The sequence below is a fragment of the Alexandromys fortis genome, unplaced genomic scaffold, assembly GCF_014885135.2.
Source record: "Alexandromys fortis isolate MF-2015 unplaced genomic scaffold, M_Fortis_MF-2015_v1.1 scaffold_74, whole genome shotgun sequence".
Classification (NCBI taxonomy): Eukaryota; Metazoa; Chordata; class Mammalia; order Rodentia; family Cricetidae; genus Alexandromys; species Alexandromys fortis.
The window spans coordinates 4,210,206-4,282,294 of record NW_026068008.1 but is presented as its reverse complement, the minus strand read 5'-3'; the positions used below and the strand labels follow the sequence as shown (position 1 = coordinate 4,282,294).

The 72,089-nt window shown below is 44.0% G+C and overlaps 1 long non-coding RNA gene across 1 annotated transcript; it reads right to left on the bottom strand.

Annotated features, from left to right (window-relative positions):
- Positions 1-22,122: 22,122 nt before the first annotated feature.
- On the bottom strand, positions 22,123-47,443 carry LOC126513388 (uncharacterized). The gene is made up of 3 exons (XR_007595325.1): positions 47,330-47,443; positions 30,957-31,037; positions 22,123-22,384 (listed from the first exon to the last, which is right to left on the bottom strand). It is a non-coding gene; the product is annotated as an uncharacterized lncRNA (long non-coding RNA).
- Between the last annotated feature and the right edge of the window lie 24,646 nt (positions 47,444-72,089).

The following is a 72,089-nucleotide window of genomic DNA, read 5'->3' as shown; positions in this document are numbered from 1 at the left end:
GAGAGCTATACCAGCTTGTTTCTTAGGTTCATTTGATTGGAAAATGTTTTCCCAACTCTTTACTGTGAGGTGAAGTCTGTCTTTGAGGTTGAGGTGTGTTTCTTGTTTACAGTGGAGGGCTGAATCTTGTTTCTGTATCTTTTCTGTTAGCCTGTGTCTTTTTTATAGGTGAGTTGGGTTCATTGATATTAAGACATATTAATAACCAGTGACTGTTAATTCCTGTTATTTTTTGGTGGTAGTGTTTGAGTGCTTGCCTTCTTTGGGGTTTGCTGGTGTGAGGTTATCTGTCGGCTGTGCTTTTGTTGGTGCAGATAGCTTCTTTGGGTTGGAGTTTTTCTTCTTGTACTTTTGGTCCAGTGTATTTGGTGCTCTGTAAGGTTCTTGTACCTTCATACTGATATTATTCTTTAGGTTGGAAAAGTTTTCTTTTCTTTTTTTCCAGCCGGTATAAAATACCATGTTGACCAGGTGCTCTTGGGAGGCAGAGGCAGGCAGATCTCTCTGAGTACCAGGCCATTCTGGTCTGTATAGTGAATTCCAGGCCCGGGCTACATAATGAGACTCTATCTCAAAAACCAAACAAGAAGATACATTTATGTTTTTAATGCAGTCATAACAGTACGTAGCTGGGGATGGATGGTTATATATTGGAGAGGTTTTTATAGCCATCTGTGAAATCTCAGAATTTTTACAAGTGGAATAAATAGTTCTGCTATCACCTCAAAAAAAAAGTTTTCTTTTATGATGTGTTGAGTATATTTTCTGTGCCTTTGAGCTGGAGTTCTTCTATGCCTATTATTCTTAGGTTTGGCCTTTTCATGGTGTTCCAGATTTCCTGGATGTTTTGTGTTAAGGATTTGTTGGGTGTAACATTTTCTTTGACAGATGAATCTATTTCCTCTACTGCATCTTCCACTCCTGAGATTCTCTCTTCCGTCTCTTGTATTCTGTTGATTGTGCTTGCATCTGTAGTTTCTGTTTGTTTACCCAGATTTTCCATTTCCAGAAATTCCTCAGCTTGTGTTTTCTTTATTGACTCTATTTCAGTTTTTAAGTCTTGAACTATTTAAACTGTTTGCTTCACCTGTTTGGTTGTTTTTTCTTGGTTTGCTTGGCTTTCTGTAAGAGATTTATTGATTTTTTCCAATTTTTGTTTGTCTTTTCCTCCATTTCTTTAAGAGATTTTTTCATTTCCTCTTTAAGGTCTCTACTGTCTTCAGAAAGTTATGCTTAAGGATGTTTTCTTCTGCTTCTCCTGGGTTAGGATGTTCAGGTTTTCCTTTTGTAGGCTCACTAAGGTCAGGTGTTGCTCTTGAGGTTGCTAAATATAGTCTTGCAGTGGCGCCATCTCTCCTGCCAAGGGCTGTAAGGGGCCCGTGACTCAGGGGTCTCTCTTCCAGTTGGTGCAGGTAGGGCCTGTGCCTTAGGTGTTTACTCTTCCTCCTATGCAGGTGCGGACAAGGCTCCAGTGGTCAGAGATGCAGTGGAGGATGGCTTTGTGTGTAGGGGACTTAGGTGGGTGGGGCGAGGATGTGCCTCTGGGAGCTAGGGTCCAGAGAGCTGGGCCCTTCAGCCACAAACCCAGACAGTCACCCTTCCAGGGGCAGCCAGGGCCAAGGCTCTTGTTTTCCTCTTTTAATGTAAGGACGCAAGTCTGCTCTCTCGTTGTGATGTTGAAATTTCCTAGGCCAATGCTCAAGTGTCAATGTGCATGTGTGGATGCTCGTGTGTCTCTGTTACCGAATGCTATGGCTCAGTGTCATTCCTTTGGAAACAAAGAAAGTGCCGGGCTTTGGGAACCACACTCTTTATGTGCTCTAGTACACTGGGGAAGTTGGAACAATGCCTTAAATTTAGAGGGACTAGGAATAAAACTCAGCTGTGAGACACCTGAAATCCTGACCACCAAAACAACAAACAAGAAGTATCAGCCTACACAATGGCAATATGAACAAAGTATTAAAAAACATCAAATGTCAATAGTTCTCGAGTAGGGAAAACACAACTTTTTCTTTGTTGAGATGTATTACTATTATTAGAAGATGTTATTTTGATGGATCAAATCTGCCATTTCTATCATCTGTCAATTCGGTCCGGCGCCCTGAGAGGACATCCAGCCTTCCTAAGAAGATGTGCTGTGGCAAACTCAAGGCCGGCCTGAGCCACACAATGAGTCTCTGTCTCAAAAATCAATTTTTTCCTCTCACTTTGATGGGGCGTTTGTTGTGTGAGGGCTTTGTGTCAGGCCTTGCGGTGGAGGGGAGAACACGCGGGATGAGTTCAATGTCTCATGACAGGCACTTCTCACCGGGTTCCACGGTGCCTACACCCACCCAGTCCTCACCTACAGCCTGTTTGTGTCAACTGTTACAGACCACAGGAAAGGACTGCACAGGACAAACTACTTGACAACACTGGAGAAATGTGCGTACGAAGCCGGCGCCAAGTCGGCCGTAGACTGTGAGGTCCTTTACGGGAGAGAAGTCCCGGTAGGAAGACGAACACGAACATGTATGTCACGAGTTGTCTGTTGGGATGAAGGCGCTCTCCTGGACATGGGGAAAGGCTTGGAACCAGGCAAGCGTAATGGAGATAACGCGTCTGATGGCGGTGTGCACAGGGACACTAAATAAACCCGATCTTCGCCCAAGTATTCAATGTCATACACTTATGTGACTCAGGAATGCTCATTTTTTCATAACTTGATTTCTCACACTTTGGCCTAGTTTATAAGCTCTGCGCTTGCATAATGAGAATAAAATTATAAATATAAAGACATCACTGTCAGGAAGCACATAGTGTTTCTCATGTATTGTCACAGGGGCCTTGTGATGACCACAGGCACAGCTAATATCCCCATTCTACAGTTCAGTTGACTGAGATGAAGGAATATTCGATAATTTCTCCAAAGTCTCTAAATTCTCTAAAATTTCTCTGAAGTCTCCAAAGTAGGTGAGACCGAAACGAATCCCAGGACATTGAACCCCATCTAGTGCAGTTCACCAACTAGGCCACTAGGTGGCAGAACGAGCCCATTTTGGAGAGAGCTTTGCCTGGGTGTGGCCGTATCGCCAAAGACACCTCACTTAGCAATGTCTTTCGAGCTTAGGCTGAGTCTGACAGTTAAACTTTGAATAGAAATATTTTTATTCTTTGACGTCAAGGATCTCACACACAAATTCAAAATAATTGTCCCTGAAAGAAAATTGAAGGGATGTGTATTAGGACCCTCACTTGGCCCTACAGAGTCGGCTGTAATTCTAGCTAAGTCAACAGAAGATATCTCTGTCTCTAGTGGCCACGCCTCTCTCTCCTCTGTCTGCTACATCGGGAATGGCCCATGTGGTTTAGAGAGTAAACAGCCTCCGTGGCTGAGAGAGAAACTTACCTTGGGTAAGGTCTGTCTTAGACCACCACACCCCTTATCACGTTTTCAATTCCTGTACTTAAGTTAGGCTAAACTGGCACAAGCATTTTACAGGAAGAAACACTCCTGTGTAGAGCCTGGTTTTCCGCTGTCATCTGTGATTCAGTTTTTTAGGTGAGACAAAGGCAAGCCCCTCCCAAACTTTGCCCTGATACCTAAGACGTATCTATTCTTAGCACTGATTCCAGAAATTTCTCTGCTGGAATGATCTTCCACCTTGATAGCTAACTTTATACCAATTGACACAAGGTATCGCCTTTGGAAAGGGAACCTCATTGGAGAAATGTCCACCACCCGTTGGCCTGCGGTGCATTTTCTTGATTGAGGGTTGGTGCAAGAGGGTCCAGCTGACTTTGGGTGGTACCCTGACCCCTGGGTTGGCTGTCCTGGGTGCTATAAGAGAGAAAGCTGAGCAAGCTGGGAAGCAACATTCTGCCATGCCCTGGGCACCAGCTCTGGCCTCCAGGTCACAATGGTTCATCACGGCAGTAGAAACCCTAAGACCCCACCCATCTGACCGCCTTGGAAATCTGCAGGGCTCCTCCTAGAACCCTTGCCTGGGACATAGGTCTAACCAGACGACCACACAGTGCAGCCTTTGTGAAGACATAGAGCTCATGACAGGGGCACAGTGACCATGGACAACACACATCAGGCTGAGTCACAAGTTCAGGTCACGACATGGCCACACAAACCCCGGGAATCTTGGCAAGAGTGGCCCCCTGTGCCCTCTCTCCAGGCCACTCCCCCAGCCCTGGGAGGCAGAACAATGACAACAGAAATCCCAAGCAGAGAACATGCTGTCGATGAATAAAGAAGAACTTGTAATCGCAAAACAACGTGAAACGAGAAGAAACATCCAGAGCCATGGTGAATTCAAGGAGCGGCCACCCATTGGCACTGTTTTAGCGCATGCCCACGGGCTATTATCAGACAGACAGAAAACTCTACTTCCTTCCTCTTCACTATGCTTTAAGAGGAAGAAATGCTACTGTCTTTGCCTCAGTCCAGTGTTTATGGGTCAGGAATAGCATCCTTCCCTAAGTAATTAAACTTCAGTAAATGTAGCTACGCATCTGTAAACACATAGTATTGTGCACAGGAATGGATGCTCTTACATTATTAATAGAAAACAAAATCCTCCCCGGAAGTGTTGGCACACGACTTTAGTCCCAGCACTGGGGAGGCAGAGGCAGGTGGATATCTGTAAGTTCCAGGTCTACAGAGTGAGTTCCAGGACAGCTAGTGCTACACAGAAAAATCCTTCCAAAAACAAAACAAAACAATCCATCAGGGTTTGTGGTACGCTTGCCTGTGTGTATACATATCCCTGTGTGTGTCTAGGGGTGCGTGGGCACTTTGATGCACCTGTGTGTGGAAGTCAGAGGTCAGCATTGAGTGTCTTCCTCCATTACACCTCACTTTCTTCACAGGCACTGTCTCTCCGCCTCCCCAGAGAGCACCGATTCAGCCGCCTGCCCCTGCCTCCACTCCCCAGATGTCCCTGCATCCTCTGACTTTCCCACCGGCACTGGAGAGCTGAGCTCTGCTCCCATGCTCACACCACAAACATTTTAGCACTGAGCCGTCTCCTCGGCCCTGCTTCCACCGGGTTTGAGGGGACACTTTGCTGCATGTTGACGAATGTGTGCTGCCATAGATCCGCCTTACATGCCACTACCTTACAACTGTGGTACTTTGCAGAGCCCCCAAGTTTGCACTGTACCTCGCACAACAATCTCCTTACTTCTATACCCCAGAACAACACACATTTCTTTCTCTCCCTATGCATCTCTGTTTTCTAGAATGTCATAGGAGTGAAATCATACATCACATAGTAGTCCTTTTACTTAATTTAAAAAAATTCACTGTAAAGCTTATGAAGCTCCCCTATGATATCTTATACGTTGCAGCTGTTTAATTGCTGAGCAATCTGTTGTTTTAAGGATGTATTACAATCATTCATCGTCAATGCTGTTCTCTTGTTTTCAGTTTGTAGGTATTGTGATCAAAGCTGCTATAGCCTTCAGATAGGAGGCTTTGTGTGAGTCTGTGATTTTGGTTCTATCTAGTAAATTCCTTTTCTGCTAATCAGCACGTGTACATCTCCTGCTCGAGGACTCTGTCCTACAGTTCACACAAGGACATGTCTACCATGTGACGCTTCTCTACAAATCCACGTGTCAGAAGTAGCAACAGACCAAAGGGTTCCCCCATGGAGGAGCTGAGGCCAGGATCCCACTCTTTGCTTTCCAGGCATTCACTGACACTCGCTCCCACCGCTGGCCTAAAGTCAACAGGATTCTAGACACCTGAGCCTGGGAAAAAATGGATCTGTCACCTGGTGCCAGGGTCTCGGGCCAGGAGCCCCTCGCTCCAGTGCATCCCAAGGCAACTCTGCAGGAATCTGAGGGTCATCACTCCGGGTAATGACATTGTCCTCGGCTGCCCCGTTAGTCCCCTTCTGCATGGGCTTCTCCTTGGGGAATGCAGATATGGAGGAATATGAGAGCAAGACACTGTGTGCATTCCTGAGTCTGTGGCACAGGCTGCATAGTCACATCGCTCGGCAGCTTTGCCGGCCAGCACCTGTGTGTAGAAGTATCCTGTTGTGGGATAAGGCTCTTGTACGCTGTAAAGATTTGTCACTCCTATTGGTTTAAAGCACACTGATTGGCTAGTAGCCAGCAGGAAGTATAGGTGGGGTGGCCAGACTATGAGAATTCTGGGATGAGGAAAGGCAGAGAAGCCATTGACTGTCAGATGCAGAGAAAGCAAGATGAGAATGCCTTATTGAGAAAAGGTACCAAGCGATGTGACTAAACATAAAAAGAATTATGGGTTAATTTAACTTGTAAGAGCTAGTTAGTAATAAGCCTGAGCAATAGGCCAAAGAGTTTATAATTAATACAAATCTCTTGTTTATTTGGGACTAAATAGCTGTGGGACCGTGTGGGACAGAAACTTCCATCAACAGTATCCCATAGCTGCACTTCACATGCTAATTTTGGGGTGCCATTCTATACATGCTAATCTTGGGGTGCCATTATATGGTTCTAGGAGTCAGAATTTAGATTATCTAGGACTGAGAAGATATATTTTTAATTAAGTAAGTGCATAGGAGCATCTGCCTTAGCTATATTTTATATATATTTATGGAACATTTACCAGATATCAAGGCATCAGCTAGGGTGTCATTTTTGAAGAACTTAGTTTTTAGTTAGCCATGAAAATGTCTGGGTCATCACTGATTGTACAAATACACAGGCTGTGTTATTTAGCTTTTGCTATCTTTACAAAAGCTGATATAGGAGCCCCCTCTGTGTGCTGTGATTACCATTAATGAATAAAGAAACTGCTTTGGGCCTATAGCAGAGCTATAGGAGAACAGAGATAGGCAAAGAAAGCTAAACTCAGTGCTGGGAGAAAGAAGGATGGAGTCAGAGAGAAGCCATGGAGCCCCTGCCAGAGACAGATGTGCTGAAACTTTGCTGGTAGGCCATGACCTGGTAGTGATACACAAATTAATGGAGATGGGTTAAATTAAGATGTAAGAGTTAGCCAGTAAGAATCTAAAGCTAATGAGCCCAGCAGTGATTCAAATAATATGGTTTCTGTGTGATTATTTCGGGGCTAGGTGGCCGGGAACCAACAAGCGGCCTCCTCCAACAAAAAGCTAAGAGTTATCTGGGGAAAGGAACTAAAAAAATGCCTCCATTAGATGGAGACTTATCTGTGGGGACATTTTCTTGACTGATTGATTGATTGATTGATTGATTGATTGATGTGAGAGGACCCAACCCACTAGGGGCGGTGCCAACTTTGGCAGGTGGTCCTGAGCTGTGTAAGAAAGCAAACTGAGCAAGCCAGAAAGTAGCACTCCTCCACAGCTTCTGCTTCAGTTCCTGCCTCCAGGTTCCTGCCCAGGTTCCTGACCTAATGTGATGTGCAGGACAAGCAAACCTTTCCTCCCATGTTGATTTGGTCAGGTCACAGCAATAGAACCTTAACTAAGACAGACAGACAAACACGATAGGAACACTGAACAACGCATCCACCAAAGGTTGAGTTATGAGCAGGCATTTAAAGAGGTCCCATCTGAACAGGAAGCAGTTACAAAGATTCTGGGCTGAAAGAACCCTAAGTAACAGACCCTGGGAGAGCTAATGCTCAAGATTCCATCAGCCTGGGCAAGGCGTCAGGTTTTGGTCCCAGTGCAATCTGTTTTCTCTCCACACTCAGGGATTACATTAACTTGCCATTGACACATGGGGGAGCCAAAGAAAAATTAACAGTAAAGAGTGGATTGCTAAAATTCTGAGAGATACTTTTCCTCATGAACAAATGACCAAACTGATGACCAGCACCCATCTGACCTGTTACCTTTGAGCTTGCACACATGTTCCCTGGCGAACACTGCGTGAGGTTACCATCGAACCCCTTCCCGATACCCCCAGAGACCTTTCCCCAGGTTTATCTATCTACCTGCAGTGGTGATGAAGGGACTTGAGACTTTTTGTCTGTACTCTGATGTCATGCTAATGTATGTAAATGAATAATTATGTTTTTGAAATGTTGCGTCCTTGAGTGGCACGTGGTATCAGTATTCAACAACTCAGCACTAAATCACAACATAAAGAGCAGGGAGACCATTTATTCTCCTGAAACAGAGGAACTGTGACATACCGCAGTGAGCCCAGCCCACCCTCACCCTGGAGCCTGGTGTCTGGGCTGCTCAGGGTGAACTTGCATTTTTTGCCCAGGCATTTGCTCACATTTAATAAAATATTACTCTGAGTTACATGTGCCATACATGTGTCAGACAGAAGTATTTCTGAAAATATAACAGCACAGTCAGGTGTTTTGTGGCTAGGGAAGGCTTTCTTGATTGGAATTCTCAGTGAAAAAATGCTATGATAGATGAATGCTATCTTAGATGGAAAGACAATTGAGTCTTTAAAATGTCTCCTATTAATAATTAGTAATTATCATTATTATTTTAGTAACTCATAAACTTATCAGTTTATGTAGCTAAGCACTACACTGAGGGTGAATATATACCCAGACCATCCCACTTTCGGATGGTTGGATTTACTAGTTTCTCTTTGCAAGGGTGTGAATTACGACTGTATAGAAACAGCACAGGTGTGAATTACGACCGTATAGAAACAGCACTTCAGCTGTGAAGTGTGATTGCTTTTCTGGATTTGTGTCATGCATCATGATGTTCTAACAAAGACAGAACACTGAGCCACAGTTCCTGTCATCCACGTGATCAAAAGGGGAACCAGAACAGGACATGGTTCAGTTGGTCTAGTGCTTGCCTTACAAAATGATGATAGGACTTTAATCTCCAGAACCCACCAGTTTGTAAAAGCCAGGTGTAGAGGCACATGCTTGTAATCCAGAGCCCCAGGCTCGCTTGTCCATTAGTCTACCAGAGTTAGCAGTTTCCCACATGAGACCCTTGTCATAAAACAAAGGCGGATGGCATCTGGAGGTTGTCATCTGGCCTATACCCCCCCACACACACAAACACACACGCTGTGTTGCTGAGCTGGAACATCCAACGGGTGAGGATACATAAACACTATTTTGGTAAACAGTACTTAGAGCTCAGCAGATTGTCAGGACGCACTCCCATCATGCCCTGGGTAGAATCTATAGCATTGTCTCACACAATTCTTCCCTAGGCTTGTACAGACACGGTCTGTTGTACATATATAGAAACTGAGGCATAAGTGGTATATTTCTAATACCGCACTTGTCAATGACATCATAGTGAAAGTTTTATCCCAGAGTTGGGAATCTCAGCTTTCATCAACTAACCGAATGAGGACAGACCAGAAGACACTGTTTTGTTGGACAGATCACTTTACAGTGGCTATTGAAGTTATTCACAAAAGTCTTCTGAGGAAGCCAAAGGTATGTTTGGCTATTTTTCCTTATTTATTCAACCAGTATTGGCCAGGCAGTGTTCCTACACCATACAATAATGAAGCCAAGCCTCTACACCCCTGCCCCTTGCTGCACCCCTGTCCTCCACAGGCAGAGCTTAGGTAGCAGGAAGCGAGGTTATCTAAGGACAGATAGAACAGTAGATAAGGAGGGTGGGGAAGAGGTGTCCTTCTCCTTGGGCTCCTGTAATAAATTGTCACAAACCAAATGGCTTAAAACAGGAGTATACTGTTGCAAGTGGATGCAGTACACATGCCTGTATTCCCAGCACAAAAGATACTTTGACAGGAGCGTGGGGAAGCCAGCTTGGGCTATACAATAGGATCTGACTCTGTCTCTATCTCTGTCTCGTGTGTCTGTATCTCTGACTCTTTTTTCTCCTCTCTCTCTCTCTCTCTCTCTCTCTCTCTCTCTCTCTCTCACACACACACACACACACACATACACACACACAAACACACACACTTTCCTCTGTACTTCCCTTCCTCTCTCCCTTTATCATAGTTCTGGGTTCAGAAGTACCAAGATTAAGATGTCAGTAGGGCCACATCCCTGCAGGCCCTAGTGAGGAATTCTCTCTTTCCTTCTCTAGCTCCTGGTGGCTCCAGGAATTCTTGGATATGGCTATGTAACTCCAAATTCTACCTGGGAGATGGCCTTGCCATCTCCCCACCCCACCCCACCCCACCCCACAACCTGTGCTTTCTTCTTTTCCAAGAACACTTGTTGGGTTTAGGACACAGTCCAGCCATCCAAAAATGATCTCATGTCATAATCTTTAATCCCTGTAGATGGGAGCGGGGGGGACGGGGGGGGGCCTGCGTCCTGCCACCCAGCTAGCTTTACACCCAAAATAACAACACACAAATTGTATTCTTTTAAACACTGCTTGGCCCATTAGCTCTAACCTCTTATTGGCTAACTCTCACATCTTGATTAACCCATTTCTAATAATCTGTGTAGCACCACGAGGTGGTGGCTTACCAGGAAGGATCTTAACCTGCGCCCATCATGGAGAGGAGAGGTATAGTGTCTGCCTGAATCTGCTTCTTTCTCCCAGCATTCTATTCTGTCTACTCGGCCTACCTAATTTTCTGTCCTATCAAAGGGCCAAGGAAGTTTCTTTATTGACCAATGAAAGTAATACATAGACAAATGACCCTCCTCCATCAAATCCCATTTGCAAACAGCCAAATAGCACCATGATCTCAGGTGCTGGGATTAGTGGTGGGACATTTCAAACTACTACAGGAGATACTTTTTTAAAGTAAAAGGAAAAAGCTGGCACATGGCTTTGAGACCATCCTGGTCTACAGTTTCAGGACAGCCAGGGCTATTACACAGAGACCTGTCTTGAAAAACCAAAATCAAAACAAACAAACAAAAGTAAAGGAGAAAGACACAATGATTAAAGGGGAATATGAAACAGAGGAGGATGGGTGAGCCCAGGCCCGATGCATTGTAGCTATACAATAACTGCAAGCTGTTTCTAAGGAGGTGATTGCTAAGAGTAGACCTGAGGAAAGTGACACACAGATGCTCATCTTCCAGAGTGGGCCAGGACAGATGGATACTTACCATACTCTCTCTTTCCCCGATCCCCACCAAACTTCAGGCCCGGTTCCCTTACCACTGGATTTGGTCTGGTGACTGAGTTCAGGTTGGTGGACGTAAGTGGACACTGTGGCTGCCATGTTCTTCCCCTAAGTCCTTCCATGCCTCTAGCTCAGTGTGGGGGTGAGCCTCCAAGCAAGCTTGGCAGTTCATGCTGAAGATAGCAGTGCTTCCTTTAGGCTAGGGTCCAGAGTGACAGCGTGGAAGACGGACTCTTCAGAGAGCTGGTTACTGCACAACACTTGATATGAGGCAGAAATATTCCCTGCCAGTGTGGCTGGAGTGGAATAAGCAGCAGGGAAGACGCTACAATAAGGTCAGAGAGCTCTCCGAGGGAGCACCCATAGTGTATGCAGAGCACTGAAACCTTCCACAATGTGGGAGCCACAGCCGGACTTCACTGAGACATGACATAGTCTGACGGGAGTCCTCTGGCTTCCATAAGGAAAGCAGAATGCAGAACAGCAAGCTACCCTGAAGCAAGGAGAACAATTAGAAGGTACACAGATGTCAATACAAGGGTTCATGGCCTCCCAGACGAGGCTCAAGGGGTCCCAGCAGAAGTGAAGGTAGTAGAGGCATTTGAACAGCGCAGACATCAGGGCTCATGAGAGTCTGGGTGTGGGCCCGAGAGAAGGAGATACCAGGATGACTCCAGGGTTTGGAACCTGATCAAATGGAAGAAGGGAGATGGCATTTCTTCCCTCTCCCAACAGCTCACGTACACCTCCTGCAACCACAGCATTGGCTTCACAGAGCCAGGAAAAACTTGAGGTTCTTAATTCTCAAAGTAGAGCTTAATGAAGTACTTATCTTCTATTCTCGATCTTGGGAGATAATTACAGCACCACCACCCCCAGGATCCTTACTGCCTGTCTTACCGTCTACTGTTTAACAGTGGCTTGATTTAGATATGGTTTTATGTCCCTATTTGTGGTTTTATTGTTTCTAATAAGCAGGCTTCCATTCCTATTTTAGTCTCTATGTACATTTATAATGAACACAATTGATTGGGAGTACATTAGTCATCTTTGATTGTCCTTTCATCTTATTCACTGAGGCAGACCTCAGATCGCATAGGTGTGACTAGTCTTCCTAGCCAGCTTGCTCTGGAATCCCTGCTCTGTCTTTCAAGGTTGGAACTCTGGGTATGCCACCATGGCCAACCACCACGACTGGGTTTGAGGATCCAAATTTTCAGTTCTCACACTTGCAGGGCAATCATTTTTAACCCGGCTGTACCGCCAGCCCAGGACATACTTTTAATAACCAAACAAAGCACTGTGTTGGTATAAACACAAATTGTCTTCCAATACGGCACCCTGAAGCAGGGAGCCCAGCTTCAGAAAATGGGAGGATTCAGCATGCTGCCGTGACAGGGTCAGCATGAGGAGAGGATTCTAGCGGGGACACTGAGGAAATGGCCCTCTGCTCCTAGAAAATTCAAATTTTTTGCACATGAAAATGAAGGCCAGCCAGGCCAAGGGACTTATACATACAATCCCAACACACGGCAGGCTAAAGCAGGATTGCTAGGTGATCTAGCCAGCCTGGCTGTAGAGTGGGGCCCTGACTCCAAATTAAGCAAACAAACCCCAACCACTAACTTTGTGTTCGAATATAAAGAATCCCCCCTTTTCCTGCTTGTTGGCCAATAAACAGACATGTTCCCACAGTAATTCATGGCTGTAGGCTGAATGTGTTTCACCTTCTAGATTACCATTGAAATTTATTTGTCCTTGTAACAATAGCAGCTAAGTTGTAAGGGCCCCATTATCCTGGGTGAAATTGCCACCTTTATTTTTACAGAAGGAGACTCATCCCTCCTGCGATCTCTCTCCTCCATCACTCTTCTGCCACCTGAGGAATAGGGTTCTTCCCTGTCCCCTGCTGGACAAAACACCATCTTGGAAGCCCAGATGGCCCTTACAAGAAGACAAACCCTTAACTTTCCCAAGCTCTAAGACATAATGTTCTCTTATAAACTGGCCTAGCCTCCAGTACGCTGGTGAGGCAGCTCAAACAGACCAAGACGGTGACGTTAGCCCCTTTCTTACTACTAAATAAACATTTTGCATATTGCAATATAATAAAGTCATTCAGAAATACTGACAGATAAACTCATTTGCTCATAATTTATATCATTCCTTAAAAGTAGATCTAGACAAAGCAGTCGTATAAATTAAAACCATGGTGGAACAGCTCCAGATGTTTCCAGACACAGGTGTGAGAGGGCTGTAGAACTCAGACTACATATGGGCCATGGGCTCAGGACAAGTAGCAGTACAGACAGTAACAGCAAACTCATCTCTTTTCAGCAAAGGAAGTTTACAGAGCTCCCAATGAAGCAGGTGTTCTACCAGCATTCAAGAAAGCAAACTTGGTCCCACTACTCATAGAGCCAGCGAAACAAGGCTTCAAGTTCCCTTTTTACTGGCTTACTTAGCATGGTGTGATATAAACTCATCCTAGGGAGATGAAAGCAAATACCTCCTAACCTCCCCCCTCCAAAACAGGGCACCAAGGACAGATCGAAGTATCAATTTGACTCATCACGGAGTTTATTCGACTCAACTCCAGAGCATGGGAAAGGGGTTACAGACAAGAGGGTAGGTGGATTCCACAGCAGCTGAAGTATGTACTCTACCACGAATGACAACTTCCTTATACCTGAATAGATGGAGCCCCCGATTCAGTTAACCTTCCGTACTTTATATACTCGAATCTCCTGAGACCAGGAGACCATGTGAAGCCTGGGCAGAATCACACAGTACTGGGGAGGAGGCTGTGATCTCAGGGGAGGATCAAGGTCATCCCAAGCTCAGGATCCTCCCATCCTGTGGCTCCTCCCTTCTCTTGCTCCTCCTTCCTCTCCATTCAGTCATAGTGGGGAGGCGGAGTGGATAGGAATTGGAGCATTCTTCATAATCCTGGCCCATTGCATTAGCTGCTGTTCAGTGGCCACAGTTAGTAAGAACGGAAGGTGGAAACATGTCCAGTCATGTGCCTGGGAGGAAAGGAAGTGTGTGTGGATGACACATCGCAGAGTGAGCACTAACATATGCAAACCACAGAAATAGTCTCTGTTGGGGGCAAAGTGTTGGTGATAAGCAGGCTTTGTTGATTTAATATTTATAGGAAAATATCACTCAGTCAAAGATAATAAATAGAAACAGTATGTCTTCGAGAATTCTCAAAAACCATTGAGTTCTTTGTCAGTCCCTCACCATTTATTATGCTAAGGCAAAATATTTTCCCTTATTTCCTGCATTCAGAATATTAAACTGGGGGATTGTTTAGCCAGTTAAAGCATGAGGACCCAAGTTCAATCCTCAGAGCCTATGTAGAAGAGCAGATGTTTGTAATCCAGATGGTGAGGGGGCAGAAACAGACAATTCCAGGGCTCACCAGCCAGCCCGACGAACTAAACTGGCAAGTACCAGATCATGTAAGAGATTTTGTCTCCAAAAACAAGATGGACAGCATCCTGAGGAACCTAACAAAGCCTGAAGTTGACCAATGGCCTCCACATAAATACGTGCAAATGCTCACCTAAACATGGGCGAATGAGCACACACGCGTGTGCACGTACACACACAACACATGCATGTGCACACATGCACACACAGAGATAAGAGTGCGCACACATGCACACACCCACACGCGCGCACACACATGCACAACACACATGCGTGCACAGACGTACAGACGTACACACACAGACATGTGTGCGCGCGCACACACACGTGCACACACATGCACAAGCACACGCACGTGCACACACACACAAACACACACACACTGCTCATCTTAAGTTGCTCCTAACCACAGCTGCAGAAGAACCACAGCCTAAAGTCAAGTGAACACAATGTTTCTCTCATCACCTTTTGTCCTTAGCTTTTGTGGACAATCTAAAGGTGACAGTCAAATTATTTACAAAGGTATTGATTATGAATTTTCAGTGGCTAATAAGATTCTCTAATTTCCTTTTCTATTAAAAGAGAAGTCTTCACATTCAGTAAATTGGAAAAGAATCTGATTTTTGGTCTATGTTCTAACAACAGGAAAATCAGAGGCCTGTTGGAGTCCAGCACCACTCAGTAACACTGAAGATGCAGGCATGAGCACACACACTCATACACGCACACACACACACACACACACACACACACACACACACATGCTCACCCCAAATTCAGCAGCATCTGCCACAGCCCCCACCTTCTCATGCCCCCTGCCAGGAAGTCATCTTATTTGACTATGGGCATATATGTCATGCAATCCAATTTAATTAAGTGAGTTTGTTAATTAGGACACACATGCTCCATCTCAGATTAATCCACTTGATTTCTTTAGTGGGGAAATCCTGCTAGATTTATGAAGAACGAAAATTGCCACCATAGAATAGGATGGCAGAGTACCCTGAGCTTCCTCAAAATCCACTTACACTACCTACATAAAATCCTGTCATTTTAGGTAAAAGATAGAAAAATTTTGTGTGCTAAGTATTTTAAAATCTTTTGCCATTTGATAGCTAAACTCAGCAATACAAAAGTGCATCTTATTGCTAAAATTTCATATGCAGTTATTAAAGTCATGGAAGCAAATCTATAAATAACGACAGCACGCACACTGGTTGACGGGACTGGAAAAATCTCTCAGTGTGCACAGTTCATAAGCTTTCAGGAAAGATTTCCCTGACACTCACTAGCTGTAAGTGTATTTATGCAAGCCACCTTATTAATGTCAAAAATATGAAAATACACTTTCAATGTGGTTTATAATGAACATTCGCAAAGATTATTCGGATAGTGTACTTTAGTTGGTAAAGGTTACAGTGGCGCTATTATCCTTGACAGCTCGTTCATATCTCTAGGACACGAGCCTAAGCCGGCCCTATCACTGGCCTGAGTGCACATGGCTCTTTATAGGACGGGACTCTAATTATTCCCACGACTGATGAAGATCCAGATGGCTCAAGTACTCTGCAGTATATCAAGGACTTTGTGGGTTTGGTTTTTGCTTTTTGAGAGTGGTGCCAAGAACTTACCCAAGAATGTCTTGCGAATAAGAAGATTTTCCCACAGAGAACTGAGGAAATGCATGTCAAAAGGCAAGTTCCACTCTGTGACATGAAGTGTGTGGCCTGCTTCGTCTCATGCCCTTGGGGCATGCAATGGATTTGCAAAGCAACGAAGGGCAGAAAGGTCATCTTTGAGGAGGACGGAATCTGGGTTGCAGGGGCCTCTTGATGAGATGGAAGATGCTGTCACACCTCTGCAGTTTATAGCCATTGACTGGGGTCCCTAACCCCAAAGGAAGAGACAGAGCACTTACTAAAAGAGTGACAAGCAGACTGCATCTTTGATATAGTGAGATTGAAGGATACTAGTAAATAATTGCACTGGGCATTTTGTCCCCCTGTTCAAAAATAAAATAAAACTCTGCTTTCAAAAACAACAACAAAAGCCCCAAGTTTCCGTACTCCAAGTTCCCTATTCCAACACCAAAGCTCTTTGCAGAATAATAGGAAAAACGACAATTTCCTTCTAAATTTTTTACCCAAAAGAGCTGTTTATAAAATAACACCTTGAAATTTTCCAAGAAGTAAATAATTCATAGGGATTCACAGAGCATGAGCTTTGCTTCAGAAGCCGCGGTGCCAAAAGCCCTTGTTTGAACCCACTTCCTTGATGCCCTCGGATAACATTAAGTCATTTGTGTAAAACAGTTTCCTTTTCACAAGTTTGTTATCCATATCTGAAAGGACACTTCCCCTTTGTAAAAGCATGCATGCATGGGTTACAAATGCACACGCAGAAGATGCAGTTTGCCCCGGCAGCCCCAGCAGGTGTGCACGGATCCAGTGCAATGAGTGCCAACGCCAGCCCCGAGCTCATAAAATAATAGCTCCCTTCCGGTACTTAGCACTTTTCTCTGAGGAACTTAGAGCACTTTGCAAGCATGAAAATGTTTCTCTTTTTAGTGAAAAAAAATCCTTTAAAAATCATTCTTGAACAGTGAGCAAGACAAATTACACTCATCAGCTCACCGTTATGTAATTCTCAACATAACCGTTCACTGTGCGCCCAGCAGTTCACGGGAGCTCATTTCTCATAGGACGATAGAAGATCGTGTCCCCCTCCTCTCCAGCCTCTTAAGTTCATCTCTTGGTTCGTAGATTTAAGTAAAATGTTCTTTCTAAAGTTTTCCATTGATTTGGTAAACCAGATAAGGGAATGTATACGCCAGTGAATGAACAGTCATTGAATGGCTTCACACGCAAGGCTTCTTGTTTAGGTTCTCTGTGGTGTGTGTGTGTGTGTGTGTGTGTGTGTGTGTGTGTGTGTGTGTGTAAGAGAGAGAGAATGTGGTGTGTGTGGTATGTGCAAGAATGTGTGTGTGAAAAAGAGGGAGGTGGCGCGTGAGAGTGTTGTGAGGTAGGTGTGTGAGAAAGAGTGCGTATGTGCTGTGTGTGTGACAGAGTGTGTGGGGTGTGTATATGAGAAAGAGAGAGTGTGTGTGTGGTGTGTGAGAGAGTATATGTGGTGTGGGGTGTGTATGTATGAGAAAGTGTGTGTGAGAGAGTGTGTGTATGAGGTGTGTGTTGTGCATGTATGAGAAAGAGGGTGTGTGAGAAAGAGCGCAGGGCATGTGGTGTGTGGTATGTATGAGGTATGTGTGTAAGAAAGTGTGTGAACTGTGAGTGTGAGAATGTGTGTATGGTGTATGTGTGAGAAAGAGACAGAGACAGAGAGAGAGACAGAGAGAGAGAGAGAGAGAATGCACATACACGCACACACACTAGGAATCAAACCTAGGGCACATTTTCTTGAAATCCCACTGATAAGTCCCTTGCTTAAACCATGACAAATTTATTTATTTATTTATTTATTTATTTATTTATTTATTTATTTATTCATTCCTTCCTTCCTTCCTTTCGTTCTTTCTTTCTTTCTTTCTTTTGAGAAAGAGTTTAACTCAAGCCTATTATGCTATAATTTATATGATTATATTTTTCTTTCAAAAACAGTGATTTGTTTTGAAACCATGACAATAACCTATTATATTTTAGCACCTCACAAGCCAGCTGGGTCCCTTTGGTAATCACTCCCCATCCACCTCTGATGGCCACCTTTGAAAACCTGAAGCGCTTCTAACCTTTATTCCACTTTCGCCTTAGTTTCTCCTCTACACTCTACAATACGGTCCTGGGTTCCAGAGGCTGGGACATCCTTGGAGACTATTCTACAGCCTACCACAGGCAACATGGGAAGAACGCCCTGTGAGCCAGCCTAATTAGCTAGCCTGACGGTGCTGGAGAGACATACTACCCTGCATTGGTCCATTTGGTTATCTCCAAACTCTTCAGTTGTGGAGACTTTGAGAAAGGTGCTCCCCATCTCCATGTTTCTTCAGCAAAGCAGTTTCCGTATGAAAGGAGGCAGGAACACTGCCTTGGCAGATGAGTGGGTGACTGGAACTCGGGGATGAACGCCTTCTGATGCACCTGCTCGCCCTGCTCCCAGTTCCCCTCTGCAGCGAAGCTGAATGGACTAAACCTTAGATTGATGGCTCATTTGCTTCAGGACCCCAAGCTTCTCTATAAGTTTGCTATTGCTGTCATAACAAATTAATCACCAAGTGAGCCACTAAGAAGACAATCTCCATACTATTTCACAGTCTAGAATTCAGACGTCTGGAGTGGCTCAGTTAGCTCTCTGCTTCGGGTCTCATAAGTACAAAATTCAGGTGCTGGCCAAGCTTAATTCTTAGGTAAAAACTTTAGAGAGAGGAATTCATAAGCCAGGTATGGTGGTGGATGTCTATAATCCCAACATCCAGAGACTGAGGCAGAAACACTGTGAATATGAGACCAGCCTAGGTTACATCCTGGCAGCTCTAGGCCAGCCTGACTCACATAGGAAAACCCTGCCTCAGAAAATGGAAGCAACAGCAACAAAAGTTCACTTGTTCTGACCATAGTACTGAGATCATCACTTTCCTACTGCCCATCAGCTGAGATCCATCCTCTGCTCCCGGGGCTCCACACTCATGACCCCCACATCTCCACAGCAGCGTGAGAAGCCCTGTCCTTCTCTAGCATCCACTCTCTTGATTTCTGCATTCATCTTTTAAAGGGCTCTCTATGACTAGATTAGACCTCTTTGGCTAATCACCCTGACTGAAGGTCAGCTGACTTGGGAAACCCCTTCCCAGTGACCTAGATAGACAAGTGGCTTACTGACCAAGAGATTGGAGGGTAGGGCAGGGAAGGGTGAGTAGGATGGGGGAGGAAGGGGAGGGGGGAGGGAGGAGAAAGATGGGGTAGGGTGGGGAAGGGTGGGGAGCATGGGGGAGGGCAGGGGAGGATGGGGTAGGGAGGGAAAGGGCTGTAGGTATCTGTAGACTTCTGCCCAACATCATTTCCAGCTGAAGTGGCTAATATCTTCCTGCAAGGAAAGGTGGACGTGTGAGTTATCCTTACCACCTTATAAATACCCGACTGACTGTCACAATGTTTGTGACATTCCTAACACATGTCCTAGGCCCTCGACTTTTCGGTGAATTAAAAAAATAGCCATTTTCTTACAAATGTTCATTCATTTTTTACAGAAGCCTGTGTTCTTTTTCTAATATTTTCAGCTTCAGTTTACCATTTGCAGGTGAAATTAAATTGCTCCTTTCTTTAAACAAAGTTGAGTTTATTGTTTGAAGAATCACTTTTTATATGACAAACAAAGCATGTTCTCGTAAAATATACATGTGACATTCTTAATATTTTTGCAGCATTTCAAAATTAGAATTAAGTAATCTGAACAGAATGTAAAGCTCACAGGGTCCTGTGCGCTTCACCAATAGTGGAAGGTTTGCTAGGAAGTTTGCCTCTCCCACGTAAGTTGTAACGCTCCCTACTTTTAGGGAAACTGGTGCTCTGAGATATGTTTTCTTTTCGTCAAGAGCTAACCGAGTCTCCTTAACACCTGTCTACTGTTTTCAAAAGTTCCCACAGAATTTTGATGTGAAAGACAGATGATGAACATCTGTTCTCTAACCAGAGACAGCCCTCTGTCACTGGCCGGCGAGTTCATCTAGAAAACAGTTGACCTGTGATGACCAGGTTGGTGGTTTATTATAAAACACATAGAAACAATAACTAAAGGCTTCGTCTCCAGAACGACTTCATCTTCTCAGCAGGCCCTTGATTCTCTAGTTGCTCTGTCTTTCATGTCACAAGGCAATTTCTACAAGAAGTCCATGATTTTATTCCAGCTCTTCTTCATATATTTGATTTTACGAAATACATTTGCAAGTTGTATAAAAATAATCGAGTTAATTATCAACTTTCACCTGGAGTTTCTTTCTTTTTAGAAAGAGCATTTAGCACACTTAAATTGTACAGTTCTTTTTGTTGTTGGTGGTGTTGGTTGGTTTTTTTTTTTTTTTTAGACAGTTTCTCTGTGTAGCCCTGGCTGCCCTGGAACTTGTTCTGTAGAGCAGGCTGGCCACAAACTCACAGAGATCTGTCTGCCTCTATCTCCCAAATACTAGGATTAAAGGCATGTGTCATCACACCCAGCTTAACTGTATAGTTCTTTTTTCCCCCCACAAAGAACAGATTTATTTTTTAAATTTTTGTTGTTTTTTAAATTTTATTGTTTATTTTTATTGTTTTTATTGAGCTATATGATTTTTCTCTGCTCGACTGTACAGTTCTTAAAAGATTTTTTTTTGTTTGCTATTTGTTCCTGACCACATCTCTATGAGAGGTCACAGATGACAGCATCTCTTTCCACAAGATGAAAAGGGTCTAAGGGGTCTGAGAACTAATTGACTTATTTTCCTGTTATCTGCTAAGAGCCTGACCCCTCTCACGTCCATCCTTTGCTCCTTCTACCATGAGATGCAGCAACCACATTGGAGAACATCTCAAAGGAGACAAACTCACCTTTAAGTCATCCAACCGCATGAAGATACTATTGTTTGCCTGAAATTATTATATTCTAAACAACACAAAAGGCAGAGTCCATAGCACAGAAACCCAAGACTTTGCAGATAAAAATTTACAATTTTCTGTTTGTCATGTGAATTGTAATTTAAAATACATTCATTTTTACATCCTCAAAATGACGGGCAGTGGTGGTGCACGCCCTTAATTCCAGAACCTGTGAGGCAGAGGCAGAGCTAAAGGCTAGTCTGGTCTAAAAGCAAGTTCCTAGACAGCCAGGACTATTACACAGAGAAACCCTATCTCTAAACACCCGCCAAAATCTCAAAACAGATTACAAAGCTACTCTTTAAATCATTTGCTACATTTTCATTCTAATTTCGAAGCTCATCTTTCTACCAAAGTCCAAGAATACAGGTCTTTATACCTGCACTACAGTAACCCGCTTGGGCTGTAGTAGAGACTTAAAAAAGGTCAACTATAATTTATCACATAAATAAGGAGACTTGAGAGTCAGAGGGTAGCATTCGTTAACTATGACAGAAGAGCAGATCCGCCTAGGAGGAAGCTAAAGAAACCAGGCTGGATTTTTGCTCGGATAGCCCACCCAGCCCTGGACCTAAGAACAAACAACCTTCATCTTCGTTATTATTACCACACTGTACCAGCTAATCTACCTATTTCTAGATTGGCTTGAGCTGTCTCTTCAGTCAAAACTGCTTCGATCTCAATAGTGCGATGTTTTACCCTTGTTACTTTGGGGCCCTGCCACCTAGCTCCAAAATAAATCACACACAGAGGCTCATTCTTAGTTATGAATGCCCAGCTTTAGCTTGGCTTGTTTCTTGCCAGCTTTTCATAACTTAAATTATCCCATCTATCTTTTGCTTCTAGGCATTTTCCTTTTCGTACTTCTGTAATCTCACTTTCACTCTGACTCCGTGCCTGGCTGGTGGCTGGCCCCTGGCAACCTCCTCCCCTTCTTCCATGTTCATACCGTCTACCTGCCAGCCCGCCTATCCTCTCTCCTGCCTCACTATTAGCCATTCATCTCTTTATTAGACCATCGGGTGTTTTAGACAGGTGCAGTAACACAGCTTCACAGAGTTAAAACAAATGCAGCGTAAACAAAAATCACGTACCTGAAAATAATATTCCACAACAGGGAGCCCCTGAGACCTCTTTTCCTCTGTGATTCCCCATCATCTCTCTCCTCCTGTCTCTTCCCATGTCCTCAGGGCCTGGACAGTGTCTGCCCCATGTCCGGACTCACACAGCAGGCAGAGGCCACTGGTCTCTGGCAGACTCTTCCCCGTGGGCAGCTGTTCTTGGAGAGCCCTCTGCTGAGCCCCTTCCTCTTCCGTACCTTCTCCTCCTATGGACCCAGCATGTAGATCTCCCCGCACATTTCTTCCATGTGGCTGTTGGGCTCACTGGAGAGGGACACAAAACCTTTTCACATTTCTGTTTCCAGATTTTCCCTGATGTTAGCAACGCATTTTCACTCCCTGGGAATTAATGTGGTTTCTTCCGCAGTGTCCAGAAACAAATCAGCTACTGTGTCTGCCTTCAGGGAGAATACAAATGTGCAGATAGACATGGCTACAAAATGCAATTAAGATTGCAGTTATAAAGTTAATAGTATGTTGGAACACACTAAAGTCATACATAAATTTAAAGAATGGGGTCACCCCCAAAGGGAAAAAAACAGCCAAGAAGGATTCCACAGTAGCTTTTCCTCTTGAGCGAAGACCTGGAAGCTGAATGGACAGTCTCAAGTGCAAGGGAGTGGAATGGGAGGCACAGCACAATGAGAAACATGGCGAGAGCTTAGGTCAAAAGCACACCAACATTTCTGAACAGCTAGTGTGGTGGTTTGGAAGAAAACAGTACAGAGCAGCAGTACTAGGAGGTGTGACTTTGTTGGGGTGGGTGTGGCCTTGTTGGAGGAAGTGTGTCGCTGATGGATAGGTTTTGAGGTTTCCTTTGCTCAAGGTACCACCCAGTATCACAGACCCTTTTCTGTTGCCTTGTGATCAAGATGTAGTGTTGTAGGGAGGAGGGCCTGCTTGTTCGTCCCAGCTGCCCGCCTAGCTTAGCCCCAAAATAACCACACAGAAACTGTATTAATTAAATTACTACTTGGCCCATTAGCTCTAGTCTCTTATTGGCTAACTCTCACATCTTGATTTAACCAATTTCTATTAATCTGTATATGGCCACATGGCAGTGGCTTACCGGGAAAGATTCAGCATGTCTGACTCTGGCAGCTCCATGGTGGCTCTCCCTGACTCTGCTTTCTTCCTCCCAGCATTCTGTTTAATTTTCCCCACCTACCTAACTTCTGCCCTATCAAGGGCCCAAAGCAGTTTCCTTATTAACCAATGAAAGCAGCAAAAAGACAGAAGGACCTCCTGCACCAATGTAGTCAGCATCAGCACAAGTCTGCCTTCTCCCTGCCATGATGACAATGGACTGAACGTCTGAACTGGAAGCCACCAACTCAATGAAATTTTTTCCTTTGTGAGAGTTGCCATGGTCATGGTGTCTCTGCAGAGCAGCGGAAGCCCTGACCAAGTTACATTGTAGGCTTTGTACCAGACTGGTGAAATTCTTTGCCACGGTTGTGATTTGTCAGGCATAGTCATTACTAGACTGGGAAGGCTTGGGAGGGGAAGAGACAGAGATACTAACTCAGATAATATAATAAGTGCTAGAATTTTCAGCTCAGTTTGTAAGAAGCTAGTACATAGTTATCAATAACCAGAAGAACTTCTTAAGTGTCCAAATAGAAAATAACAATAATGTGATGTAAATGTTCATTGTCCCTGTCTGATCAGTTCACACAATGTACAGGTATCACTACTTACTGTCCCCATGCATATGTACATTCAAAATCATCATTATAATAACAACAAAATATGGAAAGTGGCTATTGTAGATGTTGGTGTAAGAGCCACTGAATCTGCATGAGAGTCCCCCATGGCAGGTCAGAAGTGGAATGGGGAAAAGTGAGAAAAACATAGATTGGGAGACACCGAAATTGGATTAGTTGCTAGTAAGATCCGAATGAGGCCCAGACCCCATCCCTCTGTCTCTTGGGTCTGGCATGAATGGGGGAACAAGACAGCAAATGGAAGAAAATAAGAGAAGTAATATATTTAGGAAAGTTTATAGATACAGTTAAAGTGAAGTTAAGTACCTACAACCAACCTTACTCAAGCCAAGTCCCTTTCTAACAGTGACTGTATCCACTGCAGATCAACATGAGGATATAAAGGCTCCACCTTCTACTAGGAAAGATACCAAAGGACTATCAGCTTCAGCTCCCCTCAGAGGGGAGTTGAGGCTTTGCTCCACCCCAAATGCTGCCATCCTTGCAGTTCCTCAGATGTTGCTTCCTAGAGCAATTCCTGAGACTTGCATGTTCATCGTGTGTTTTCAGGAAGCCCAAGACAATAGTAGGATTTAGTGTGATTTAGATGGACATGTCCTATAGCCAATGGCCAGAACAGACAGCAAAGTTACATGAAGACATTAACTGAGACCGTTATATGAAATTTAGCCCTGGGGAAGAGCAGACAGAGCCACTAGGAGAGCCAGAACCTTGAAGCACAAAGACGTTTCAACAAGTTTCAGTTGAGAATTGACAAAGGTTGAAGGACATACAGGTAAGAACCTTGAGAGAAGAAAGAGTGATCAACAATGGAGAGAGAGAGAGAGAGAGAGAGAGAGAGAGAGAGAGAGAGAGAGAGAGAGAGAGAGAGAGAGAAGAGAGGATCTACTGTTGAGGGTCTGAATCCCTTATAGTGCAGATTCACTAACACTGACCATGACAGATTTATGATAAACACAGTTTGCTTGGTCATGAGGAGAGCATAAGGGCAGACCCTGAAAACACCTGCCATGCAGAGATTAGTGCGTGCATTTACTTTACATGAGTGCACAGCTGACTTTTAGTATAAAAGACACTTGATACTTGACCTGGATGTTTTCCTGTGAAGAATTCGCCTATCTAATCTCCTGGTCCCTGAGATGTCACTCACCCTTTCCAGGGCCCTTGTCTTTTCTTGCTTGTGTACTACTAACACATAGTTTTTTTTGTTGTTTTTTGTTTTTTATTTTTTGTCTTTTTATGCGTATGTTCATTTTAAACTTTCCTAAGGATAAAATTCACAGGAAAGAAATCACCTTTACATTAAAGCCAAAACTATCTTTCAGTTCCTTGCACAGTAGTGTTCACCTGTTTGGCACCCACTGATATTAGTAAGAGAAGATCACCTAAACAAGTCATCTACACAAGGGATGAACATGGGTGGGGAGACACCAAAGCATTGTCATTCCCTAAGACCTTATCTGGGGAGGAAGTGGAAGAAATGGGAAAGGAACAGTTGTCATCTGCAAACAGAATAAACTCAGAGGCCAGTGACATCAGGGTACCAGACCTGAGGAGAGAGCGCCTACGATGAACTATGCTGTGGTAGAATAAGCTCAGAAGCCAGTGGTACTCAGGTACCAGACCTGAGGAGAGCACGCCTGTGATTAAATACACTGTGGTAGAATAAGTAAGTAAATAAATCGTCAACAGACTCCCCCAAGGCAATGAGTATTTGATAGCTCAGTGCTCACCAGAGTTCAGGGTAGTGAGCCTGTCTGCAGGATTAGCAGATTTAATTCCCGGTGAGCTAGCACCCAGAAATTGAGTGAGTTTGGCTCGTTTATTGTAATTGTCCTAAACGATTCCAAAACTCTCACAGAGTTTTTAACTAAAGCAGATGTCGAATGGAGCTCGGAAAGGAATTGTTGCTTCAGTATCAGGTCTGGATGCCCCCTTTGGAGAGGAAACAGTTGGCAAGGAGCACCAAGAGAAAAGCCACTGCATTCTTGAGGATGTGGAAGTGTGAAATGGTGGTTGGGGCATCAGAACCTGTTGTTTGAAGTGTCTTTTAATGCTGATTCTTAAAAACATACCTAACCACCAAACAACAACAAAGATACCCACAATCCTTGGGGAAATTAAAATTTTCTAAAACTTGATTTTCTTATTCATCTTCCTGCTAATGAGAATAAACTTAAGACGATCTTGCACGTTTTGAAGCACTTCACACTGAGTTATGCTATTAGTGGGCAAGTTACCTACTAAGACTCAATCCTTTTTAGAGACCCCAAAACTTATGAACCTAATTGGGTATTCATATAACCTAGTGTAATTTTCCTGATTGTCTCCTTCCCTGCAGGGGTGTTTAACTTCAGACTCGAAGCGAGCATTTCTAGCTGGAGAATAAAAGAGGAACATGAAGTACAGCCATTGCTAGCTATCAGCTCCTCCCCACCCCCACCACACCCCACTCAGGACACCCAATCTGGGGGCACTCAGATCTTCTATAAAATAGTATAGTATTTGCATATAATGTATCATGTTCTCCTATATACTTCCTTTTAAATTTCGTGTTACATTTGTGTGTGTGCATGCATGTGTGTGTGTGCGTGTGCACACGAATGATAATGTCATACCACACTTGTAGTTCAGTGGACAACTTGTCGGAAGTGGTTCTCTCCTGCCCCCATGTGGGTCCTGGGTAGCAAGCACCTTTCACTGCTGGCATCTCGCATTGGCCTTCTTGTACACTTTCAACCATTTCGGGATTATTTTAAATGTAGCATACATACTATAGTGGTCACTGATATGCCATATTGCTGGAGAAATACTAGCAGAAATGAAAGAACACCTGTGTTGACTGTGGAGCCTACAGTAGGTCTAACTACACTCCTGGTCTGCGGTGGTTGCATCCGTGGGAGAAAGCACATGCATATGAATGCCCAAGTGACACGAGGTGTGACCAGGTGACAGATTAGACAGTGAAGAAATGAAAAATACATAAAGGGAATAAAGTAAGTACAGATACACAATGGAAGATTAAATTTTCAGATACAATGAACAATCTTCCCAAATATTTTCTGAAATTTTTGAAAAGATCTCAAAAACTAAAGTTATTTTTAAAAAAATCTAAACCAAGATTTATATTCTTAATCTTGTTTATGATATTTAGAGGATGCTAATAAAATCAGAAATGATTAACAATAGCTATATTTTCAGTCTTTTTTTTAAAAAATATTTATTTATTTATTATGCACACAACATTCTGTCTGTGTATATGTCTGCAGGCCAGAAGAGGGGACCAGACCTCATTACAGATAGATGGTTGTGAGCTACCACGTGGTTGCTGGGAATTGAACTCAGGACCTTTGGAAGAGCAGGCAATGCTCTTAACCACTGAGCCATCTCTCCAGCCCCCTATATTTTCAGTCTTGGGAGGAAAATGTAACACTTGAAATTTAGTTTATTTGGGCTAAAATATTTATGAAGAATATAAAGCTTAGGGTGCATAAAGTTTGACTGGAAGACATGGCTACATATCACCGGGCATAAAATATGTAAGAGTACTTAGTAAATTCCAGGGAGAAGATAAACTTGGAGGCCATTATTTTATTTGTAAGAAGAATTCAGTTCAACAATTTAAAGAAGCCACCATGAATGTAAAGACACAGTCCCCAGATATCTATCAAACCATCTGTTTATATGGGTGAGGTTTCAGATTCAGACTGAAAAAGGTCCTCATTAGTGCCTGTTTTCTTGCCACACATGGCCATCCGACACCAGAACCATGTGCCTGTTGTTGATCAGCGACCACTGTGTGTTGGCAGAGCATGGCTGAGACTCAGCCACAGCTTGTTTGGGAACATGCATCTGTCTCTCTATTCAGTTGCAGGATTGAATCATTTGAGCCACAAACAAAAATACACAATATGTTCAAATTAGGAGGATTAGGCCAAACAGTCAATGGCAAGACACAGGGTGCCCTCTCTGCAGTTGTGTGGGCATTGGATTCTTCCAAGGGAAGCAGTTTCATCGTGAGCTTCTAAACCCAGGACCGCCTATGCCCTCATATGGAATGGGAATCAAGGAGATGCTTCCCCAAGGGAAACCACAGCAGCTGATCCAGACCGCCGGAAATGAGATAAATTCCTACTTCTACCTCACATCCACACTAGACGTGACATGACACCATTACTGCCACAATGAGACCACCAATGCAGTTCGTTTCTATTGTAACAAAAATTTGAGGCTGGAAAATGACCAAAGACAAAATGGGTATTTGTTTAGTCTAAAGGTCTGAGAATATGGCGCTGGCTTCTGGCTTCATCACATTGTGGTATCTTAGTAGTTCAGCATGTGAGAGGTCACTCAGTGTAATATGGAGAGCCAGCTTGTTGGTGTTTCCATCCTTCCCAGTACCCCACAGCTGGCAAACCCCAAAGAAAATCACACAGAGATCTCCATAAGTTATAAAATGATTGGTCCATTAGCTCAGGTTTCTTATTAGCTCTTATCACTTATATTAACCCATTATTCTGATCTATGTTAGCCATGTGGCTCAGTACCTTTCACAGAAGGGCAGATCACATGTTGCTTCTTTGGAGTCTGGGCAGGAGTGGGGGAAGAATGTGCTTCCTCCTTCCTAGCATTCTCCTGTTCTCAAATGATGTAGGAGGGGCTTCTGTCTATGTGTTACTTTCATTGGTTAATAAAAAAAAACCTGCCTTGGCCTGTTGATAGGACAGCAGCTTAGATAGGTGGAGTATACTGAACAGAAGACTTGGGGAAAGAAAGCAGAGTCAGGCAAACACCATGCTTCTCCTACCCAAGACGAATGGTGGTTAGACTCATGTCAGTAAGCCACAGTCAAGTGGCGATACACATTAATAGAAATGGGTTAATTAAGATGTGAGAGTTAGCCAAGAAGAGGCTAGAGCTAATGGACAAGGCAGTGTTTAAATGAATAAAATTTCCGTGTTGTTATTTTGGGTGTAAAGCTAGCCATGCGGGAGCTGGGCAGGACAAAAGGCAGGCCTGCTCGACTCATCACTACAACTCAGAAAGCTAGAACATGAAAGATTCAGAATCAGGACTTAGCTTGTTCTTTTTATAACAATTTGTTCTTGAAGAACTGGAATTAACACAAGAACTTCATTAAGCCCTTCCAAATTAGGCAACCACTCACCTTCCACTAGGTTTCACCTTGTTTGCTTGGGGGGGGGGGCTTTTTTGTTTGTGTAGCCTATACTGACCTCATGTTCATAATATTCCTGATGTAGCCTGTGGGGTGCTGGGATTGTAGCCTGTGGGGTGCTGGGATTGTAGCCTGTGGGGTGCTGGGATTGTAGCCTGTGGGGTGCTGGGATTGTAGTTTGTGGGATGCTGGGATTGTAGTTTGTGGGGTGCTGGGATTGAAGCCTGTGGGGTGCTGGGATTGTAGTTTGTGGGGTGCTGGAATTGTAGTTTGTGGGGTGCTGGGATTGTAGTTTGTGGGGTGCTGGGATTGTAGCTTGTGGGGTGCTGGGATTGGAGCCTGGGGGTGCTTGGATTGCAGGTATGGACCACTATGTCTAGAAGGCTTCACCTCTTACAGGCTCTACCACTACAACGCCACCACACTGGAAGTCAGGCTTCCAGCCCTTGAACCAATCTGGGAGGAGGGCATCCAACTCATACCCAAACCACTGCATCTCTGAAAATATAAAAGAAGCAGAGGCTTAAGCATAGAGGATCCTGGAATTCTGGGTAGAGGACCAAAGCCACTCTACTGTGAATAGCAGTAAGTAACATTTGGCTTCCACGAGGTCTTTGTAGACTATTTCCTTTTCCTAAGTACTCTGTTCTTTCCCTCCAGTCAGCTGAGACAATCCACGTTCTGAGGAAGTCCAACCAGCATATAAACTAATGACAGAGGTGTGTGTGTGTTAGGGGGAGAGGGAGAACAAGAGGGAGGAGAGAGACTTAGCAGGGAAGGGACTCTTACAGGATACTCACAAATCCCAGCAAAACACCTTTCTCTTTGCAGCGTACAGACACTGTATATACCACACACATAAAAGCCAATTAGTCAAAACTACTAAGAGTTGCTATAGCACTTTTTATATTTATTTATGCTTATTAGTTCTCAATGACTAAATATAAAGTATTAAGGAGAAAAGGCAGAAAGATCATTATATTTCCTCCTGTGTTTCTATTAGTGATTTCAATACCATATGTTGAAGGGAGCTGCAGGCCGCTTCCTGCCACTGAGCTCCCGGCTGCCTGGTTAGCTTATGCCCCAAAATAACAACACACAAACTGTATTCATATAAACACTGCCTGGCCCATTATATCTGGCCTATTCTGGCTAACTCTCATATCTTGCTTTAACCCCTCTCTAATAATCTGTGTAGCACCAGTCTTACCAGGAAAGATTCAGCATGTCTGACCTGGCTTGCTTCATCACGTCTTCCCTGGAGAGCAGCGGCCTGGCATCTGAGCTCACTTCCTCTTCCTCCCAGCATTCTATTCTGTTTACTCCACCCACCTAAAGGCTGGCCTATCAAATGGGCCAAGGCAGTTTTTTTATTAGCCAATGACCTTCCTCCATCAACCATATACTTAAAGGAAAGCAATTTATAAATATTGTACCTGTATTGTTCTGAGCCCACTCCCATACTGTCCTTGCCTGGTTTTGTCCTTAATAGGTTCATCTGAAGAAACTGGGGTGGGTGGTAAGAATATGGAATTTGGTAGAAAAGGAAATGGATATGGATAGATAGATAGATAGATAGATAGATAGATAGATAGATATAGAGATAGAGATATAAATAGATGATCAAAATGCATTTTGGAAGTCCTCAAAGAACTAACTTTCACGGAGAGCCCTGATTGCTCTTTGGGCTGAAGAGGGAGGGGGAACGTATTTGGGGAGGGGGAGGGAAAGGGGAGGCGGAGGTGGGGAAGAGACTGAAATATTTAATAAATAAATAAATAAAGAAAAAAAAAAAAAAAAAAAAAAAGAACTAACTTTCATCACTGTGTCCTCGGCATCTCCAAGTGACTGGCTCACCGCATGCACTTGGTATCTGTTGGGTTTACTAAACCCATTGTGCTGTGTATCCAGTCAAGGGCTGCTGATGACTCACCTCCTAAGTAGCTGCCACCGCCGTCCTCAGCTCACACTTTATCCTTAGAGTAGCTTGGTTTTCAGCCACTCACCGATTCACCTGTAACCACAGATTCTGTCTGAAAACCCCTTTTAATTGCACCACTTAATCTTTATGTCCATTATCACAATCAATAGATTCATGTTATTTTTTAATCGAATTCCATGTTGTGCCATTAGTTGCTTTAAATATTTTAAGAGCACATTAACCTGGCTGGGGAATATAGCTCAGAGGCAGGATGCTTGAGCAGTACGCATGAAGTCCTAGGTTCAATCTTTGAAACTGGAGGAGGGGGAAGGGGTGCACCAGCCACGTTTTCTGCACTATTAACCTGGGGAAAGGCTTGTTCTGCTAACCACCACTCATGACCCCCCACGCTCTGTTCTTCTACTCCGGTTATGTGATGCTGTCTGTGGTTCTAAGCCAGCTTCTTCTTGTCTTCTGTTATTCGTCTAATGCTTTCAAAGCCACTTGTTTTGTACTTAGGCACTCTTTTTTCCTTGCTTGGGTGAAAAATAGGCATTTCATAATAGATTGTTCCTGAGAAAATGGACAATCAGTAGCAAAGAAGCACTTGTGAGGGTTCAGGAAATCAGAGACTGGGTGTAGGTTTGACTGACAGACATCCCCCAGTTTGCAGAAATAAGGAAAGGGAAGAGCCTGGAAAGCTGGTGCTATGCTCAGTAAGGTATGAGGATTGGCATGCGACTGTCGCTTGGCTGTACCCCTAGGGAGGAAGTGTGAGCAATGAGCAGCCCTCCCATCCGTACCTACTACAGTCTTGTCAGCAGCTGTTCATGCGAACGCCATCAAGACTACGCCTACACAAGCCAGCCAGCTAGGGGTAGACTGTATTGCTCCTTCTATTTCAGAGGAAAACGACAAGCTGCCCAGGAATCTAAGGAAGCCATTCACTTTCCCTGTCTCAGGTCACTCAGGGTCCAGTAGTAACCGGTACAGACTCAGATAAAGTTTATCAGCACCAGATCCTTCCCAAAGAAACGACTCAATAAGCCTCCTCCAGCCCACACTTATTCCTCTTAGGGAAAAAGCCTTTGCTACATCCAGAAAGTTCACCATAAAATGAGACTTTCTATGCTGGGGAGTGTATTTCAGGACGGAGACCCAGTTCCCGGGGCTTTGAAGGATATCATTGCACGGGAGAGAGATATTTGGAAGTAAAGTTTTTTTTTTTCTAGATAAGAGAAATTGCTTAAGAGAAACATGGTGCTAGATAATTAATTACCTACCCATATACTAATGAGTAAATCTTTTCTGATGCTGGAGACTGAACTTCAGTCTTGCACATGCTCGGGCTATCCCACTAAAAGACATCCCACCCCTCAGTTTCTAAGAACACTTCTGTTCACCTACTAAACCTGCTTCCTGGCCTCACACGGACAGGAGATGATGGCTAAAGAGGCCAACGTAGACAAAGCAAACAGAAGCATCCATTACAGGGTCTCGGTTTTCTAGAACCTCTCACAGATTTCTCTTCTTTCTAAGAGCAAACTGTTAAATGGTTGGTGTTAACCTCACATTTTGTAGCCCCAAGGTGGCAGGTTTCACTCCACAGGTCTACGAGGACCCGACAGACGTGCGAGAAGATTTACCAGATCAGGTTATTATATCCAGACTGAGACCTGATGTGTCACCCCAGGTCCCTAGCAGCCTTCTTCTGATGTCCTGTCAATGTAAATCTTCCTGTATTCTCTCCTCAGCTCAGCGACGCTCCACACTGGCATTAGACTAATTGTCCAGCTATAGACAAAAGCAGCCAAAGAAGGCTGATCAGACTGAACAATGATGGCAGGCTTTTCCCATGATGTTCTTTTTTAATTTTTAAATTGATTTTATCGAGCTATATTTTTTTCTCTGCTCCCCTCCTTTCCTTCCCCCTTTCCTTTACCCTCCCCCATGGTCCCCATGCTCCCAATTTACTCAGGAGATCTTGTCTTTTTCTACTTCCATGTAGATTAGAACTATGTAAGTCTCTCTTAGTGTCCTCATTGTTGTCTAAGTTCTCTGGGATTGTGGTTTGTAGGCTGGTTTTCTTTGCTTTATGTCTAAAAGCCACTTATGAGTGAGTACACTGATATTTGTCTTTCTGTGTCTGAGCTACCTCACTCAATATGATGTTTTCTAGATCCATCTTGCCTATAAATTTCAAGATGTCATTTTTTCTGCTGTGTAGTATTCCATTGTGTAAATGTACCACATTTTCTTTATCCATTCTTCGGTCAAGGGGCATTTAGATTGTTTCCAGGTTCTGGCTATAACAAACAATGCTGCTATGAACATAGTTGAGTACATGTCCTTGTAGTAAGATTGAGTATCCTTTGAGTATATACCCAAAAGTGATATTGCTGGGTCTTGAGGAAGGTTGTTTCCTAATTTTCTGAGAAATGGCCATACTGATATCCAAAGGGGCTGGCTGTACCAGTTTGCACTCCCAGCAGCAATGCAGGAGTGTTCCCTTTACCCCACATCCTCTCCAGCCTAAGTTGTCATCAGTGTTTTGATCTTGGCCATTCTTCAGGTGCAAGATTTCAGAGTTCTTTTGATCTTGATTTCTCTGATGGCTAAGGATATTGAACATTTTCTTAAGTGTCTTTCAGCCATTCTAGATTCCTTTGTTGAGAGTTCTCTGCTTAGGTCTGTACCCATTTTTTATTGGACTATTTGTTCTTTTGACAACTAATTTCTTGCATTCTTTGTATATTTTAGAGATCACACCTACCAACACCTGATTTTTGACAAAGAAGCAAAAAATATAAAATGGAAAAGAGAAAGCATATTTAACGAATGCTACTGGCATAACTGGATATCAACATGTAGAAGAATGAAAATAGATCCATGTTTATCACCGTGTACTAAACTCAAATTGATCCAAATAGATCAAAGACCTCAACATATAGCCAGCCACATTGAGCCTTATAGAAGAGAAAGTGGGAAGTACACTTGAATGCATTGACACAGGAGATGACTTCCTAAATGTAAACCCCAGTAGCACAGACACTGAGAGAAACAATTAACAAATGAGACCTCCTGAAACTGAAAACCTTCTGTAAAGCAAACGACATGTTCAATAAGACGAAACAGCAGCGTACAAAATGGGAAACGATCTTCACTAACCTTACAATGTTCTTTTTATAAGCATTATTTCCTTATTGTGTGTGCACCCACTGGCAAGCACTGAAGTATGTGAGACCACCAAGAAACACCCGACATCCTAAAGACAGCCCTTTTTAAAAATGTCATCAGTTCTTACCCAGTGAGTTACTACCAAGAGAGGAACAGGCAGCTCTTGCTAAGTGTCAGTCCCAAGACAAGTCGGTTTCCTGTGTGGGGTCTGGACTCCTACACTCTGGACTGCCTGTTCACTCAGCTGGGAAGGGGGCGCTGCATTAGTGCAGTTGCTTCCAGGAAGTTCAGCAAGTTCAGCCTGATGCTGTGTCTGCAGCCTGCATCCTAGCCTCAACCAGGCTACGTGACCTATTCATGGGCAGTAGCTTTCAACTCAGTTTCAAACCAAGCTTTCTCGCAGGAAAGAGTTCAGGGCACTACAATGAATGACAATAATTAAAGGCTTTTGGTTTGGAAGCCTTCACCATTAGCACTGATTTGGGAAAGTCATAAAGTACTTGTTTTCTTTCCATCAGGGAAAGAGGCAGTCCCAAGTCACTCTAGCATGGAGGCGGTCCCACTGGCAGGGGCATGGAGGAGGGGCGTGGAGGAGGGGCGTGGAGGAGGGGCGTGGAGGAGGTTCCACTCTCTATTAGCACTTTGGCCATAGTCCCAACAAACCTTCGAGTCTATCCAGAGTCGAGTTGTGTCAACACTAGGATGGAAATCCCACAGAGAAAACCTCAGGTGTGGCAAGAAGCGTGTTGGTGGTTTGTTCCTGGCATCCTCCCTTCAGAGTGCACAATTAACCCCGAGGCTGCCAGCGCAGACATTCTGCCCATTCTGAAGGCTCTGCGGTTTGTATGGCTTCAAAAGAGGACACATTCTGAACTACTGATCATAAGCAGTAAAGGCTGAACAAGGAACTTGGCATCTGGTTGTAACTACAATCCAGAATTAACTGGCTACATAGTTTCTATGTAGATTTTATTCAGAGAGAAGCTTTTCGTATTTCTCTACAGAATTATAACTTCCCAGGGAAAGCTAGTGAGAACATTCTATGGGGTCATATGTTGATGACTTACAGAAACAGCTTTCTCGTACGATACAATTCTTTGAATTTTTACCAGAAGAAGACTCAAGTGAGGATTGTTGGCAGTCTCTTTGTGGCTTGAAGATGAGGACGCTTCTGTGCCAGTGAAGTATATTTCTGAGGAATACAACTTGCAGATAGATGTGAGAAGTTTTTCCTCAACGCTCTTGGCTTGTGTTCTGAATAGTCTACATTTATGCCTTGCTTTGATCGAATCATGGATTCTGAGATGTAGAACAACATTCTTGCTGTCCATGTGCATGAAGGTTGCAAGGGAGCAGCCATGTGGGGCAAGCACCGTGAAGGCAGCCTGGATGCTTCCTGGTTCATTGTGCAAATGACACAGTCTCCATTATGGTACCGTGTTCACAGAGATATCATTTTCAAAGAGCTGAAGAAAGTCATTTTTAGTATTTTTTAAATGAGGAAAAAGCTAGAGAATGCAAGTGATCCACATAGTTCGGCCCCAATAAGTAACGCCATCTGATGGAAGGCCAGTTGGTTTGATAAAACTAGGAAACTGTCTATTGTCACTTGGAAACAAAAATAGTACATATACAAATATTCCAAAAGCCCTTATTCCTGCAATACTTTTTAAAGAAAAGTAGTTCCAGACCTGGACAAGGCCTTAAATATTCTTAATTCTCAGCTGAACTTGAAAGTTGGAGAGCCAAGGCTTGGGCTGTTACTCCTGAGAGAGGTTCCCTGCGGAACTATGGGAAGACGTGGGGAGGGCTCATTCCTCATCACTCCAAGGAGGCAGCACTATGGTCAGAGTGCCAACCTGGTGCCAGCAGGGACCACAGTGTCTAGGTACCCAGAACCACCTTTAACTTTATCACAGTTTCAAAGTCCCTGTTGCCTTTTAATGTAAAATATACATGGGACCTGAGATTGTCTGTAGATAGATTTGGATGTCTCCTTTCAGGCTGGAGCATGAAATTAAATTCATACACCTGCTCTGTGAACAATGGGTCTTAGTCACTTAAGTTGTCTGTACCTCAGTTTCCAAATCTTTAAAGTAGGAGAGGCTCGTGTGTTGAATGACTTAAAATGCTTTCCTGGGCCAGGTTTCTGTCACAAGAGCACATTTGAAAGCTATTTTGAAAGTGGATATTTCTCCTTGAAGAATATTCTAATAGTTTAACTGCTGGGTGCCGCACTTTGCTGCACGCATTTCTCGTTCCCTCTCTCTGACAGGAGCAGAGTTCTGCTTCCCACCATGTGTAATTATCTTGTCTTTCTAAAGGCGTTGTTCCTCATCTACATTCAATCCTTCTGTTCCCTCCCAATGCATCTCTTCCCTCTTCCCCACGTTCGCTACTCACCTCCTAACCAGAGAAAGAGAATTGTGCCTGGTAAAGGGAACATTCTTTACATACATGCCCCAGAGATTCCTCCATTCAGTTTTCAAAAAATATAGGAACAAAATTGTAGACTTTCTGCCTTCATCACGTTCTACTGCTATGAAGAGACACAGCGGCCATGGCAACACTTACAGAGGGAAGCATTTAATTGGAGCGGACTTACGCGGTCTGAGAGTCCATTATCATCATGGCAGGGAGCTTGGTGGCATGCAGTGTTGGAGAAGGAGCTGAGACTTCTACACCTGGATCCGCAAGCAGCAAGAAGAGCAATACTGTACCTGGCCCAGGCTGTTGAAATCTAACCACCCACATCCAGTGACACGCTTCCTCCAATAAGGTCACACCTCCCAGTCCTTCTCAAGGAGTGCTACTCCCTGACCACTAAGCGCTCAAATATCTGAGCCTCTGGGGCCATTCTCATTCAAATCAGCATGTCTGTGTAGCCTACTATCTATTCCCTCCTCACCCACTTCCATTCCACAGGAGAATAAAATTCAACTTAGTCAGAGACATAGGCCATCTAATAAATATTGCTCCCATCAAATAACAACGGAGGAAACGCTCAAGATCCGCATACACGTGTCCTTTCAACTTCTAGGTCCCGTCCAGCCAGATTCAGATGAAGTCCTCAGGCATCACTGTAATACTGGAACTTGGCCTGAAGACATACTTTTGATCAGACACAAGAAAGATGAAAGAAGTTAGCTTGACTACAAGAATAGTCTAAAAGCCTTCAAAGTAAGGGCACACCCTGTGTCTGAAGAGACCAGAGTTACCCAGTGGCACCTCCAGTGGCAGGAACCTGGGCAAAAGAGCTTGAGTCATGCTCTAGAGTAGACCTGCCCTTAACCTTGTGTGTCTGGTGTGTTGAGACACCTGCGCGGGTGGCACAGGGCCGCTGGGCGCAGGGAGCTGCTCTCCGGAGCCTGGGAGCCTGGGAGCCTGGGAGCCTGCCTTCAGTGTGTCTGGTGTGTTGAGATGCGCGGGTGGCAGAGAGCCGCTGGGTGCAGGTATCTGCTCTCCGGAGCCTGGGAGCCTGCCTTCAGTGTGTGGGAGCCTGCCTTCAGTGTGTCTGGTGTGTTGAGATGCGCGGGTGGCAGAGAGCCGCTGGGTGCAGGTAGTTGCTCTCCGGAGCGTGGGAACCTGCCTTCAGTTCTGCCACCTTAACTGCGGGAGATTACTAATGCCCTCCCTGCTTTTCAGACTGGATTTCAGAGGTGTAAAGAGAAACAGAAAAGCTTAAGCTGCCTTTCCAGGCAAGATTCAAACAATTGCTTCCTGACTTCTGAAATATTCCTCTAAATTCCAAGCCCTAGACATCACAGCACCTGGAGAAGCCGCAAGTACTCAAGACTTCAGAAGACATGCCGGAAATCAGTGGCAATCACACACAGGAAAGACGGCCTTATTTTGAGTGAATTTTTTTTATTTAGATTAGCTCGGGGTTTGTGCCGATTTGATTTTTGTATCAACTTGACACAAGCTAGGTCATGTGAGCAAAGGGACCCTCCGCCAAGAAAATGCCTCTGTACGCTTGGCTTGCAGACAAGTCTGCGGGACATTTTCTTAATTATTGATTTTCCTAATTTTTTTTTGTTTGTTTTTTGTTTTGTTTTGTTTTTCGAGACAGGGTTTCTCTGTAGCTTTGGAGCTTGTCCTGACTTCTTTTTGGTTTGTTTGTTTTTTTTCAAGACAGGGTTTCTCCGTAGCTTTTTGGTTCCTGTCCTGAAACTAGCTCTTGTAGACCAGGCTGGCTTTGAACTCACAGAGATCCGCCTGCCTCTGCCTCCCTGACTTTTACGGAAGGATCCAACCCACTAAGGGTGGTGCACCCTCTGGACAGAGGGTCCTGGATTGTGTAAGAAAACGGGCTGAGCAAGCCAGTAAAGGGGCAGGCCTCCATAGCCTCTGCTTCAGTTCCTGCTATAGCAACGACTGTGATCAAGACCATGAGACTAAGGAAACTGCTTCCGTCAGTGTTTATCACAGCAATAGACAGCAAATTAGGGCAGGGCAAGATCGCCGGCTCCGTGGCTAAGAGCCTGCACTACTCCTGCAGAGGGCCCAAGTTCAGTGCCCAGCACCCATGTTGGAAAGCTCACAAACACCTGTACTCCAACTCCAGGGCATCTGACACACTCTTCTGGCCTCCATAGCACAAGCCTTCACAAGCACATACCTGTAAATGTAATTTTAATAAAATAAGTCTTAACTATGAAACAACATATAATCTACTGTTGGTGCCCCAGTGCTAGTTGTCTTGGCTGGTTTTGTGCTTCAACACAAGCTAGAGTCACCAGAGAGAAAGGAACCTCATTGAGGAAATGCCTCTGTGAGATCCAGCTGGAAGGCATTTTCTCATTTAATCAGTGTGGGAGGACCCAGCCCATGGTGGGTGGTGCCATCCTTGGGCAGGTGGTTCTGGGTCCTATAAGAAGGTCAGCAGAGCAAGCCATGGGAAGCAAGTCAGTGAGCAGCTCCCTCCATGGCCTCTGCATCAGCTCCTGCCTCTGGGGTCCTGCCCTGTTTGAGTTCCTGTCCTGTTTTCCTTCCGTGATGAACAGCAATGCTGACGTATAAGCCAAATACACCCTCTCCTCCCCAGGTTACTTTTGATCATGGTGTTTCATTACAAAAACAGAAACCACTCCTGTCAATAGAAACCAAGGTGAACACTGAGAAATCAGCATGATCACGGGAGGCTCATTTCTTTGGTTTTCCTTAGAACATATTTTCTAGACTCCCGTTATTCTGAATCTGAATGTGACTGAAAATGTATTCTAATTAATGTCCAACATGCTGCAGCTTACGATGTGGTTATAGACTCCTGGGGGAACAGAATTAAACCATCGAACCCATTTTCTGCGTCCAGGGTGAAAGGTTAATGGATTTACTAAAATGCTAAACAAATTACAAAGCCATATCCCTTGGAGGGAGAGATGAGGACAATATCATGTGCTTATCTGACATTTTCCCTCTATTCTGCAAATGCTGTAAATAGCAGCAAATAATTGTAGCGAAGTCATCAGGGCTGAGCAGTTAGACGGTGAAGAGTCCTCTGCTCCTGCTGAGCGCCTCCCAGCGAGAGAACGGTGGGTCACCCGGAAATGTTACTTACATTTAGCAAATGGCTGAGAGGAGACTACAGAAAAATCCACTTGGCTCAGTTTCTCACACTCGTGTGCAGAGCCTGGGGACACAGCCACAGCCCACATGGTCAGAACCAGCCTTTCTTTCCCATAGTTAAAGCCATGCGTTGCCGTTAAAGACTTTTACACTCTTTGAGAATACACATGCTCAGTTGGTCTGGTCTGGCGGGGTGAATTATTGTTTACATCTGTACCTCAGTGTTAGAGCTGTAGGGTCGTCTGTCACATTGGACCCACCCTTCAAACTTGCCTTAACCAATGGCCTATTTACAGAGGTGGCATTGGTAGTAGCTTGAGATGTCCTCACCGAGTTATGATCTCGTGCTTCAGTCATAGCCGTGAAAAAGAAGCAAGCATGCATCCCTCTAGGCTGTGGCTGTGGAAGCGCCCACAGAAGGAGCCATGCCACATCCACAGGTATGAGTTAGGACCCAGGAGAGGCTGCAGGGTCCCATGAGATTAGAGCTGGTTGTTGCAAACTGTTTTCCTCTGGGCTTTGTCCCCTCTAGTGTACCCACTTGCCCTTCTACTTTCCATCATGACGTGGTTCCTGCCAGCTCTGAGCCTCCACATTGTGGGCCCAAATAAGCTTCTTTCCTTCAGTAACTTCCCAGTGACGGGTATTTTGCTATAATAACAGAAGGTGGACCAAGACACCTTTAGTGCCTGTCTGCCCAGAGTAGATTACACAGGGGAATCTTCAGCTGTTCGTTGCAATCAGCCTACTCCCGCCGCCAGCCCACCCAGGAAAAATAAGCACCCAGTGCACGGCACCCAGGAATTACGGTTCACAGTAACAAAGGACCAAGGGATGAGAATTATGTAGTCTCCTGTCTAGTCTAGAATATGAAGGGAGACGGTCGGCTTCTTTGAGCTTGTTTCTCTGGGACGAAGTTATAAAATGCCAACGAAAACATGACTCTTGGAACTTCAAACCGAAGGCTCTAAAGGAATAATACATGCTTTCTCTCACCTTCTCCTCTCTAGCTACAGGTCCTAGGTCCTATTACAGGAACTCAGTGGTCATAAATCCTCCCCAGAAAACCCAGTCTACCACAGAAAAACTAACTCCTATTACAGAGAGGAAGATGGAGGTTAATACCACACCCACAGAGACTGCAATAGATGTCAGGGGTCCCAGGAACTCGTCTTTTTCCCCAAGTCATTCTCTCTCTCTCTCTTTCTGGGAATTTGAGAGGAGGAGGTGCACTAGGTAACTTTTCTTGCTCACTAATGTGACAGAATATCTTACAAAAGCACTGGGCTACAGTGTGACGGTCCAGCCATTAGCCCGTTCTCACCTCTGGATCAGCCCTGTACCTCAGGTGTACCACACATGGAATGAACTCGGCTTCTTTCCCCTCGTTAATCCGCTGACGGTCATCGATTCACCTCGCTGCCCCACACAGCTCTGGGTCGTCAGAGTCTGCATAGTGCCCATGAATGGAAATGGGCTGAAGGGATTTACATATCCCTCACTTACTGGTGGCCACATGCTTTCCTTTTCTACCATATTGGAAGGACGACAACTCTAACTTCACTATCTGACCAGAGTAAGTTGTGTCTTTGGAAAAGTCTTGTGCCCATGTCATGTTCAGAAATAACTCTATTTTATATTATAGAATCTTTATAATGCTGAACAAGTGAGATTGATAAAATGTAAGAATTACTTTATTACAATCAGAGATATTATCTGATAAAACATATGTAGGGACATATATACGTATACATATACATATACATATACATATATGACCTCGACATTCAATTTGTAGGGCTTTTTAGGCATAAAGACCCAAAACTGGCATTTGAGACCAAATTCTTTGTTGTGGGGTTACAGGATGTTTAGAAGCATGCACGTTCCTGCCAGTGGAGTACAGTAGAGACAACCAGAAATATCTCTAGATGCTTCCCAGTACCCCTGTGTGAGATAGTTCAGCTGATGCCGCTGAGTTGAAACCTGAAGAGCGGATGGTTCTAGCTCAGGAATAGCTCTGGTCTTCCCCTTTCTTCCACCCATTTTGCTAATCTGCCCAGTTTCCATGTCCTTTCTCTTTGAAGGCTTGACATTCTTTAATCAGGCTTCTCACATAAAACAACAAACAAACAAACAAAAATGTCTCATCGTGTTGATGTTACAATGCATTAATAACAGTCAAAGCAACACACACGAGGTAAACACTAAATCCATAAAGACAGGTAAAGAAAGGACAAACTATACTGTTTTTGTGTGGCGCTGTTATTGCCCACTGAAACCAAAATAGTGTATCCTGACACTAGCGTGGACTGCTCGTGTGGATCTGCACATGGTGCTGTTGCACAGATCAGGATCAGCACACTGATTCCCTGAAGATGCATCTCCCCTGTATCCTGCTGCACAGAGTCAAGGCTAGCACAGTTGAGTGGCCTGTCAATTTGAAGGTCCGCATTCTAAAATAGCTACTGCTAGCCTTACTGAACAGTATGAGATTCCTGGCATGCAAACACCATAATCATATTTTGTTCTCAGCAAAGAGCCATCTGTTTCCTAAGAGATACACTCCTAAGCACGCACTATTTCGTTTAGATATTATGATATTGTTCTTTTTCCTTGCTATGTGAGCTGTGGTCCTCACAAATGGGAAACCCTACAAGTCACTGGCTGCAATTTTCTAATACTAATTTTGAAGCAGGGTGTCAATATTTATGCATAAAGTGACCTAGAAAATATGGTCATAATTAAAGCAGTTCACCACAGAGCCAGAAACACAGGCATCTGGTGAGCACTCTTCCTGAGTGTGTTCAAACCACAGCTACAAAGTCAAGGGTCCTTGCTTGGGGTAAGCAGTTGGCCAATCTAATTTCTGCATTGTTCTGAGTCTAATGCCCTGTTTTTCTTATAGAATGTTAACATTCAGAACAGCTTAGGAAAGTGAGTTCTGGTAGAAGTAAAGCATTTATCACTCATGTGTCACTTTTCCCATCCCTATGAGCAAAAGCAACTTATGTGACAAAGGCTTTATTTTGGCACATGGTAGAAAAGGCTTGGTATGGGCGAAAGCAGCTAGGATTTCCCACATCGCAGCAGTCCAGGAGGAGGCGTGGACAGGTGAGGACCAGTGCTCTTCTTTTCCCTGTCCTTTGTACTCAGGGCACAGGCCTTTGAGTGCCATCTATCTTCAGCTGTGTCTTCCTTCGTGGTTAAAGCTGGGCATATCCTCAAAGATACACCTAACCCAGTGGCTGCTAATCACCATGCATCTACAATCTCCTCTCCGGAGAGTCCCCTTAGATGAGCGTCATCTCAGGCTAACATGGAGCACAGTCAGCCTAAGGAAGATAAAGTAAGCGCCTCTTTAAATTCATTATCAAAGCAGAGACTTAAGGCCAGATCCAGTTGGCTACACAGTCACTACCCTAAAGGCGACAGCTCAAGTCAGAGCACATGGTGAATTTTTAGCCAAGTAAAATTATGCAAGCCTGAGATTTTTTTTCTTAAAATCCTGTGCTTTGTATCACTTTGGGAAAATTTTTTATTAACGTTTTAACTGGAAGCAATGAAAATAAGTAGGTTAAAGAAAATACTCTGCTACAAGTGAAGCTCTGTTCTCTAGTTCATAGAACGTTGTTTCTAAGGTACAACTGCATTTTAGGCATATAAAAGCATACAGTTGAAAGCGAGAGATAAAGTCGGATACTTTTGATTCTGTTATCAATTTTAACTGTGCATACTGATTTAGCAAAATGGCAAGTTCGTTTACACATATAAAGTTTGTAAGAAATAAATTTGAAGTCTGATTTTCTATTTTATATGCTGTGGAATGCAATTGACCCCCATAATCTCATAGAGAGTGACACTATTAGGAGGTGTGGCTTGTTGGCATGGGTGTGGCCTTGTTGGAGGAAGTTTGTCACTGTGGGGGCAAGCTCTGCCGTTTCCTATGCTCAGGATACCACCCATTGTATCTGTTGACTTCCTGCTGCCTGCGAAATGCAGGACTCTCAGCTACGCAAGCATTGCTTCTGCCTGCATGCCACCATGCTTTCTGTAGTGATGATAATGGACTGAACCTCTCAACTGTAAGTAAGGCACCCCAATTAAATGTTCCTTTTTTAAGAGTTGCTGTGGTCATGTTGTCTCTTCACAGCAATAAAAACCCTAAGACATTTGCCGTCCTTCTCCATATCCTCAGAAAGACCCACAGAGAAACACAAATGAAAGCAGATCAGGAATCTTGTTTATGGTAAAACTGCCTACAGGGTATCAAGAAAGAGGCTGGTTGTGGTGGAGATACTGTTTCAGAGCAAGATGAGGAAACAAAATGTTAAAATTTGTACCAGAAATGCCATTCTGGGGGAGAAAATGAAATGTCAGGATCAAAGGGAATCCCATGAACCACTACCGCTCACTTCCATTCTAGTTGATCACATGAAACACAAACAGCTGCGGATCTGAGACTGTTCTTCCTATTAAATCTGCAAGTGACTAAATTAGCACAATTCCACTCTCATTTAAAAAAATCCTATTTAAAAAACAGGATTTAGCTTGATTCATCATTTGACCTATTCTTGACTCTTATTTCTTATTTGCAATGGCAAGCTTTTGAAAGCCTGACTTAGTTTACCAAAGTGTTTACCATTGTATCTATGTCCCATCTTGTCCTAAGGGAAATAGTGATGTTTAAAAGCATGGCCGTGTTCCGAAGAGAAAAAGTAAAAGACAAAGAGAACGACAACAACAAGAAGCCTCAGCGACAGCTGTGTGAAAACCGTTGATGACCACTTAGCTTCCCATGCTCAAGATTAAAATAACTGAGTCCAAACACGCTCTCCTGGCTAGTGCTTCGGTGGCTACTTGTCTCCAGTTTGCTTTGTTCCAATCTTCCTGGAAGGACGCCAGGCTAGTGTGAGCCGTGAAGGAACAATTACCACCTCGCCTGGGCATTTTGGCTGCAGAACCTAAACACACTCCAAATTCAATTCAGTTTAGCTAGCCAACTTCATCTTCCCTCACGCCTGTTTCTTGCATAGGAAATAAGTGGAAGACTCTTGAGGATGAGGGCAAGGCATCCACTTCATTTTCATTGTTTACCGGGTCATTCCCATTGCCTTCAACATCTATGCACACCCAAGTGCTTTAGCCCAAAGCGGGGTGTGTGTGTGTGTGTGTGTGTGTGTGTGTGTGTGTGTGTGTGCATGTTTACATACGTTCTGTTCTAACCCTATTTATTAGGGATCTTTAATCCCAACCCCAAAACACAAGTATAGGAATTTACAAGGATAATTAATAGTGTTGTATGCATTGAAATTTGTTGCTCCCAAGAAGAGGATGTGAGGCCGCACTTAGATAGTTCCAAAAGTAATGAAGTAGAAATGTGGTCACCAGATACAACTTTGTCTAGTGAAATTTTGACTGTGTGAGGAGAGATTGGGATACAGCTGGCACAGAAAAGATGCACAGGAAGACAAGCAGCTCAGAGGCCAGAAGAAGCTAAAACAGAACCTTCCCATGACGAACCTGCTGGCACGCTGATTTCAGACTTACCGACTCCAGAATTGTGAGGACATTGGTTTCTGTAAAGGACACAGCCTGAGAGTTCTTTGTCACAGTAATTCCAGGACTCCAACCCAGAGATGCATTGATTTTTTTCACTTGCATTTTTAATTTTTATTTTGTGTATGTATATGGCATAATTGCATATGTGTATGAATGTTCACATGTAGCTAGGCACATTTGTGTGTGTATGTACATGCATGTGGAATCCAGGGGTTTACATGAGAGGTCATCGTCCATCATTCTCTACTTTATGTTTTGAGGCAGAATCTTTCACATGAACACAGAGCTCACTGATTCGTGAGTCTAGCTAGGTCTCCTGTTCTGAGGATCTTATTTCTTCCCCTTCAGTGTGATGTTGGTACTTACACAGCATCTGCTTGAGCACTGAGGATTCAAACTCCAGTCCTCAGGCTCGTGTGGCAAGTGCGTTACCCACTGCAACATCTCCCCAGCTCATCAGTTTTAAAACTCGAAATGGCTGGGTATTCTTTGAGAACACGTAGGCTTTAGTGAAGTGAGAAATATTTATATTTTACCTTCATATTATGTATAGTGACTGCTAAAGCTATATGCACAGTATAGGCTGATAGGAATTGTTGGGGGCTACAGACCCCTGGCCCCTTGACTTTCTTTGCCTGCCTCATACCCTTTGCCTGCTGGAGTGAACTGAGCAAAATAATGTTTTCCTGTGCCTGCAGCTGCTCTGAGCACGAGTCCCTGATGGCAGGGGAGTGGGTTCTGGTGAGGTCTGAAGCTGAAAGATCCCAAGAGCTGAGCCATGGCTATCAATTAAGGATCCCTATATAAGCTTCCTTGGAGCACAGTAAACTTGGTACTCTTGTATCAAGGATGACCCGTGTCCCCGTGTCTCATCTGTGTGTGTGTATGTATGTGTGTGTGTGTTTAGTTCCCAGCTAGTGTGCCATCCCGTAGTGCAGGTGCTATAAGCAATCTTAATTCCTACTCATTTGCTGGTAGTGCCCTTCCCGGGAAATGACGTGTGGTCCAGTCTGAGTGGGCATCCTAATTAACCACAGCTTGTTGTAGAGCTGTGCTGTCTGCCTGTTCTCATCCTCAGCTCTTCATCCAAAGCAAGTTCTCTACTGTCTGCTATTACATAAGGAGACAAACTCTTTTCTTTGCACCCCATTGTACCACAGATTGTCTTCAGAGCTTTACTGCTAATCATAGAAAGTTCTGGTATGTATACATTTTCCCAATACACCACTCTTTCAGGGATTAACGTTTGAGAGATCCTCTAGCCAGAACTCTTTTGTGTTGTAGGTTGAGTCTGCAAGTTGCTGGAGACAGACATGATGCATTAGTGATTGTTGGGGATATTCTATGTGCCTTGCTGTGGACTGCTATTTCAGGACCAGACCAACACTTACTTAAAGTTTTGGTTCTAAGACCTTACTTCAGACCTAATGAGTTTTTTTCTGTGACTAGGTACTGAAAACAGTGTTTTGTTTTTACTGAAAATACATTTTTAGTACAATACACTCTGATTATGGTTTCTCTCCCCCAATTCTTCCCAGATCCTTCCCCACTTCCCTCACTCTACCCAAATCCCCACACACAACTGTCTCTCATTAGGATACAAGCAATAATACTAATAAAATAAAATTAGATAAAATAAAAAACAAACTAGAATAAGACAAAACAAGCCATTAGAAAAAGAGGCTAAGAAAAAGCTCAGGAAATGCATATGGATGCAAAGACACCCCTCTGGGCACTCTGACCCCATCAGAACCAGGCCTCTGCAGCTCTGTGCAGCTCTGTGTAGCTCCGTGCAGCTCTTTGCATGCTGCCCCAGTCCCTGTGAGTACAGGGGTCCACCAGCCCTGCTCTATTTATAAGGCCTTATTTTCTTAAGATTCTCTGTTGAGATAGGAAGTGGCGGGGCTGCATCCCCGGCACCCAGCCATCCGCATGGCTAGCTTATGCCCGAAATAATTACACGGAAACTGTATTCTTTCAAACACTGCCTGGCCCGGCTAGTTCCAGCTTCTTGTTGGCTCGCTCTTAAATATTGTTCTAACCCATTTCTAATATTCTATGTAGCCCACGAGCTGGCTTACCAGGGAGGATCTTAACCTGCGTCTGTCTGGACCGGGAGAATCATGGCGACTCCTCACTAAGCTTCTTTCTCCCAGAATTCTCTTCTGTTTTCTCCACCCACCTAAGGGTGGGCCTATCAAGGGGCCTAGGCAGTTTCTTTATTAATAAGAAATCACTCCCACATCAATTCTCCATTCCCTCTGGCTTTTACACTCTTTCTGCCTCCTCTTCTTCAGGGCTTTGTGAGCCCCAAGGGAAGGGAACTGGCAGAGAGGGACATCCCAGTTAGATCAGAGTATTCCAAGGTCTCTCACTCTTTCCAGTATCCTGAACATTAGCCAGTGGGGTGAAGGCTAGTAGTCTCCAGCTTGATTTTGCCCTGTTCAATGAATTGTCTAGGTGTTGTCTTCAGCAAGAGAACCTCACAATCAGTTCGTGGAGAGCAAGCAATCGCCTTGGCAACAGTCTGGGTTGTTTGGGGATTTCCATGAGCAGAGATCAATTAGATGTAACCCATTCCCAGTACTGCAAGCTTCAGCTGATGATGTGAGATGTCTAACTGGGGCTCCATATCCCGTTAGTTCACAATTCCAGTTACATCACTTTCATAAATGTATATATTTTAGGTTTTCAAACTACCCTTCAAATGGGTCTTCTCAGGTGATTCTTCTACATGAGAGAAAAATTGAATTGATGACCTATTCTAAAAATACCACTTGTTTTTTTCACTAAAAATTGGCTTCATAATTCATTGATGGAGATGTTGACTCTTTGTTATACTAGAAGGGCTTTTAAAATGAACATAGGATAAACATAAAGTTGTAAAAAAGTATTTTTTAATCACTGTAGCCTTATAGCAGCTGATAAACACACTATTAGAAGGAAAAAATCTCAGTGCTCAACAAACAGGGCTGATAGTATCTCCAATCCATCTGCCTTACAGCAATTGATGCGTTGGCAAACAATTATTGACCCAGTAGATTTCGCCAATTACTTCATAATTCTGCCGACCAAGTTCTAGAGCAGCATTGTCAATGAAACCTAATGTAGCGGAAAGAAGAGCAGAGTTCATTATGAAAGATGTATTATCCTCATTATTTCATGAAATTTTCATCAACTTGATTTCTTCCAAGTCTTTAGTTTTGTAGGATAGCCTGATGTTTCCAAGAGTCTCTCTGGCAACAGTTGTGTTGAGGTAGCCAGCCACCAAGATATGCCCACTGGATTTCATACTCTGTGGGCCCTCCTTCTGTGTTAAATAGAACATAGGTCTCTGTTGTGGAATATTATTTTAACTAGGCAAAGATGTGTTACATCTTTGCTGCCTTTGTTAATGATGTAATGATGTATTACATCTGGTTTTGCTGCATCTCTTTAATTATGTAAAGATGTGTTGCATCTGTTTGACCTTGGCTGCCTAAGGCACCTGATTGCCCTAATAAAAAGAGGAATGGCCAATAGCTAGTCAGAAGAGGGAAAGGCAGGGCTGGTGGGCACAGAGAATAAAGTAAAGAGAAAAAGAAATCTATGCTCAGGAACAAGAAGAAAGAATAAGAGAGAAAGAGAGGGAGGTGCCTGGGGCCAGCCAGCAGACACAGAACAGGACAAACAGAAAGAAAGGTAAAAATCCCTGAGGCAAAATGGAGCTGAAGAGAAACAGGTTAATTTAAGTTAAAGAAAAAAAGCTAACCAGAAACGAGCATAAGCTAAGGCCGAGCATTCATGACTAATAAGAAGTCTCCATGTTATGATTTGGGAACTAGTTGGTAGCCCAAAAGAAAGCCTGGTACAGGTGTCTAACCAATCAGATGTTTCCAAAATGGAATGGCACCTTGGAAGTGATATCATAGAAGGTGAGAAGTTTCTCTTGTTTTTTTTCAGCTTGTTTACTCTGGGGTTGGTCCACTGCCATGCCACATGGGCACCTAAATAGTCTATGGGAGACCCTAGGAGCCTTCCACCAACACCCAGGACCACCTTCCTGGTGATGTAAGACAGGCTCCTTGGAAACCAGCCTTCCAGCCCTGCACATCCTTCAATAACCTCCGACTCAGTTGCAGCCATGATTGCAGCATCGTGAGATGCCTTAAACCAGAACTGCACAACCACACACTTGTAATTTCTAACCCAGAAGCTGCATAATAGAGCTAAAACTGACTTGGTGCTTCTCAGCATTGCTGTTGTGAAGCATCAGACACAAATTATTGTAGATACAGAACAGGCCTGCCATGCAAGAGGTCATGGGTTTGACCACAAATCCCACAGAAAGCAACAGAAAGTAGATTTGTATAGATATAAATACAATCCCAAAGCTGTTTGGAAAATGTCGGAATAACATTGGACCATATAAACCCATGCCTCCTCATTTAGTCCTCCAAATCTTGGTTTACAACAGCAGTAATAACGGATTCTGGGAAAGCATTTGGTTGGAAATTGTTACTGTGGAATGAAGGAGAAGGATAGGAGAAAGTCTAGGATTGGAAAGGTCAGTTCTCAGGTTACACACTGAGCCACTGAGCAGGTGTCCACCTTCCCCACTGAGCCAACATTGCAATGGAACTGTTGCCATCAACTGACTCATTTAGAGGACAGTGTTCTTATAAGTCGGGTCACCTACTTTATGGTAGGCCTATCCATCTTTCCATAGAAAGCATTCCCACGTTGTTTCTGTTACTGAGAATTTCAAATAAGTTGAAATAGAAAAGTTAGTACTCCCATGAACCTTTCCAATTTTTCTTGATTATTCTTGTTTTTTTCCTTTTCCATTTGAACTTTAACATTGGCTTGTATATATTCAAAATTAAGGTGTTAAGCCGTATTTTAATGTTGTTTTCTCATATTTAAACTGATAGCATTATTTTTTTAATTTCTCAGAATGAATATTTAATATAGGATGATACAAAACAATAGCTAAAAGACTAGATAGCTTTATATTAATTTATAATCACTAGGAAACTTTTTCCAACAAAAGGGATAAGTTATCATTAAATGTGATCTGTGCAACTACTCAGATGAGAACTCCGATGCCATAGTGTTCTCTCCCTTTTATTGAAAATAGATTCTATTCTCATACAATATATCCTGGTTACAGTTTGCCCTCCCTTTGCTCCTCAGCTCCTCCTCACCTCTCCTCACCTCCAGATCCACTCCCTCTCGGCCTCTCATTAGAAAAGAACAGCAAAACATAACGAAACAAAATATAGTGAGATAAAATTTTAAAACTCACACTGAAGTTGGACAAGGCAAACCAACAGCAGGAAAAGAGCCCCGAGAGAAGGCAGAAGAATCAGAGACACACTCATTCACCCAGGGGTCCACAAAAACACTAAACTGAGAGCTGTAACAAGTACATAGTGGACCTGGTGTGGACCCGTGTCAGCGCTGTCCATGCTGCCTCGGTCTCTGGAAGTTTTATGTGAGCTTTGCTCAGTTAATTTAGAGGCCCTTGTTCTCCTGGTGTCCTCCATCCCCCTTGTTCTGACACTCTTTCCACCCCCTCTTCTGTGAGGTTCCCTGAGCTCTGAGGGGAGGGATTTGATGGAGCTGTGTGTTTCAAGATCTCTCTTTCTGTGTAACATCTGGCTGAGGGTCTTTGTATCTGCTCCCAGCTTCTGCGGGAGGAAGCTTCTCTGAGGATGGCTGAATAAGGCACTGATCTATAGGTACAGCAGAATGTTGTTAGGAGCCATTTTATCACACTTTTTAAGACCGTATTTGGCCGTAGGATTCTATGAGTGATAGATACCTGGACTGTGCTGCACAGCAGCTGGATCCTCCTCTCCGTATTCTTCTCTAACTCCTTTCCCTCTGCTTCCCTCATCTCCCGGTCTCTAATGACCACCTTCTACTCCGTTCTACAACAGAAAGTCTTTAATATTTGAAAAGCCCATTGCTGTGGGACAATGGTCTTGTACCCTGTAAAGATTTGTCTCTTGTACTGGTCTAATAAAATGTCGATTGGCCAGTAGACTGGGCAACCTCAGGAGGATTCTGGGAAGAGCAAAGGTTCAGTCTGCAGCTGTAACCCAGACACAGGGGAAGCAAGATGAGAATGCTTGACTGATAAAAGATACCAAGTCATGTGGTTAACGCAGACAAGAATTATGGGTTAATGTAGGATGTAACAGTTAGTAACAAGCTTGAGATAAAAGGCCAACCAGTTTATGATTAATGTAGGCCTCTGTGTGTTTCTTTGGGACTGAATGACTGAGGGACCAGGACCAGGTGGGACAGAAACGTCGGTCAGCATCCATGTAGACAAAAGTCATAAAAATGTGAAGAAATAAAGATAATTTCCGATTATCATAGAATTGAGAAGACAAATTTTTCATTGATTTAACAAAATAATTAAATTCTATATCAAGACGTGCATCTAATAGAATGGTGGCTCAAAGTCTTCTAACTGAGACTGACATTTGCTTCCATGGTGACGGCTACAACTCAAGGCCTTGGGAAATCACTGGGCCAGAAAAATTCTTGTCGTGAAGTGTGAAGAACTGAGTCCAGCTCCCTAGCGCTCACCCACCCACCCAACAAGCAGGTGAGGGTGTGCACAAGTACACTCACTGTGCTGGAGGGGTGAAGACACGCAGGTTGCTGGGTCCCAGACAACTGACCCTTCCAAATGAGTGAGTGCCTAGTTCAATAAGTGATCCTGTCTCAGAAAGTAAGGTGGAGAGCAACTGAGGAGGACTTTCATCACCAAGGTCTGGCCTACACATCTATCTATATTCTCACTCCCGTACACAGCCACATGAAGATGTACACGCAATGTAAATTTTTAAAAAGAACTCTATAACATTCTAACATTTTCGTTAATTAGGAAAATGTTATTTTCTCCTGTCGGCCGAGACATCAAGACAAAAGCCAGCCTTTATCTATGATTAGTACTGACCTCACATGTAACTTCCCTTTCCAAATAGAAGAACTTTACCACATCTGTATTTAAATTCACGTAACCCATGGACTCTCTCTTGCACTGCAGTTGGAAGCAGATCAAATCAGAGCACCTGACTGTGTGTGGAGAAAGCAGGAGACCTCTGCCAGCTTCTGGATGGTGACATGGGGACCCTTGAGATAACTTCTGCCTGTAGAGTCACTAGACCTTAGGTGGTGGGGACTGTACCCAAGACAGCCATTAATAAAAGACCACTTGTGAGTGAAACGGTGATTTTTAGAAAACAAAATACATAAAAGCAAAGCTATGATGCTTCCCAGGGGAATGCTGCTGGGACCTGTGGCAGAGCCTTCTTCAGCTGCACAGGACAGCCTGTATGGAAAGAGTATTGACATCCCTGGCCTGGCACGTTCATGACTCCAGTCGCAGGGTCAAACAGGACCAAATTCACTGTGGCATGCCCTGCTCACATTAACTCACAAACTGAAACTTGTTAAAGCAAGAACTTTTGAATCTCACTGTCCCAGCGACTACTAGCTGCCTGCTGTGTTGAGCACTGCTTATGAATATTGAAGATGACAGTAACCAGTAATAATAGCATGCCTGCCCAGTGTCCTCTCCTGCCTCTCACTCGTTGTTTCTCCCAACATCTATATCAGATTATTCAGCCGAGATAATCTACTCTACTTTTAAAAAGTTTGTATCCTCAACTGTACCCTGTTCTCAGCCATCTCTCACCCGAATTGTTGCAGTGACCTGTTGTGAACTGAAGATTTGTGTCTCCCCCAAATTCATATGCTGAACCAATGTGGTGGCATTTGGAGTTTGGGAGATGTCTTAGTCACTTTTCTATAGCTGCGAAGAGATACCATGGCAACGGCAAATCATAGAAGAAACGGTTTATTGTATTGGGGGCTTACAGTTTCAGAGTCAGTCCATGAGCATCACATGGCAGGGGCATGGCAACAGGCAGGCATGGTGCTGGAGTAGCAGCTGAGAGCTAACGGACTGGCATGGGCTGCTGGAACCTCACAGCCCACCCCAAGTGACACACCTCCTCCCACAAGGCCACACCTCCTATCCTTCCCAAACAGTTTCACCAACTGCAGGCTAAATGTTCAAATATATGAGTTTATGGGGGGCATTCTCTTTAAACCACCACGGTAAAGGTGATTGGAACTAGATAGCCCCAAGAGAGTGGGACCCTAGCACTTTGGCATTAGTGTGCTTATCCTATAAGAAAGGAAGGTCAATAAGAGATCCCCCATCTCTCTCTTTCTCTATTCTTCATGCCTACCACAGAAAAGCTACATGAACACGAGGTGACATGGTAGTTACTTAAAGCTGAGGAAGAGGCCTCAGTATGAAACGCTCCTACTTGGTACCTTGAGTCTGTACTTCCCAGCTTCCTAAACTGAGAAGAATAAAGGCCTACTGTTCACATCACCCACCCTGTGGGATTTTGAATTGGCAACCCCAGCTGTCTGTTCCATCTCTTACCAACCTCTCTAGGTCCCCTTTGCTTCGTCCACTCTCAGCACAATAGTGAGAAAGATTTTTAGCAAAATTGTAAATGACATTATATCACTTCCTCTTCTAAAATCCTAATAACTTCATTTCTTCTGAGAGTTAGAACAGTACCGTAAATAGTCTGTATGCCTTGAACCCTGTGACATTGACATGGCCCTAGCCCTTTCCCACGGCAGTGACTCACTGTTCCTATGCTGTGACCCTCTGCCCCGTCACTGGAGACTCCCTCCCTACTCACCCTCTCTTTATGAAGATCTGCACTCAGATGTCCACAGTGGCCCCAGCGAGTGCCACTGTCCTGACTTCCCTCATACCACTTCCTAGCTCTCCTCTTCAGCCTGACTCTCTCCTTAGCAAAGGTGGGCCTGAAAACCCCTCAACTTACAAGTTTTCATTAATTGAAACCACTTCACTTGGTTAAAAATTAAATTTCATAAATTCAAGTTGATCGTATCTATAAGGTCCTGCATGCATGACATGACACGCTTTTATCATTTGTCGGGTTCTTTGCGTGCTCACACTCTGCCATGACAGCGCCTGCTCCGCAGGGACAGGGTCTCTTCCTATGCTGTCCCCGGCTGCGCCCCTTCCCTGTCCTAAGGATCCCTGGTTGCTCCCCATAAAACTGTAATAGCATGCGTCTGCTGTGTCCATGTCACATTCGGAGACCAGCCAACCATTTCCGTCTCTTTCCTTCCTCCTCAGTAGCCAGTGCCAGCACCACCACCAGAATAATAGCCCTACACTGAGATTCCTGCTTAAAGTGCAGTCTCGTGTGTCGTCGTGCCAAATGTTAAATAAGCCAATGGCATCACATTTAGTGTGTGGAATACCATCAGCATGTTAAGGTGTGCCATATACAATAACTTTATGCAAATGCTTAATAAAATTTACTGACTGCAAAGTGGCTTCCTAAACTCTGTTAAAACAATTATTTGCCTGGCTTTCATAGTGTTGTGTAACCAAAATAAAATGCAGGTAGAAATTGCACATCCATCTATATGCCTATCAAATTTTACATTAATTGGAATACTCCATTAGAATAAAAACTCAATTCTACAAAATCGAGTTGATGTTGTCTACAACATTCTGGTGTCTGTAAGACAACAACTCAACTTAAAAGTTAGAAATCACTGCGTTTGACTTTCTTCCTCCAGCTCCTCTGCAGCTCCATTGCTTTTGTGAAAAGCACATTCAAGATCAAGACCAGCTGGGCAACTTAGTGAGAGCCTGCATAAAAACAGCGGTAGCTGAGGAGCAGAGTGCTCACTTAGCCTGTACAAGGCCCTGAGTTCAATCCCTGGTGCCCCACCCCCACTCCCACCCCAAAGGGCTGCCAGTTACAAGTTAGTGGAGGAACTAGTATTTGCCTACGGACTAAAAGTGCACACTGAATTTGCATAGGGGAATTGCTTCTCAGCCGAGTGGTTATCAGGAAGAAAGACTGTCAGCTGGGCTGACGTATAAAAAGCAGTCCAGATCCTTAAAAATAGGTTTTAGGAATTCTGACTGAAAGGTGAAGGCAAAGAAACCATAATGGGACTCCGTATCCGGGTGCCCAGAAGCCACGCCCAATGGGAAGCAGTTTAGGGTCCTGCTCAGACAGTGTCAGAGCGGCTTCTTCCTGCAGGGGATGGGAACCAGCACAGACCCCCACACTTGTCTGTGTGCAAGAGACATTGGAACACTATGTCTGGGAGTGACTTAAAGCCCTCCCCTTAGGTCTAGGGAGCCATGTGAAAGAAGAGGCAGAGACGTTGGAAGAGCCGGTGAGGACAGACTACATGAAGGAAGCAAGGTCTTAAACACAGAAGGACTGGTGTACAGACGAACCCAGGACACTGGCGGCATGTACGGGGGCTGCAGAGGGCCAAGCTGGATGGAGTCCCATCCCTGAGAAGGGACGTGAGCTCCCATCTCTAAGCCAACGGCTGTTCACCTGACAACCTCTCACAGAGGGAAAGGTCATTTTCCCAGTGGAGTCACTGGGTACACTCAAGGGGAGGCCCCGCTCCCAGCAGTACATGGCCAACACAGAATGAACTCAATGGTGTATTATTATTATTTTTTACCTTAACTCTCTTTTGCTTATCTATTATGGTTTTTGTGTTTGCATGAGTTTTGTGTGTGTGCATGTATGCATGTCTTGTGTATATGTGTTTCTTGTACTTTTTTTATGTTTTTGTTTTGTGTCTTTCCTTTTCTCATTTCTCTGTTTGCATTGTTTTATTCTGACTGCTTATTTTTTATTGGTCTATTTGTTCTAAAGAAAGAGAGAAAGAAGGTATGGAATTGAATGGGTGGGGAGATACAGATGATCTCAGAGGAGACAAGGGAGGAGAAACCCAGATCAGAATACTCTGTGCTGGGGGCGGGGGGGGGGGATAAATTTCTTTTAAGAAAGACTGTTTATGTACAGATCATTGAGTATGTCAAAGTTCTTCTAAAAAGCCTTAAATCTCTCACTTACAGTTGTTAGTTAGACAATGGTGGAGCACCTCTCCTGGGACCTTGGAAGAATCTGTTTCATAAGTGTTAACAGAGCAGGTCACTTTCAGTCCTCATGGATATGTGTGGTTGTGATGGCTATTCTTGGTTGTCAACTTGACTGCGTCCTGAATTAACTAAATCCCAAGATGGTGGGTAGGCTTATGAAGCATTCTTTTTGATTGAATCATTTGAAGTGGGAAGAACCACCCCCCCCCCAAAAAAATTTGGATCTCTTGAGGTAGGAAAATCCATCTTAAATTTAGGTCGCACCTTCCAGTGACTGGGACAAAGGAACCCTCCACTTGCCTGCTTCCCTTTGCTCTGACTGGCAAGTTCACTCCTTCACTGGCAGTAGAGCACACTTCTTTGGGATCCTGGGATTTGATAATTCTGAAGCATCAGTCTTGTAGACTAAACAGCTACTGGATTCTTGAACTTTCCATTGAGCGACAGCCATTATCGGAATAGTCAAATCATAAGCTATAAGCTACATCGTGGGCATGGGTGGAACGTCAGCATGGGAAGCAGAGAGCTGGGGTACAGAAGTCACATGACAACCATCTAAAGTACAGGACGGATGAGTCACCTCCTGCTCAGGCTGGATGGAGGAGAAAAGAAATGTGGGAAATTGTACAAATGATGATTGGAAAGAATGGTTGAAATTGCAATATTGGGAACGTGTTCATGGGCGCCAGGGCCACCATGCCCAAGAACTCATAGCAGCAGTGGCTGCCTTCACAAGATGAAGTCTGTCAAGTCAGTCATGGACTGAGGGAGAGCTTCCAAAGGCCTCATTTCTCCCAGATGAGATACAGGCTGGTATCCTTGGCATTGGGGAGTCATAGTTATCAGTACTATAACCACTGGGACAATGTCCTTTCTCAACTAATAACTTCCCACCCGTGATCATGCAGGAAACCCTAGTTAAAGGTGGGTTTTGTGCACACACATGCACAGGGATCATATTTAGGAGGTCACCTTGGAAGAAGAGGGCAAGGAAGTGGTAAGTACTGATGAAGGGTTCTTACTGACTTCAGTCCCACAGAGCAGTGGACGGTGTCAACAGCCCTGGGGCAAACCAAGCCTCAACTAGAGGAGGAGGCAGAGGACCCCAGCTCACCTAAATGGTGACCATTGAGAGCAGCTGAGCCTCAGTGCCTCCAGAGACAGGGTCTCTGTGGAATTTCCTCAAAACTGGCCTGTAGAACAGAGAATCTGACACTGGCTGGGAGTGACTTCCACAGGTAAAAACTATGTGCACAGCCCGGGCTGCAGCTCCATAGGTATTCTGTGGCAGCAAGTGATTGAAGACCAGACACACATGTTGAAAAAGCTGGGATCCAGTAGATTGTGCTTGCTCTGATGGAGTGTACCTACTACTGCAACAAGCTGAACCTCAGAAAGCTTCTTAAGTCCAGCCCAGGAGGAGGAGTTAGCTAGTGTAGGTCTTTGTTGGTGGGAAGTCTGAGGATGTAAAGATCCAGGTTCAATCCCCAGCACCCACATGGCAGCTCACAACTGTCTGTAACAATAGTTCCAGGGGATCTGGCATCCTCACACATACATGCAGACAAAACACCAATGCTGCACATAAAATAAAAATAAATATTTAAAAAAAAAAAGATCCAGGAGGAAGCCGCAATTGCTAATTTTTGTAAACACTGCTCAATTGTTCCTAAATACTTACACTTGCACACACTGTCAACATTCACACTCAAACCAGAGGAAGGCTTTGCCGATTCTGGACCTGACCAGTATGGAGAAGACTTTGCCAACCTGAGACATTTGGTCTGTGTCATAGGTGTGCCCCTGTCAAATAATATATATTCACTCACGGCTTCCTTAGTCCCTCCGCAGAGTTCCAAAGTCCCCAAACAGAAAAGCAAAGCCGCACTCACAGGTGCTGGAGGTGGGGTAGTCACACAGCCTTCTCCACTGCAGCTGTCTGCTCCAGCTGTTCTGGAACCAGCAGCCCACAGAGCTGTGACTGAGGCAGTGCACACAGCTGCAGCACCGCGGTTCCCAGGCACAGCATTAGGGTCATGCTGGGTGGATCACCTTCTCTTGTGGGACAATAAGCAGCTTCCTTGGCTTTTCCTCATTGTGTAAGTTGGCCCCTGCTTGGTTGTGACAGTGAAAAATGTCTTCAGACATAGCCAAATGTCCCCAACCAGACAGAACTAAGCCCAGTTGAGAGCCACTGTGAAATACTGTAACCTTGGGCCAAGTTGCTGCACTTCTCAAATTCTCTTTCTAATCTGTGAAATGAGGATTATGGGAGACTGACCTCATAAGCTTTGGAAGTGATTGGTGTGTGGGTCCTCAGTAGAGGAGGTGACGTCCCGGTATACAGTTCAGAAGAGTGGAAGTGCTGGGAATTGAATTTTAATTTTTCTTTCTTAAGTTAACAACAATATTAATTTCTAGTATCTCTTTCACCAACTGGATAGAGGCTGAAATATTTTGGATAAGCCAATGAGAAAAGATTCTGTCCCCTTCCTCTGCAATCTTCCTTCATTACAAACACCACCTAATGTTCTCACAGTAGATGTCCCCATGTGTTACTCTGTTGGTGAGCGGGATGTGGTGAAGTGGGGGCGGGGCTCTGCTTTAAAGTAGGTAGATGAGCAGAATGGCGTATTCCAGAATAATCTTTAGGAGTTTACACTTGAACGTTTTACAAAACGTAGATCCGCAGCGTGCATTTACTAAAACAAATTTTTAACATCTGCATCTCAGACTTAAAAGCGTGAATATTTTAGGGTTATTAGCATAAACTGAATGCCAACATGCAAACAACTGAAATGAATTTAAGGAAATTGTTAATGATTCATTACATAGAGTAATTAGGTTTTTGTATGATCAGAGCAAATGCATTAGCAGAAACAATCATGCACTGATACAATGAAAAGCCGCTCTCAGGAAAGAAGTCATTAGTATAATAAAAAGGACATTCTGCAGGGCTCCTCCTGGACTTTCTTCCACTCAACTGCAGCAGCTGTTGCCATCTGCCAGTGAGAACCCTTGGCAGGGAACCATGATGAACCTTTGCCAAAGTCTGGCCTATTGGAAGTGCCTACCCTGAAACAACAGAGCCCAAAGACCTAGGAGACACAAAGCAGTCCAACCAACCATAAGGATTTGAGGGGAACATCAAAGAAGATAAGCAAGAAAGAATAGTTCGGCTTAAAAATGTTTCTTGCTGCTCCTGCCTCTGGACGTCTCTCTGAACCTTTCAGACACTATCTATTTTTGCCTACAGCATCAAATCACACAGAACTGCCTTCTAATGCATCTTGGAATTTTTTTTAAGACATTGACAACTTTATACCCCCAGGACCTAGCATAAAGCAAGCACTAGATAAATAATGAATGAACGGATGAAGGACTGGTTCGGGTTCGGGAGGAGGATTGGTGAATCAGGCCAGAAGATAAGTTTGGAAGTCTTGACGGCGTTGTTTCTGAATGCTGAAATTTCTTATCCCATCTGCGTCTTCCTAGAAGAGATACAGTCTAAGAAGGCAGGAAATGAGATGATGAGAAAATCCTGTGACGTGAGGCAGCTCTGTACCCAAAAGATAACAGGTAAGACAATCTTCTGGGTCACTGAAACAGGAAAGATTGTTTGCCAAGAACTTTCTGAGAGAGTTTGCCAAGTGCCTTGGTTTTTGATTGTTTTCCTTTCCGTATAGAGCAGTAGCCTAATAGTCTCAGTTTTCTATTTTCATATTTACATTCAAGCATAGGTCAGATGTACTTGGTTGAGGCAAACTATTCCAGGGGTTAATATAGAAGGACCCCAGTGACAAAATTAGCTCAAGGCTGTTGCAAAACAGCCTAAGGAATCCAGGTGCCAGAACAGAGACAAACAAGTGAGAACTGGATCCAGAGAAAATGCTAGGAGCTATTTATCTGAATCCTGCAAACAAGACTGCTAGCTGTTTCCTCCAGGAGAGGCGTGGGACTTTCCCTCATTGGCGGTGTTGTGAAAGGGAAGTCTACGCAGATCAATTTTTCTTTTCATTTTCGTGGATATTGGCTGCACAGAGCTTTTATTCTACACAAATTCCTAAGAAAAGGCTTGAAAGCAACCGGGGTGAAACTGAAATGATTTTAAAAGCTGAACTCAAATAATATGATCTCCCAGGAGAAGTTTTGAAGAATAAAAAATTGAATCAAGTTCAAAGCCTCCTCGACTAATTCTATCCCTGAAGTACTGCCCCCAGGATGCTGCTGAAGAAGGTGCCCTGTGAGAGGGACCATCTTCTGTTTTACTTCATTGTGTTCTGGTATTTTTCAACCCAGACAAACTCAGCCGGAGTCAACCGAATTCTGTGTCAGCGACACCCTCAAGCTACGCCAACGATGGGTCTGAACAGAGTTCCCAAATTGGACACAAAAATAAGCAGGCACCATAGAAATTAAAATGAAATTGCTTGTGAGAAAGCTTCGTGAACCGCACAACACCGTGGAAATCAGACTTTCCACGGCACACGAGGCTCCCTGGAGCCTTCCTCTGAATAAAACGACATGGCTAATTGCAAGGAGAGAAGCTCATGAAGTCTTTTAACCAGAACGTTGTTTTTAATCATTGCAAGCTTATTTCATATTTGAAGCTCAGTCATTTTCATCTCCCTATGTTGACGGAAACCACTGTGGCGCAGCGTATCACTTCCGGAACTGCTTGACCCTGATGAAGATAGGATTTGGCTACCTGTGCTACAGGGAGGAATTCGGCATGAAAACGACAGAACTAAAATAATAATAATAATAATAATAATAAGTCAAACCAAAGCAAAGCAACATGGCTGCACACCTAACACAGGTGGTTAGCGCTGCAGTGCTCTGCCTTCTCGGGGCTCTGCTGAACCTTGCAAGGAGCCTGCATGTATCTTTTGCGGTCGTTGGCCCAGATTTAGAGCTTACGATGCAAGGCTTTCTTGTAACTGGTTTTTCTTTGGACCAGCAGTTCCCAGATAATGACACAGAGACTCCTTATTGAGCGTGAAAGCTTGGCCTTTGCTTAAGCTTGCTCCCAACTGGCTCTTAAGACTTAAATTGATTATATTTAAGTCTTATATAAATCTACATTCTGCCATGTGGCTAATCGCCTTCTTCAATGCAGTGCACCCCCGACTTCCTCACAGTCTCCCTTGTGAATTCGCAACCTCTCAGATTCTTCCCCAAGTTCCTCCCTCTCCCAGGAAGTCCTGCCTATCCCCTTCTGCCTAGCTATTGGCTGTTCAACTCTTCATTAGACCAACCACAAGGTGCCTTAGCAGAGCCACATCTTCACAGTGTACAAAATTATCCTACAACACTTTCATATTTTAAGTTTACTGACTTGAAAAATAATTTATTTCTTTGCATATTTAATTTCTTCCAGATTTAACAATTTTAAAACAATAGGTAACGCTAAAATAAAAGTTTTAGGCAACATAAGTAAATGTTTAATGCATTTTTTAAAAAAAATAATTAGGCTCCAGAGGCCTTTGTTTGTCACTTAGTGGTATAGTGTTCGCCTGGCATGTCTAAGGCTCTGGGTCCCATTACTAACACTGAAATAAACAAGATCCAAGAGTCATCAATAGATGTTATTACTGCCATTGTAAATCAAGCTGTCAATGACAATCTGCTTAAAACTTGTCCTTCTTCATAGTTCTACCATACTTAGGGTATAGACTGTGTTGATGTCTGTGGCTCACATTACCACTAAAGGTCATAAAAATACCTAGGGTCTGGGTTGTCACCTGAGCCATGTTGCTGTCTGAGGGCCAGCACTGCCACAGGGGCTATGGCGACATCTGAGCAGGAAGAGAACGGGCTCCACACCTCACCTGAGGGGCAAGGTCCCAGCAGCCCAAACGGACCAGCTCAGCTACCACCCAGACACACACCCTGGGTCTTGGATGGGCCCACCCTAACATCTACCCCATCTGTGACCTGCTAGAACATGTGATGAGACTGGTCCTGCAGAACCACAGCTTCAGGATCTCCATGACTCAGGGCAACAGCAGGACATCCACGAGGAGTTTCAGTGGGGGCCCAGTGACGATGGTGTGCCAGGGGCCGTGAGCCAGGCCAATGACTCATTGCAATGGGCATTTGCCGGAGGGGCTGACTGGACAAAAGGGTAGAATTCCTGACACACTTCACTCCTGGGACAAATGAAGAGGTGTTCAGAGGCAGGAAAAGCTGAGGACCGAGTTGTGTTATTTTTGTTTGCTTTGTTTTGTTTTTAATTAATCTGGGGGGGGAGTTTCTTTTGGGGGGAGCCACAATGTTCGGGGCAAACATGGAGGGATGTGGAAAGAAGAGGGGATTTAGGTGCATGATATGAAATTCCCAAGACTCAATAAAGAATTACATTAAAAAACTTTTCCTTGTTTAAAAATATTTTAAAGTTACATTTTATCTATTTACTTGGACAGTACGGTGTGCACCTGCCAAGGCACCCCATTTTATGTGGAAAGGCAGCTTTTGAATTCATTCGGTTTTCTCCTTCCACCTTACGGGTCCCTGGGATCAAACTCAGGTCATGGGAACTGCCCTTACCAGCTGAGCTATCTCCCCAGCTCCAATTCTTTCTTTCATTTTTCTTTATATTTGACATTTTCATACTTATTTACATTAAAATACGATCATATCTGCCTCCCATTTTTCCTCTTCAACTCCCTCCTATTTCACCAACATTGGTCCTCTCAGCCTCTTGCCTTTTTTTTTCTTTTGATGACCCAGTAAGTCCAGTTTGTTCTGCCCATTCAGTATGGGTGTGAGATCCACAAGAGCATAGGAAAGCTGGTAGAAATGAAACAGATATTACCAGACCATGTTATCAGAAGTCTACTGTGTGTCAACTTTATGAATCAAAAGGCACATAATAGCATGTCACATATTTTATAAAACACTTATTTCTACAAAATACTAGTCGAGAGCTTTGATTGACCTATTAAACTTCATTTGAACTGAATTTTCCGAGTCTTACTTGGAGAAACTGTCATCTACTGAGTCAAATTGCTGCAGAGAGCATCATAATGTGTTCTCAGCATGGGGATTTCCCAGGTGGAACTGACGGTGGCCACATGGGCATCCAGAAGCCATTTAAGAAATAATAAAAGCCCAAGGGCACAATGAAGCAAAACAAAACAGTGCAGCCATGGCTGCTGAACGTGTTGTTAGTCCATCAAAGGGGACATGAGAAATACTCTAGACCCAGGGCTTAGCATCCCTTCTTAAAACAAAATGATTTTATTTATGACATCGTTCAAAATCTATTTGCTGAAACATTAAAGCATAGATTGATTGCAACATTCTTATTATATTTTCCTAGTTTATGGGAAAGGCTAGACATGGAGGTATGTATCTGTAATTCTAACTACTGGAGAGATAAGCAATAGAACCATGTCCTCAAACCAGTCTAGGCTGGGGCACTAGTCTAGCAGTACTGGGACACTCTTCCTCAAAACAAATCAACAAATAAGCAAACCCATAAACTGATGGGAGTCAATTAAATTTTAAGACCATGTAAATTGAATTAAAGTTCTTTAATCTCGTGAAACAGCTAAAAGAGTATCTTTTCTTTTCCCAAAGCTGCAACCTTTGAAGAAGAAATGTTTTCAAGAATGGGACCTCAAAGAACGTAGGAGCTGGAAATGGAGAGCAGTGCTGGGAAAGTTGTCTTCAAGATGGACAAGAGCAAGCCAGGTCAAAGTCCCAGCATGCATTGGGAAGGGACTCATGAAGTCTGGAGAGACTGCCAAGTGATGGTTGTTAGAAGAGGAAGAATTGATTTTCTTCAGGGACGAAGTCCTGGGACATTACCCGAGCTCTGGTCTCTACCAGAGACCTATGCACACACACACATCACTAAATGGACTCAGTGAATATTAAAGAAATAAAAAGAGCTCGTGAAGCAGAGAGGGAAGAATGGTGGAGTGTGAGGTAGCATAGGACTGAGTTCAGGAGTAGAGGGTGGATTTGATACAAACACCTGATGTGCTTGTATGAACACCAAACAGAGTATTCCTCAAACGGTTATTAAGGAAGCCTTGAGAGCTCTTATTTAAAATATTGACTGAAAAGCAACTGTGTGCTATTATAATAGGATAGTATGAAAAGTTACATTTCTAAATCTAAACCCAGTGCACGCACATGCGCGCACACACACATACACGCTTCCCGTGCCTTGAAAAGGACTAGATTGGTCATCCTAAAGTGAAGAATTATCTTAACGAGTCTACACAATTAGACAGAGATCCTCCAGTTATGTCTGACTTAACTAGATAGTTAAGTGGGCCAAAAATCTATCTTTGAATTCCTGCTGTGAAAATGTGTGTGGCTGTTTAGTTTAAAATGACTTTTAGAATTAGACACACACCATGTGTCTACCCTCTCTGTCACATTTCTCTTTCCTTACGTATATAACTAACAGCTGGAAGAGTACTGATAATTTTCAACCATATTTCTTATTAAATTGAGTTGTTTATATTAGAGGATAGTTTGTTTCTTTTAAATGTCTTATTCTTTTACCAATTGTATTTCTTTTAAATTATGATTTAGTAATAGCTGAATTGTGTGGTTTAGATGTTACTCTTGGAATGAAAGAAAATACATTTATTCAAATAGTCAAATGTCGCTATTATTGCATTTTATTCTAATTTAACAACATTGAATATTAATCTTCTCCAATCTTTAAAGAAGTGAGAATGTTAGACAAGTGGTCAGAGGAAGGGTTGCAGTGCTGATTTAATGGCTTGCGTCTGTTTCCGCCACCAAATCTGTGGATCAGAGAAGGTGGGGCTTGGTCCTTGTAACAGCCCTGGGGTATTTGTACATCTGTGGTGGGTTACTGTAAAACACTTTCTCCACTTCTCCATTTCAAGCTATCTCCTAGGGCAAAGGGAAACCATCTTTGAGAGTGGATGCTGTGTTTCCTAAGCCTTTAGCTGCATCCAGCTTCATAATTTATTGCACCAGCTTGTTCCCAAGCTTTCAGATAGTCCCCTCCCTCATTGCTACTGGTTTTAAAGACAAGAAATTGGGAAGTTTTCGCCCCTTTTCAGCTTTGTATGTTACTCATGTTCCTCGCCCCCAGTTTACTCCCATGCTGAGAACCTGTTGGCAGAGCAGCTGGCGTCACCCACACCATAGCCACCCACCACCCCTCGCACCTCCCACACCATATCCATGTTCTGAAGCTACACACCAGAGGTGACCTACCCAAGACAGAAAGCACCCTCTCTGGGGCTGGGGCATCACTGAGGGGTAGGGGACCTCCCTGTCATGGTCAAGGTCCTTTTATCCCTAGCACAACAAGAGAACATCAGCACAACTGCAAAGCTCCCTCCTACCACAGCGGCCGAGGTCAGATCCCAGAATCATCAGTGGTAACATTTTCTCCCCAAAAGCTTTCTAGGGTTTAAGTTAATGTCTTCAGAGACAAATGGAGAAATCCAGATTGGGGCTCAAAGGCAGACATGGCGACCTTGGATGAGGACGGCATGGCTGCAGAACTGGAGAACTTAAGGAAATAGTGACCTCAAAGGTCATAGAGGGCCACACCCGACCATGGCCACTCAACACTGTACAGTCCTTTTCCCTCGTCCTTCCTTCCCATTCCCATTCCAAGGTGAAAACTTAGACAAGAAATGATGTGGAAGAGGGAGACGACACAGTCGGCTCAAGCTCTCAGGACTCTGTGTTTTGTTTTCTTCTCCGCAAACATGAACGTATTTACACTGTAAACCTGCATGGACTGGGACATCCTCTGGGGAATTTTACCTATCTCACGAGCTCATTATTGCTAAAAACCACTTCCTCATCACAAATGTAAGAAGCAAGAAGACTACCAGCACATGTGTTCTTGTCTTAAACTTTACCACCTTAAAGGACTCTGCTGAATCCTCTTCTTGCCTTTCCTGACGTCAGTGTAGTTCACTGTTCTAATCACACAGTAAAGGACCATCACGTTATATTCACTCTTCAGAGAACAATATAACTGAGCAGTCTACTTCTAGCTCTAAACTGCTGCTGTGGAGAAAATGCGGAGGAGAGACCATTTTGCCAAAGTACTGGGTCCAAGCAAGAGATGACAGTATGCCTTCATCACTAAAGGAACTAGGAGACAGGCTGTGATTGGCTGCTGGACTCCCTGTCATTTTGCATGACATGATGCATTGCTGCTAATTCTGTCAGGAGTTTTTGACAGAAAACTAACACATCAAAGACAAGACTGCATGCATTAATACTGCTTCCCTAAGCCTAAAGTACAGCACAGAAACCGATCCGATGGACAGCTGGCATCAGAGGGTGACATCACAGTTGTGCAATTCAGTTGGGATTACTGAGCTGTTTTCCTTGCTTTGTATTCAGCAGGTCTCTGTGCTGACCTCTGTGCATTGACTTAGAGAAAAGCAATGAGTTCCTGAATGCATGAGGCTTTCTGATAGACTTAAAACTATTTACCTCCCTTTTATTTATTCTTTTTTGATTTATTTCCCAACTTCAAAAGGTCAAGTTAGTCAGTTATTTAAGAAAAATTACATAATTTATTAGGAGAGGTGGCTAATGAACTAAGCAAGTAAAAAAAAAAAGTGTAAGAAATAAATTTCTTCCTAACAGGGATCCAATTGAAACATTGGTGTTCAGGAGTTTCCACAAGGCACACGGGGTACTTGTGGAGCTCTGCTTGCTCAGGAGTCTGGAGGGCCCAGGGATGACTGTGGAGACAAGGCAGCGCCTCAATATTGATGCTGTGCTCTCTGTGTACCGGAGACCGCACATGCCCTCTGACAGGACATGGCGGGTGTGGCTATGCTCCAGGACAGTGTTTTCCACTGGCTGCGGAATGAGAAATGTGGGGCTTTTATGGTTTTGTAAATTTTTGAGGTTATAATATAATAACCACAGTTCTCCCTCTTTTTGCCTCTCTCCAGACCCTCTCGTCTACACTGCCTCCTCTCCTTCCAGTTCCTGCCTTTTTATTCATTGCTACTGCGTACATAAATGTCAATGTATATACATATATGTGTTCCTAATATACTGAGTCTCTACTATGTTACCTGCATGTATATTTTCAGGGCCAACCATCTTGCCCTGGAGGACCTATTGATGTGCCCTTCCCTGGGGCAGAACAGTTCTCTGGCTCCCAGCTTTCCTCGGTTTGCTATAGTTCTCTGTGTAGGGCTGAGGCCTAGCAAGCTTTTCCCTGTCCGCTTTGGCACGCCCCCTGGTGTTGTCCTTGTTCATGTTGTGAGCCACAGTCTCACAGCCAACTCCCTGACCCTCTGACTTGTACAGTCTTTCTGCCCCTCTTCTCCAGTGTTCGCTGAGTGTTTTGCAGATGTCTCTACTGGGACTGGGCTCCACAGCTTTGCATTTCGATTGGTTTTGGTTCTGTAGTCTTCTGCTGCTGCAAAAAGAAGTTTTTTATCTGTGGGCAGAGGGTGGATGTTTACAGATTGTTGTCAGGGATTATACTGATTAGTAAGTTAGTGGTTGTAGATTCTCTTCCAAGAACCATGACTTTAGAGCACTGAGTAGCTAGCTAGGTTTCCGGTTCCAGGCAGGGCTTCCCTCTTGTTGATCACATCTTAAGTCCAACTGAGACATGCAGGTTTTTGAGATGGATCATATGCTAATGTTCCTGGAGAGGCCTTAAAGCTAGGAACACCTGGCGAAAGGAGCCCTTGTCGTCCAGTCTGTGGAGAAGGTGTAGCGGTATGGGGTGAAAAGAAGGACTTGAAGGACTGTGTTCTCCTCCGAGGTGACAGGAAACTCCCACTTTTTAAGTAGCCGGGTGTGGTGTTTGATATTAATATAAGAATCTCGTTAATCATTAACTCTTAAGTCACTCTGTCATCCCTTGGCACCCCCTGGGGTTTTTCCTGGATAACACAATTCGAGGATGCTCGTATTCTTTATATAAACTGATGGTGCACTTGTATGCAACCATCAGTGTCCTCCAATACAACATACTTTAGTCATCTCTAAATATATTTTTAATAAAATTTATCTTATGACATATATGTGTGTGTGTGTACATGTGTATGCACAAGAATGTGGGTTCCAGAAGCCAACACCAGGTATCTTCTTTAATCTGTCTCCATCTTGTTTTTGAAATATGGTCTGTCACTGACTTGTCTTGTTCATCAAGCCAGAGAACCCTTCCATCTCCTCCTCTCAGCACTGAGGTTACAGGTGCACACCACCCTTCCCAGCCTTTTACACGGGTGCTGCACATCTGAACTCAGGCCCTCATGCTTGCTCCATCAAAACACTGGATCATTGTTGTGGACCAATGTTGTGTAAACTTCTATTACACTGTACTTGTCAAGGAACCGTAAAGGCAAGGTGCACATGCGTCATACAGATGCAATTTTAAAGTGTGCTTAACCTTGGTTCATTGAATCTGCAGATTCAGAAGAACAGATATAGATATAGTTTAGAGATCAGGAGACAGGGCTGTAAGAAGGAGAAGCTCCAATCCTGGCTCCCAGGGCTAACATAAGGAAGGCAAACCACCATACTCTTGCTTGCCCACCAGGCTGCTTGTCCCATGCTGGCTTTCAGGAACTGAGGGCGACTGACACCTCAGGGTATGTGTTTAGATGATTACTCTGACACCGTTGCTCTTGCTAATGAGTGCCCGGTATGTCCCTTGTCCCTTCACCTCTTGCTAGAAAAAAAAACCTGTCTCAGACATCACAAGGTGATTCATCTGTTTCCTAAGCCAGTTACTGGGCATGCACTTAGCTCATTTTTGTGCCTTTCAGTTAAGGACAACTACCTTCTATAGTGAAGACCTATGTATACCTATCGTTGAGGCTACATTAAATCACACTAGGATAGCACTCAGTGCACCTTTAATAACCACATGATGGGATATGGCTGGACATGAGAACGGAATTCCCCACTTTACTCTTCTTTTTCACATGCACGACATGCATTTGACTGCAAATTTAGAGCTCCCATTTGCAGCCAAAGTGCGCATACACGCTGAGGATGCTGGGAGCACCTGGCCCAGAGGCCTCCAGGCCCCACAGCCGGAAATTGGCAGCAGGTTACTGAACCATATCTTTCACTTGGCAGTGAACTGTGCTGCACCCATTTCCTGACCCGACCTCCTTGTTCACACAGGTTTCCTGCTCTTGGTTCTTTGGGTTTCCTCCTTCACAGCAGCTCGTCACGGTGGGTGCACACCTCGGGAGGTGGAAGGAGAGGAGACGGCAGCACAGGTGACTTGAGAAGATGAGTGGTTCTGGGTGACAGAAAGAAAGGCAGAAAGAGAAAAGGAGAGGGAGGAGGTGAAGTGTAAACCAGGCACGACCTCGTTTTCCTGGAGAGGTGTGGAAGGGTCTCTGCCATGATAGAGTGTGGTGTGGTTATGTGTTATGGGATAGAGGGGCCATGAGAATAGCCTGAGCCTTCTCACCCGAAAAAAAGCTGCACAGAGACAAGCAGATGTCAGCTCTGCACATGCGTGCATGCAATGCACCTGTTCCATGTCACCTGGCTGGCTTCTCCTTGAAAGCCTTCTCTGGTTTGCTCATGGGAGTCATCACTGAATCCGCTTCACTGTGCCTATCAGAGCCAGAAACTCAATTGTTTATTGAATTGCCTATGACTTCCTCTGTCTCTCTTTCAAATACATGCTGTTATCACCACAGAGCCCCAAATATCTGTCCCCAGTCATGATTCATCCTTTGGAGTTATAAATTACTCCTTATTCTACATCTTCACTCAGACGTTCCACATCCCACTTGTGTTGTTTCTTTGTTTTTGTTTGTTGGTTTGTTTGTTGTCTTGTTTAGAGAGAGTCTCAGAACATAGCCCAGACTGGCCTTGAACTCACGATCGTCCAGCCTCCAATGCCTAGGTCCTGGGGTTACGGTGCACCAGTACTTTCAGTTTGGGAGTCTCATTTTTGCTCAAAGCCAAGTCTCAAAACTGATCTACAAATCCTCCTTTCGGTTCCCCAAAGAGCAGTGTATTTCCTGTCTCATAGCTTTTCGTACTGTGCCTTTTGCCTGACCGAAAAGTCAGCCCTTTGTGACCTCCCAATACTCCCCCCACCCCCACTCCAGGGCCAGCTGCCTCCTGTCCAGATTCTGCGGCAGACCACAGGAAGGGCTCTCAGTGACCTTCATTACCTAGTCTCTTCCTCAAGATGCGTTCTGAGCACACGCTGGCTTTTTTATATGCCTTTCTAATTGGATTACCTACTAATTTGTGAATCTTCCTTGTTAGACGATAAGCTTCCTGGGGGTAGAGATTTCATGTGTTTTATTTCTCAACATGTGCTTAGTAAGTTTTAACATAGGGCATAGCACAGCAGAACCAAGGGGCATCGCTGGATAAATAAATGGACTGATGATGTTCAACCTGTCAACATTTGGATTCCAAGGAAATCTTACATATTTATTAGTAGCTGCAGCTGCAGTCCGCCACATCATCTGATTTCTACCTCTTTCTGTTAAAAGATAAGTCAATGTCTCCTCTTATCCGAAAGATACCCAGCTACAGGCCTCTTCTCCTTTACCAGACACTTGCCATTTCGTTCACAAATGTTCTCTGAACACTTACTGGAGCTAAGTGCCAATCAAAAGGTGCTTTGACTGTGGTCGTTGACCTCAGCAAGTTTGCAGACCTATAGGACCCTTTTAGACTTGACTGCAGTTCCCTGTGTCAGATGGGTAAATGAATGAGCTTAATTCCAGCTTTTCGGACATCTCAACACTTGCTCATGTCTCACACTATTAATCCCAAGCACATAGCTTCTCATTATAATCTCCCTGGGACACTCTCAGAAAGGGTCATTCTTCCAGAAGGTTCTGAGGGCAATCTATTTCCAGGACGGTTTGGGTCTGACAAATGTTGCAGCATCCCAGAATCTGAGTCCCCTTTGAGCATTGCTGATCCATCCTATTTAAATGAACTTCCTGCAGACCACACCTCCTGGGATTCAAATACAAACATGCAAACATGTTCTAAGCCAAAGCCTAAACGCTGTCAGCCAGCTATCTTAAGAAAGGGACTTTCTTTCCTTGTTTCAAATAGCCACACCTGCCTCATTTTCTCCCCAGGTACTTGTGGTAATATTTGTAGTTGTCTTCTCACTAATTTGAATCAAGTTTTTAGTCAAACTTAGATTTTCTAATTTTTCCCTTTGCTTGATCCAGGATACCTAGTCCTGGGGGTAGAAGATCACATATAAATAATGGAAAGAGGCAGCCAGGATCCAGGAGCTTCAGCCTGCTGCTGCTTTGTCTACGTGCTGTTTCTCGCTGCATCTGCCTGTCTTTCCACTGCACCTGCTAAGGGAAACTGCGCTGTTGCTTTGGCACAATCAGTGTGCACCAAATTCGCTAATATCTCTAAGCTCTGCTCTTTCCAAAGCTCTCTCTTACCTCCCTCCACCACAGGTTAGTAACACTGCTTTTCCATTTCTGGTCTCTGCTTCAATGGTGAAATTTGAGTTCTCCGTAAGTATGTAACATCTAGGTCATTCCTGCTCACTCGGTTTTTGACTTGAGGTTATTCACCACCTTTCCTTACCTAAAGTGTCCAAATTCTATCACTCTGTCCCTGACTCCCTGCTTCCGCTGTGAATCTCCTTTCTGAGTCTTCCTTCAAGTCTTCTCTTTTCCTCTGAAACACATCTGCGTTCCCAGTACTTCCCCCAGCCTCATGCTACAGCGTCACCTGTACATGAACAAGGCTGTGGTCTTGTTCATCTCACACCTCGGTCACAGACTCCGAGAGGACATTGCTGACCTTCTTCTGCAGACCGCCTTTCAAAAGGTAACTGCAGAAGTCACAGTGACTGTGCACAAATGCTGTCTCAAGCAGGAATCAGATCATGG